The sequence below is a fragment of the Pavona decussata genome, unplaced genomic scaffold (assembly GCF_977016875.1).
Source record: "Pavona decussata unplaced genomic scaffold, jaPavDecu1.1 SCAFFOLD_170, whole genome shotgun sequence".
Classification (NCBI taxonomy): domain Eukaryota; kingdom Metazoa; phylum Cnidaria; class Anthozoa; order Scleractinia; family Agariciidae; genus Pavona; species Pavona decussata.
The window spans coordinates 250847-322935 of NW_028145581.1; the positions used below are offsets into that span (position 1 = coordinate 250847).

Here is a 72089-nt window from a genome sequence, read left to right on the forward strand (position 1 = left end):
ATTTTTGACCTTGCATGTTATTTGTTTTCTCAAATGTTTATAGATTTCGCGTTTCCCGTCTAACTTGAGTTTCAACCGTAATTGTATCAACCGTCTCACAGTCTTCAAACATTATATGTAGCAACTCTGTAATGAGGAAGCCTTATTCTATAAGCCCTATGATTTCTCCTAAGGCTTCCTCGCCACTTCCCCTGTAATATATATCTTCTTTACTTTTATTTTGCTTTTTTTGTAATTGGTAAATAAACAAACTTGAACTTGAACTTGAACATTTCTCGCAGACAAACGGAAAAAAATTCGTCTCTTCTCTCTTTCGAAAAGCGATCAAGTATCTTGGTTTGTTGTTGGTTCTCGTCCTTGCTCCGAGAGGTTTTTCTCCGGTACTCCGGTTTTCCAATCTCTCCTCAAACACCAACATTTCTAAATTCCAATTCGATCTGGAAAGTGTCCCTAATTAGTGCTCTGCGCTAATACATTGACATTGATTGATTGATTTTATTTTATTTTATCTGTACACTCCCTTAAAAACTAAACCCATGTTCACTGCATGACTGATACCAAGAGCAAAACCATACCCAGTTACACACCAAAATGTTCGGCGGAAGCACCTATAATACTGGTTAGGTTTGTTGGAGCAAGGAGTAGAATCAACCTGAAAAAGTCCAACCAACATATGAATGCGAATCCATGAATTGAACCCAGGTCACATTGGTGGGAGAAGAGTGCTCTCACCACTGCGTCAGATCTCTGGTCTCCTCACCGAGCGAATTCTCCCAAGCTCGACTCATAAAAATTGTGTAGTATCAGCCACTTAATACGGTATTTCCTGTTTTTCCTCACACATTGATATTCACAAGCGTTATATTAAAGCTAGTAAACTTCGTATTTAACGCCAGACATTCTTTTATTAGCTTTTTGTAGCAGCCTTCCAGTAATTCGCTTTCTCTGCCAAAACTGACTTGGGTGCATACTATTGGAACAATTCTGGCTATTTTTATCCGGGTTCAGCTCTGACAGAATACACAGAATATCAGTTACCAAAAGAATACAATTCCAGGTCTTCCCATTAAAACGAAAAGCTTTTCAAACGGAACACAATTCCCCTTATTTTGAGCGAACTGTATTCCGTTTATTCCGCTATCGGTTTTCAGCATACTATTCTGTTGAATACGAAAACCAGAGTAGGTCTTAAAAGAACATGAACAGCGTGCATTTCGTGTATTCGGCCTATTCCGGGATCACGAGTCTCGAAGAATGCGCCCTTATGCCGCCGATACCAGGCATGAACCGGAAAGGAAAAACTATTACGTAGAGCAATACCTGTAAAACTCCGCCCGGATTAATTTTGTTGAACAGCCGTCGCTCCGCCATCCGGTTTTCTGAAGTATCATTAGAAGGCTAAGCTAGTGCTTACGCAGGGATCAGGGATTGTTTTACAAGTGATAGTTGCATGCATACCTAGCGTATATATGCACAAAACATAAACCATACAACACGTTTACGGGTTTTCTTAAAGGAAACAAGTTACATACTTCAGCAAGGAGTGAATGGGACGTGAAGCACACGCGTAACATATTTGTAACATTTACACGTGCGTGACGTGTTAATTTCGTGAGAGACAACTGATATGGGAAGTCTATATCAGAGGATATCCCATGCACGGGTCTTAATCGATACCACGACTGCGATGTTGGCTCAAGTTCAACTTCACAGCAGGTTTTATTATTCGGAACACCCGTCAAATGCATCAAAGGATGACAAATCTGAAGCTGACTTTTTTGAGTAAAACCATTACGCCTGTAAAATCAGTGAAGGACTTGGGAGACATCGTAGGTTCCCACTTGACATCTAATGACTGCCATATTTGGTAAATTAGTCTCTTCGTGTATGGCTCTGAACTTGTTGAAATAAATCGTGTTAAGCACATTTATGATAATAAACCGCGAACATTAATTCAATTTACGCCCTTGTAATCTTGTAAACTTGTTTTTTGCTCAACCGTGCGGTCTAACACATCTGCTACATGCAAACATAAACAAACTAGCTAAGATGTTCAAAACGCTACTTGTAACTGATAATAACGAACGTAAAGCACTCCAGCCTTGCACTAGCTCCATTGTTCGATAGATATAATAGCGACATTTTATAACTAGCCCTTAAGTTCCTTCATAACTTATTCGTCTTGAGTCTAGGGCTTTTTTCCTGTGCCCGTACAGACCTTTGTTTACATAATACCGATGTTTCTGAGCCGTGTAGCAAAGGTTAGTACTTTGTTAAAACGAGCCGTAATGCGATTTCGAATTAGGTTTGTTATCGTACTTTACACTGAAGGAAAAACATATCTGCAAGTTTCCAGGGACGAGTGATAAACATGTTAAATAGCAAAAAATTAATCAGTTGTCATTAATAATTTTTTCAAAAGGGAAATATGGATCGAAATGCAAGATCGACCATGATGCATTAGTGCAGTGCATCAGCGGGAGCCCATTCTATTTATCATGTGCCATTTTGAAGTGTTTTTCATTATCTATATGTCTCACAATTCGGTAAGAGATATTGAAATCATCTCGGAAGTGAATATGTCATCAAATTTAGCTTTAAAAAAAATAAACGACATATTTTATATTTGGATCAAAGGAGATCCCAAAGCAGCAAAAATAACTTTTGTTTAGGTCACTGAAATTACTGCTCTAGTATTCTAAACTGATAACAAAGCTGTCTTTGGGCATGAAATCCCAGGATGCCATTGGTTCGCACAGGAGGTTCGCAATTTGACAGAAATTAAAAAACATCTGATTGTGTTGAAAAACTCGTTAAAACCCTTTATTTATTATGCGGGCCTGTCATCCATTTGAAAAAAAGATCACTTGATATCTTTCCGTTGTTGCTCTAAGAGCACTTCGTGTATCGGGTAAAAGCTACTTACTTTGATTTTAGCACAAACTCTGACAAAAAACCTTTAAAAAAGTACCACCACATAGCGCCTTTAAGTTATTCCTGAGAAATGTTCAATACGGCGTGCGGAAGTGGTTTACCAATCATCGATCGCAGTTGGTTGTTAAAAGGTTTTCATTGATACTAAACCGCATAAAATTAGAGAATGCATGTAAAGACAAAACCGGACAGATGGTCAATAATCGGTTTATCTGATATATAGTTAATATCTGCTTATCTCTCGCGGTTTTCCTCGTTGGCACTCATTCATTAGGCGATGAGAAAAATTCTTGAAAGAAAATATAATTTGCAGACTTCATCCATTCTCCTGAACTTCTTTTTTTTTTTTTTTTATCTGATAATTTTCCCTCTCGCACTGTCCTTTAATAGTAACAGCACGATTGGGAGTGAAACTACATTCGATACGAACTGGGTGAGAAAAAACTAGGGCTGTTTAAAGTTGCTGAATCAAGTGCGAGGATAAAAAGGGTACTAGGGTCCTCAACGCAAAATCGTATATCGAAAGAGTGCGTCTTTGTAAATTTTATATAATTCTGGAAATTTCTTGCTTGAGTTTTCAATCTTGTCCTCTAGCTGGGGTGTTGACTAGAGTCTTTGTAATCCATGATGACGATGTTATACAGCTGTTAATTTTAATCAACGAAACATACCAATAGGCGAAAATGCCCAAATTAGTTATAAATTTACCAAGCTCTACTATGGCTCACTATTACAGTGAATGAATCACAGAGGGAAATGTTTTATGGTCTTTTCTCTTATCCTGTGCCACCAAACAACTGTGAAATTCCTTCCGAATTACAAAGGATTGACAGCAATCCATACGACCTTTCGGTCTTGTCGCGTAGGTCCAAGGGTTGAAAATCCAACAACGTTCATAACAATTGAAATGGCCATGTATTTCCTGCGCGTTCAGGTTTAGGGCATTCAGTGATCAGTGTTTTAAAGTACACTTTCTTTTATAAGAACCTTTTTCATAAGAGCGCTGAGGCAGAGATTAACTAAATTTTAAGAACATACTGAGAACATTACCTAGGCTGATAGTCACTTAAGAACATTTTTACTTCGACCAATTGTTTTTTTTTTTTTAAATGAACAGTATAAATAAGGATAATATAACAGTCTACAATGATTTTCCAATTAACCCAAATAATTGTTTTCTTGGTCACGTCCGCATATATTTATTGAAATACTATAGCAGGTAGCTTACAACATCTTAAGAACTTTCCAGGTTCAAATCTGTTTAAAACGCTCAATCTCACCCCCAAAATTAGACGTTCTTATTAAACAAAATCATAATAAATAGATAAATAAATAAATAAATAAATAAATGAGTGTACTGCAGTGCAGTGACGAAATTTTCTGATACTGAGCGGCCTCAAGCTTGGAATTCAATTTGTTAGGAACTTAGCGAATGAGACCCGGATTTCTAACCTTGTCGCTCAATAGTCAAACCTCAGTTGTTCCGTTGAGAGTAATGGCTTCAACAAGTTTTCAATAATCTGTCCACAAAATCCTGCAACGTGATCATTCAAATGAAAGCTAGTGGGCAGTACTTTCCATAGCGATCGCTTTTCGGTATTTTAATTATTTTCCGTTGTTATGAACTCTGGCACGACATGATTCCATTGAACAATGAACTAAGTCTTAACGTCTCCTAAGTTTTCAATTTGTCCCTCCCGCTATCATCAAACCAGTCTGTTGTTTGCACTATGGCTCAATAGGCATTTCTAACAAGCTCCCCGATGGCTTGAATGGACTTTGTGTCAATGAGAAGTTTAAGATTAAAATTTCTGATATTTGTCGGTCTTGCTATTTGAGCTGTCTTACAGTTTATACTGTGGCTATTAGATGTTTATAAAACCGCTCTTGTATAAAAGAAACAATATTCTCCCTGTAAATATATTCTTCGAGAGAAAAGCCGATTTGAAAATAAGGGCAACCTGAAATTATTGAAATGACAAGTCATGCAAAATGTGTTAGTCAAGTGAACAGCTCAACGAGCGAGAGAAATCTAAGCGAAACTGATCATGATTCAAGAAAGTATGCCATCTTGAAATTAAAACTGTAAAACACTTCCTTGCGCCATCTGATTATGAAGATTCCCCTAGCCGAAACCTAAAGCGATATTCCAATTAAAATCAAAATAGCAAAGGAAGACACTTAGATTATAATTCCGCGACTGCTAGGAGTCATAGACGCGAATTTAAATTAAAACAAATGCACGGGTTCGCCAAACGTTTCTTCGTTTCAACTGTACTCGGCACTGCCGGACTAAAAGTCCAAATCCATAAACTGAAAGACAAGGTCATTTACGAAGAAAATGTCTGCGAACTTACCTTCTTTATTTGGATCTTGCGTTACCAATGTAACTTAAAAGAAATGTTAAAACAACGTCAAGTAAAGGCTGCTTTGCTTGTTGCTAGTGGCTTGTTCAGCTAGAGTTTCAACACGACTGTCATTTGCTTCAAAAATTAGTGCTCTCTCGCCAGCTTGCCAACCTTGCATCTTATTAATTTTTTTGTTAAAATGCAACTGAAGTGAAGTTGTATCAGCATTTATACTGATGTGCGGTTTCTCTTAATTGTAAAGAAACTGATTTTTTTAAACTTCCCCGGTTAAAAAAAGAAGCCAAGCTTTTAAACATACGTTATCTGAGTGGTCATTGCAAATGCATGCATTGAAAATCAAATGCTTGATTCTGATAGGGTAACAGGTGTACCGCGGTGACAGCAGTGAATTGAAGTTAGTTGGTGTTGTAAGTCTGTCTCTAACACAGTTCTAAACCTTAACTTTAACTATTCTCAAGAAAGAAACGAAGTGAAAACTGCCAAACACGTGCTCTCGCACTGAACTCAAACATATCGTCACCAAAACAGTTCGCGGGGTGGCCCTAGAAAACAGTCAGGGACTCAGAATCCCGTGGGGTCCTTAGTCAATAACATTACAACATTCGGGGCTTTTATAAAGCGGATAAATATTCAAATATTCAATGAATTACTGGGGTGTGTTTGTTATTTTATTCAAAGCCCTTAGACAATCTTGTTAAAGGTCCGTTCTTATTCCCTAACAACCTTGTCTTATAATTAACAATCGGCTTTGCAGTGTAAATGAATATTCAGTCATGCTGTTTTTCTCCATTTCATTGTCTTCTCTCCATGACCATGAACACCGTTAAGAAGGAAATATTCTACTGGGAATCAAAATATCAGCGTGCTATCCATAATTAAAGCGAGACCCTCGCACTTCTGTACTGTAAAACCATAATCAGTCATTTTCCTTTACCACGTAGATGTATAAACTGGAACTATGGAAAGAAAATATAAAATACAAATGATAATTGCTGAAAAATGTGAGCATATGCCGTTAAATCCTTCTAAACTTGAAAGGCACGAAGTCACTATTAACCACGTTTCAACTCGTCCGGTTAAGGTATCAGCCACCCTTCAGGACCGTCCGCGCGCGGATCGCTGTAGCGTTAGTTGTTTTTATAAAAACCCCTATAAACCATATATTTTTTAAAAGCTTAATAATTCTAGATTATGGATTTGAACTAACAAAAACTATTTACTTAAATGTGTTTCGAAATTGGAACGCTTTGTGAAAAAGTACACGTCTCTATAAATCATGTTCCACTCCCAACGGAAATAGACGGAAGAAAACAATTAACACCGCATTCGCTTCTCAACACGTTCCACTAAAAAACCGTGCCTCAGATTTTTGACAAGTGCGTTTGTTTCTATTTTATTAGCAAATGAAGTTGGGGAAAGCAATTAGTCAACACTCCCTGTGGAAAAAAAGCTCTAGCTCTAAAATCAAAAGGAGTATTAAAATTCGCAGACACGGTTTTGTAGAAGAGATATATGGCATCACTCTGGCCAAATTTTAGCCAAATTGATTGAAAGGCTGCCGACTTGGAGTTCAAAACGTACGAGTCAATCGGACAAATTTGCGTTCGGAGATATAATAGAAAATACATTTTTGGCGGCATCCTACCTGGAATGAGATTATAACACCTAAATGGTTATTCTGATTGATATCAGAGAGGGGTCAATTTTCTCGAACAATAGGACTTTGACAGGTAACATGTAACAGGAACAAACTTTCGCGGCAAGTAGCGGGAAATAATTATTTTGCAGTCGTGCGTGTGTTTATTTCAAACGCTCTGCTCTTCTCGGAAGAATTAAAAACAGAATTTGCGTTGTGCGACGGACAGCTTTCATTCTCGCACTGGATTCTCCAGGTAGAACCAAGTCCATGCTTAGTCGCTACATTTTCCATGCTTGGACTCTTCCCTGGCAAAATCGACAAGATACAGACTCGTCCAGTTTCTCAAGCAGCTTTTCGCTCGATACGATAGCTCGACCGCTTATCGTTTTCCACGTTCCATTAGCAGATGGGGTCGATGAGCTTGATTGGCTTTCTTCTTCTGGGTCTTCAAGCTGGATTTTGGAGCGGCTTGCACTCTCAGCAACTGCAGCATTTTCGCTTTTCTCCTCGAGCCACTTCTCTTGCCGATAAAATGAGCCTTTGTCGCTCTCTGCCAATTTTGCGGCCCATTCTTTGTCAAACCCGCTCTTCGATCTCTTTTTCGCTCTCGGTTTCGATGACGAAAACGGACACGACCTTCTCTTTTTTTTTTGGCGGCATTTTAATCGAAGCAAACGCTAAATATCCACGGAGAATACTAAAGGCTATAAACAACACGAAGACAATTCGCACGTGTTATGTCGAAGCACGCACTTGGTATCACGTTACTAGTTCATTAACTGGTATATGACACGGGTATGACAGTTCTTGTCAACGATCAATTAAGATAATTTACGAGAAAAATTCTTTTACCCCCGATATCTTTCGACAGAATTAATATTTTCTTCTGATTTTTTTTTTTAAAGAAAGCTCTCAAGTATATCTAATTGAAAACGTTGAAACCTCAAATATGGCCGCGATCCGCGCGCGGACGGTCCTGAAGGGTGGCTGATACCTTAAGTCAAACACTCTTTCATTTGGTCATGGTTTGGAATTGGTTGCTTGAGAGAATAGCCCATTTTACAGTTCGTACTTAGTGACTTGGCCTTGGATAGGAAGCGAGGCTGGGGGTAACCCTGTTTTGATACAAAGCTCACTTCTTTTCATATGTAGATCATTCTCTTCTTATGCTAACTAGTTTGCATTTACATATGAAAAACAGTGAGGTTTGTATCAAAACAAGGTTACCCCCAGCCTCGCTACCAATCCTAGGCCAGGTCACTAAACACACAACTGTAAAATGGCCTATTCTAACTGTGTTCATATTTGTAAAAATATCCGTATAAAATTAAGAAAATAACAAAATATCAAATTGATATATCTTCGACCCACGATTTTAACTCTACAGAATTTGCGTATAGTCAGTATGAATAAAACTAAAAATAGCGCAGATTTCTCCTGCCACAGACCCACGGTCGTAATAGGGAGCTTAATCACGAGAGACTTTGAGGACGACGCCGTGGTCAGATCCGCGAAGGCCTGGGTTTGAGGTCGTCGCTCTCCCGCCAAATTTTAATTTGTTAAGCGCGGATGCTGTTTTGACAGGACTTGTCCATTCTCAATTCCTGATACTCTTTTGTATCTGTTCTGTTATGGCCAGTTTTAAAGAGTTTCGTCAGATACTACGATGCTGATCTTATTACTGATGAGGATTTTATAATCTTGTACGAGTTGTGTTCTTCACGAAACCCGGATTTTGCTGATGATTCGTACGATCGCTTTTACTTGGATAACATGAACGACGACGAATTGAAAGCCGAATTTGGAGTAAGGAAAAGGGATCTTCCAACACTGACTCAAGCTCTTAGGATTCCACGCTCATTTCAACTTTCTCGGAGGAGCGTTCTAGAAGGTATTGAAGGCTTTTTTATGCTCCTGAAGCGACTTGCATATCCCTGTGGATATGGAGACCTCATTTACCGTTTTGGACGTCTAGTTCCCGTTTTTAGTATGGCTACAAATCATGTTCTCGATTACATTAACAATACTCACAGTCATCTCATAACACAATGGAATCACACAATGCTGAGCCCTCGTGCTTTAGAAGTATACGCAGAAACTATCCACGGAAAGGGGACTGCATTGAAGAACTGTTTTGGATTTGTGTACGGAACTGTCCGACCTATAGCTCGACCAGGTGAACACCAGCGTATCATGTATAATGGGCATAAGCGAGTGCACGCTTTAAAATTCCAGTCACTCGCCCTACCGATTGGACTGATTGGTAACCTATACGGACCAGTAGGTAAGTGAAAATTTTTTTTTCTTTTGTTGGAATCCAGCCTGCAGGCTTACCTTCTTCTCTCTCATTTACTTCCCTCCAGTTCTTAAGAAGCCAGCCTACAGTGCAATCTTGTAAGCAGATCCTGCTCCATTTTACTCTAAAATAGATTCTTAAGACCAGCCTCTCATTTTGAAGACTGAATAAAAACAATCGGATCTAAATAATTTCGATGCAACAAGAAGTGTGAAGTAGTTAAAATAATAGTAATAAAAAATTATGCAAGGAAAATGGAATGTTTTCTCATCCACCTGTACCCTATATAAGTGTTATATCGTATGGGGAGATAGGGGTAATTCCACTCTAATGTTGCAACTTCAATCTTTACATAATAAAGCTGCAAAAATAATATTAGATTTGCCTATTGGATCATCTGCTGGTGAGGCCTTGAATAAACTGAAATGGAAAACTCTCGCAAGATGTAGGGCCGAGCATAGTGCAACATTTATCTATAAATGTTTGAATAACTTATTTTCTCATCGCTTTAATATTGAATTCAATAAGGATAAACATGATTTTAATACTAGATGTAAAAATAATATCCGTAAGAGTGCATCTGGTAGGAACTGGGGGCATTGCAATTTGGACCTCGACAAATTTTGACTCAAACGATTGGAATAAATTAGACCTTTCAATCAGACAAAGCCCTCCATTAGCTTGTTTTAAAAGAGTGTTAAGAAACGTAAATATTCTTTAGTTTAATTTTTATATATTCATATATTAGTCTTTACTTTTTTTTGTTCTTTTTTTTAATTTTTGATGACTCTTTTGTAAATCATTTATTAGTGAAATTGATTTCCTCAATAAAGATTATTATTATTTATAAAGGTCATGCTTTCACATGGTATATTGACCCCTTATAATGCCAAAACCAAAAACATTATTCATAACCAAAGCCTGTATATTATTAGAAAATAGGTCACGTGAAACAGATTGACTTAGACTCCATCTAAACAACAAATATCTTTCTGTAGGTTTGTAATAAGATATTCTCTTTTTATTCTAAAGGGAAAGAGGCATGATGCCAGTATGCTCAAAGATTCTGGACTACTACAAGATCTTGAACAATATGCATTTTTAACAACAGGGCAGCCAATGTGCATATATGGAGACCCTGCCAACCCCATAAGGGGTTCATCTGCAGGGCCCCTTTAGAGATGCTTACCTCACTCCTCAGAAGTAGCTTTACAACCACTCAATTAAAAGGTGGACTAAGCAAAGTAGAGTATTATTTGAGAATTAGTGTACAACACTTGCTTGGAACAGCAGAAAGGCACCAGGAATCTTTGTAGCTCTTCTTTATTCTTTAAGGAACAGGATCTTCCCTACGTCAACTCTACAACAATTCTACTCTATTCTACGAGTATCACTCAAATCACGCCTTACTACATAGTGTGCTGTAAACATGTTTACGACCGTAATTTAACCAAAGCCAGATGGTCCCAACCAGAGATAAGAACTGGTTTTGCCAAAATACACTTATCAGAAAGAACAACACAACTATTCTAAGAAAATAGATAGAAAGGGAGACCAATCAGGCTGATACAATCCTTGAGTGTTTTGCCTTGATTTCAATCTTCGACGAGGTCCAAGCCAATGTTAAAGGAAGTAGCACACCTGTCCACAGCACAACTGTTAACTCTAATCTTTGAACAACAGGAAAATGTAAAATAATCGGGAAAATATCTATCAAAACTACCGAAAGGAAATAACAAATGTATTCTAAAATTAAAGTCGAAAATGCACCCTTACTTTAGCTTCACAAAAATAGTATTTTTAGTATAAGCATACCAAGCAATACCTTTACACTAAATCAACACTTCGGATTGGAAAGCGCTTAGGATACATGTATCTATGCTGTCTATGTCAACAATATTCAAATTTCGGTCACAGAGGTATTTTCCCGTAAGCTTTGCTGGGATATTGGCACTTAACAAGATGTCTTGAGCATTTTCAATGCCCAACAGTTGTTCAATTTTCGTGAAAGTTAATAATTAATAGCTCCGTTTGACTGCCGTATACAGTAAAACTAGTAAATTGTTTTCTTTATTTCATTAGCAACTTGAAGAACTTGAAACGTTTTGCAGGAGATAGTTATACCTCCAGGTCCAGTTGTTCAAAGCCCGATTAAGCTAATCAAGTTTAATTATTAATGAGTAAGGATGTTTCCAAAGGAATTTTGTCCCCTTAAGTTTTGACTTCTACTTTTCCCTAGCCCCTTGAATTAGCTTTTAAAAACATTTTTAACAGTTAGAAAAATGAAAGATGTCTCTTAACTTTTAAACATGCACGGATGATTAGCGTTAATCGCCTTTTGAACAATTGAGCCCCGGTTAGTATGCGATGTTTTTCTCGTAGGCTAATTTCCAACGTTCACAAAAGCATAATTGTTATCAACTCTATTGACACACGCTTTTCCAGGAATGTTTTTAAAGCCGTTCAAAAAACCCGCAGCCCGTGTTTTATCGGGTCTAAAACCACTCGGGCGTACCTCGTGGTTTTGACCCGACAAAACACTCCTGCTCGTCTTTTAAACATTACTTAGTCTACAGTCGTTTATTGGCCTGGCTGCCACGAGTCTGTATACCTCAGCCGTAGAGCATCTGAACTAGTAATAGGGTGGTCAAAAGTTCGACTCCTGTGTCACTGACTGACACAAAATACCTCTATCATTTATTCACCAGACAAAACATAACATCACTTTTTTCTCAAACAAATATCTAGTTAGCCTTTCATGGATACAAGTTTCTAGCTGTTTATATTTGAAATGCGAACGGTCAGCAAAAGTTTTCTTAATTGAAAGTGATGCGTCATCATCTAAAATAGACCAAAAAAATAATATAATAAAAGAACGGCATATCAAACTTGACTTATTTGAAAAGAAACAGGAACATAAAAACACAAGGCCGGTATTACCTAACTGTTGTGGGGTTGAAAGAGACCCTCCTTAATCCGTCATCTACAAGGCTAGCATAAACCTTTTCTAGCATAAGAGCCCATTCCAAAGGCAACTCGGAATGGCATGACCTCTCACTAACAATTAAACTAAATTAGCACCTAAGGGGATTACGAAATTATAACTTTTGTAATATGTGGGAAAATATGACTCATTAACTAAGATTGTTCCATAATTATAAACTGTTCAATAGCTTCCCTGGGCGTTCACGAACCAATTCTTAGGATAACTAACGTCTCTGCCTTATAAATCTACAAGATATTTCTGAACTAATATTATCTGTCTCTATAAGAGATACGTTTTCACTGCAGTCACGGGTTACTCCAATGCACATCGTTACGTTAACAAGAGTGGGTTGGTATACGAATCGTCCTTTGTTGCCATCCCTGACAGGCTTCTCCATGAACACAAAAGCCTGGTCACTTGTACTTCCAGTACGTCTGCATTGGTGTTGCTGTGAATGCAAGTGGAAATGTTATTAAACGTACTTAAGAAATGTTAGAAATAAATCAGCGCTCTTCTAGGTACTCTTCTAGTGACCGAAGTGTTAACTTGTCAACCATCAAACGAATAAAAAATTCACCGTAAAGGGATATATTACCGTGAATTCGAAGAGAGAAGGTATACGTATCTTAACCGTCAATATCTATTCCCACTCGAAGTCATTAATAATTCATGACGAAAAAAAAAAAAAGTAAATTACTACCGTGAAGGAAGTTTGGAAATGTGATCTTAATTATCATAAAATTGGTGAGCTTTTACTTTGAATTTCTCCAAAAATTATTTTATGTTTTGAGAAGATATATCACACACTCCAAAGACTGTTTCTTTCAAGCACCTAAAAGTTGGTTGAAAACCTGTTTATTAATCCACTTCTCGGTGTCTTGAAATTTGATGAAACACCCTCCCTTGTGTTTTATATTTTACGAGAACGTTTGGCCAAAAGTTCCCAATAGTGTCTGGAAGAGGTTTGTATCACTGATCCATGAATTAGCCAAACCTGAGCGCTCAATTTGTGAAATCAGATGCAACCAAGTGGTGCAGATTCCGGCATTTCACATTAGCTGTCAGTGGTGACTCGAAGTCACAGCCAATATCCCAAACTTTTCAAATTAACCAGATCAGGCAAATCTTGCCTGATTTGTTTTGAATAGCCGAAAAAGTTGAACACTGAATGATGAGCTCACAATGCCCTCTTTGACATTGACATCAGCTTAACCAAGGCTGGTAGTTTACTGTCACTTTCGCCCAAAAGCCACAGGGCCAATGGGCCTAATACGCGAAACCCTCCTCTCCTAAATTAAGATGTTTTCAACGTATTGTTCCTTAATAATGGTCTTTTGCTGGAATGACAATATACTATTGTTAAGAAACATTCCTTAAGATACCCCTTAAATTAGGAGGGCTCCGTCAATCTGGACTCAGTCTAAAAAGAATTAAAAAACGACAGATTTTGGGGGATTTTTTAGAACTTAACGGTAAAGTAGAAAGTAACAGTCTGAGAGTTTTTGTTCATGAGCGTGCCTCACCTCAAACACAAGTTTCCAATCTTGATTTTCTTTTGCTGCTTTCAGTGCGTACTGAATTCCGCTGCGTGGGTCAGTAAATTGAATACACCGCCTTCCTTTCAAATTCATTATCTGAAATCCTTAATGAAATAGTATTTAATTGCTATTAAAGACATCTTTCAAGGCTTCTATTACACCATAATCGTTTGGAGACGGAGGTTGAACAATTATATTCTCCGAATCTTCTATCCTTGTGAGATGATCTCAGGACGGGGTACTGTACATTACGTGCTCAATAGAGCGGTTATCAATTGAGAGGCCGAGTTTGCTTTGGTTTTACTTAACAGCGCTCTGTGATTGGCTGGCAATTTCCTTTTCGGATCCCTGGTTAATCCTCGTAAGATCTACTTTTCCCGCATAGTAATAAGTCTTTCAAGGCTTCTATTATACCATAATCGTTTGGAGACGGAGGTTGATTATGTTCTCCGAATCGTTTCATCCTTGTGAGATGAACTCAGGACGGGGTACTGTACATGGCGTGCGCAGTAGAGTGGTTTCCAATTGAGAGGCGGAGTCAGTTGCTGTAGTTTTACTTAACTGCGCTCTCTGATTGGCTGACAATTTCCTTTTAGGATTCCAATAACCCTCGTAAGATCTACTTTTTACGCATAGTCCTAAGCTGTACAAAAATATCTCTTTATAGGAGGTGTCGTCCTCAACTTCGAGCACACAAATTTGTCGAGCTTACCAGTCATGTGCGTGTACTTACCAGTGTTGGTGAATCTTTCCCATTTTAATGTACATCGGCGCTCTCCAGAAGAAGCTGTACAAACTACTCCAAGGGCACTCCCATTTGCGCAATTCAAACGTTCTTCTCTGAAGACGGAGCTAAGATAATATGAGTTCTGAGGTTTAGGGTTGACCTCCAAACAGGCCGTCAACAAAAACACGACCACAGCCTGAGAATAGAAAGATACAACAGCGCGTGTAAAATTACAAGTCAATAGGGACCTTAAGATTGAGGTTTGTTTTCGTTTCCCGCAAACCAAAAACTCTAAAAGTCACGTGACTTCGATCCTGCCGTCTCGTTTGAGGGTCAGGTTTCATCGTCAAGGACACTGTCTAGAGGTAAGTGAATTACGGCAGAGTTTTTCGCGGGTTTTAAAACTATAAAGCGACGTTTAAACGTCAAATTTACTGTTTTTAAAGAGTTATCTCGATGAATGAGAGATTTGTTTGATTCAGTTACGAGATGACAAGAATTAAATTTAAAACAACAACAGCTACCTCAATACTATCCTCCTTGCAGCCGCCATCTTGTTTTCCTAAGAGTAAGCCATGATGCGTAGGCAAAAAGTAACCTTCAATCTTAATCCCGGATTATGTACATAGAGCGAACTCCGAACTGCAAACTGCTTGTCGAGGTTTGCGGTTTGCGGTTTACAAAGGAAACCCTTAATCTTAAAGTCCTTATTCACTTCCAGTTGGACGTGTACTTGTTTAGTGCAGAATCTATTCAGTGACAGTTGTAAAGTGACTCAAAAACCAGCCTGAAATACGTCTGCGTTCGCAGCCTGAGTAGACCGTGAATGTATGGACCGCTCGAGCAAATTTCCTGTGACAAGTTTCAGTAACTATCTTTGTTGCTCGTGTTCGAATTTTAGCTGACAAATGCATTTGCTAATAACAAACCAACGCACTAGTTTTATGTGTCAAAGGAAAAAATGTCATGTGAACTTTTGATACAATTGTTTTCTCTCGTGTTCGGAAAGCTTTTTTTTTTTTTTGTTTTCCAGAAAAGTTTCCCATCTAAGGTAACGTTATCATGAGGCCTTCCTGAGGGAGGGGTGGAGGGGGGCAAAATGGGTAGGAAAGGCTGACTTCTTTCATTCTAAGAAGTCAGTAGAGACAAAGACTTCTGACAAACTGTAATGAATGCATTTACAGCTATTTCAATTAACGTTGTCGGTTCAAAGCATAAAGCTAAAAGACAAGACCGAAAGTTTACGTGGGATTTTTATGAATAAATTCTTCAAAATCAGTCATGCCTGGAAAAAACAATAGGTTGTAATTAGCAGTACAATGACCTGCACGTGCAGGGATGATTTTGATGAAATTATTCATAAAAAATAATCCCACAAAACATAGACTGAGACTTAGCTTGGCCTTGTTTAGCTTTGATCACAATATAGGTAAGCCATAAGCCCAGAAAGAATCAAACTTTCCTGTTTTGTTTACTATACCGTGCTGACTGGGTCCTGACTATTTGAGGAGCATGTTTATCCCAGCCGGCCGTGGGGCATTTGCACCCCACAGACTCTCCCAACTATAGAGCCTCTAGAAATATACGCAAAAAAGTGAGGAGATTATACATTTGGATATTAGAGCTCAAGAGTTGGCGAACATGTTTGTTCCCACGGGTCTTTTCAAATAACTTGTCAACGATCGTAGTCTTGATCGACAGTTAATGAAGCTACTACTTACATTTCTTTATTCTTATATTAGAAGTGGAAGAGGAGGCAGGCTTCTCAGACAACAATGGATGTGCTCTTTCCGTTGCGTGCAATTGTCACTGTTACTTATTGCGTGCAAACTTACAATCTTGTTATCTCCAAATCGTTTCGTGATGTTTTTGTTCTTATATAGTGGGAGGTAATAAGGCTGTCGTTATCTGCCTCAGCCTTAAACCCGTCAGTTGCATCTGACGCGATTCCAACAATTCGCGTGATTAAGGCGCGTGTTTCAATCAAGACGGGTCGAACCATAGTTCTTTCAGTTGGTAACTGCTGAAGAAATTGTTTCAGAAGCTGATGAATTGATCACGAGAATGTCTCAGTGCTGTTGTCCTTTGTTGTTGTTGTTGTTGTTGTTGTTTTTTTATGGAATGAGAACTTGCCTTCAAAGCGCGGTTTTCTTTTCTTTTCTTGTTATATTTACAAAATCAATATAAAAAGGGAAAAAAATTCCTTCGCGCGTACGCGCCACTCACTATTATTCTGCAAACTGGATAGCTACCATCAAAAATTCAGAAAACTAAAATGGATCGGATTATCATTTTTTTTTATTATCATTATTATTATTTTTTTTTTTTTACAAACAACATCAAATGGTCTTTGCCGAGCATTTGCAAAGTAGTAAAGTACAATTTCCAAATGATAGTGAACCTAACCGCAGACTCAGTAGAAAAGTCTTCTGAACACTGGACAGCTATCAATAAACTTAACAAGAATTGAAAAAAAAAAAACATTTCTAATACGAACATTATTAGATGGTCTTCAGTGCAAGCATTTGCGAGAATCGGCGAGCATAGCGTCTTCTCTCTTGTTACGAGTACGAGCATTGTTCAGATTTGTTTTGCGACTCGACCTACTCAAAGACGAGCAGGTAGCGCTTTTAATTTGAGAATTACGTACTTTATCAAAGAGGTCTTTTTCCGGTTCAATTTGGCGAGTGGTCTAGTGTGCTTAGCGGAGTTTCTCACTTGTGTTGTTCCCCAGCTGAATTTACCTAACGGACTCTGCATCCGAGTGAGGTGAAGTTAACAAAAATTACTGCAACTAGCGCAGTTCACGCCGAGTGAAGCAAGAAAGCTTTTCTCGCAAGGGAGATAATTAAATCTAAGGAACCTCTCGTCTAAAAAAGGGGATACCGAAATATCCCCATGCCCGTGATAAGCTTCCTTGCAAAACTTAAGTCATCTTCACTTATCGAAAAAATAAGCTGTGCATGCATTTAGTCTGCACTTCTGTTTCCCACGTCGACTAGGAAGATCACTACGGTTCTAATGCTAAATACATCCCTTTTTAAAGGATATCAATTTCCGCTCCATGAAGGCCTCGGTTCAGATTACCTCGCAGCTCCTTTAACAAAAATTACCACCCAGGTTGCTACTACATGAAGGCAGAGAATGGCGACTATCTTTCAACATCTGCAACATGCATAGTGCATAATAAAAAGCATCTGAAAATCTGTCATCAGTTGACATGCTATGCCAACAGCTAAAGGACCGTTTAAACTAACAAGCTGATAACTTTACGAGTATTGGCAAGAGGAAAGGTAAATAAACTAAAATTACTGACCCGAGACTCAATGAATGATGCATGACTTCCGGTAGAATTCTGCCACTTCTGTTCGCAAAGAGTTGACATTCAAAACAGCCCATTTATCGATCTCGGATTGACTTCATGATATTCCCCACACCATTTCCGTTATGTGAAAACCCCGGTTCTTCGTCACCCAAATTCGAGTTCAACTGCACATTACGGCAATCACTATTCAGTACGCTGAATCCGTGAGTCGAACTCTTCAGCTACCAAGCACAAATTTTTCCCTTTAACACTTACCTCCGTAGCCGTGTCCGAGAACAATTTACAGTTTGGGCGGCAGAGCCGACCTAAGAGTATAGGAGGCGTAATTTGCTTCTCACGGCTTCGCTGCTCGTGCTGGTAGCTCGACAGCCCAGACTTTCCTTCGCCCTCGGGGGGAGGGGGGAGGGGAAGACCCTCATATGTAATTGAGGGGCGGGAATGCTCGTCGGAAATTTTGAATTAGACCCGTAAAGGAGCCCAACCTGGGCGTGGCCAAAGCTTTTTTGATCGCTAAAAGAGACCATTTTAAGACAAATATATATTTATATATTTCATCGCGTGCGACTATATAATGGCGTTTTGCCCAGAACACCCTAAGTTATAACAAAATCCGAAATTTACATCCCCAAGCGAGACGACGGATAGAACTTTCACTGGAAGCAAAATCCTCAGTCTCTTATGCACTCTCGCCCGCCTGATGTTGGATGTGACGATGCGCGGCACGTCTCCAGTCTTCGCGCTCTGAATGGTAGTCATAATCGTTTTACGGTAAATAAAAAGTTTTTCACGGCGTGTCTTAAAGTATATAATGAGGCAGGTTCTGCTGTAGAATGCTTGAAAGTTATATCTTTGAATTTTGCCAGGATATAGTGATCGTAAACCCCTAAAAACAATCGGTAGTATTTCCATGACCGTCTAGACATATCATGTCGGACGGCGCAGTCAGTGACTTGACCTCATAGCACGATCAAAGATTTTTAAAACATCTGAAGCTAATCGATAACAACAACTTTCCTCCTGACCAAAAGTTATTATTTGTTTTGGCCCAGCGATCGGAAATGGCAGCATGGACAAAGTTAAAAGGGCAATTGACGGAGTCCAATGCCAAGCCATTCAAGCACTTTCTTGAATTATTCTGATTTCCTTAGAAACTCAGGATCTAATACAAACGTCACTCGGACTGTCACGGAACTCGAAGAAGCGTGATCAAATTGAATTTCTTTGAATGTCTGCCACGCAAGGATTAATTGAGACACAAGAGCGTGGTACGTTAATCAATGGACATGTAGTACCGATTGTAAAACCGCAATCAGTTGACAAATACACTATACCCCACCTGCTTTCCGTGCACCGCAATCCGGCTTCCGATTGTTGACCGTCATGTCGGCTTATCAGCTAAACGACCGAAAATGGGATTTACAATATGAAGCATATCATGATGCACTAATCCACTTTCTTTCTAGTGCCAAAAGTGTCCGCCTCATCCGTTTCGTCAATATTTGTTATACTTACGGTGAAGTTGTAATCGGTGCTTGGGCCAAATTGTCCTTAGATTTTACAAAGAACGAATGACTTTCCCAGTTCCTCTGAATAAGGCTAGGTATACGGATCTTTTCATACGTTGAGCATAATAATTAGACTTGACTCATGCATGAAAGCTTCAACCTCTAAATCAATTAAGTTTGACAAATAGCTGAAGCAAATAGATATGCAACTTTTCATCTGTCGGATGTAAAACTTGAACTATGAAACTGAGAATTATCAGCCCTGTTTTGGTCTAAAGTCTAACAACGAGGCTAGGAAAGGTGCGCGAATATTTGTTTTTCCTAAGAGCTCACATTGCAAAAAATGCAGAAAATTTTCAGCTTTCTGGTTTTAAATTCATTATGAGTCCTCCAGAAAGACAACAGGGCGAATTTAAGGGATCAGTCACCGAATAAACAACAACAACAAAATAAGTAATCAAGATATGATAATGTAAATCAAATTGTTTTATCTGCATTGAGTCTTTTCGAAAATGCGCGAGATAACAGAGCTATATTGTAGGGCGAAATCAGAGACAAAACCTCTTTTCTTTTTTTAGACTTTTCTTTCCTTTTAATGCAATGTTCTTAGAAATTATCCAAACCAGCGAGATATTGCCTTAAACAACACCTGTTTTGACTAGGCACTGTGCCTGAGAAGTGGGACGTTACCTTTGGGCCCGACTTTGCGTTTTCATTTTTTTTTTTTTTTTTCGCACAGCAGTTGGAAACAACGACTAGACCGCAAAAGGAAGTAGAGAAGGCCAAACCGCCTTTATTAAGCTAAGTTTACGTTTAAATATTTTACAATGATTAAAGAAACGGCCGATCTCAAGCAATTTACCAGCTGATGTTCTTGGTATTTCATGTATGGGATCTATGAACCTACTGACGCAGATATCACGTTTTGTTTCTCCCACTGACAGTAACCGCTTTCTACTGCAACTCTTTCTTAGATCAGATACTGAAACAAATCAGGATGCAAATTAAGAGCCCAAGGGGTTCCTTCACAAAATTTGTGACGTCCAATTCAAATCGTCAGAGAAAAATCACATTCCAATTACAACAGATGTACTTGCAACATACCAAAAAAATCGAAAATTCCCGAGATTACCAACGCAATTTGTAAGCATTGATTCCTAAAAGTCTATGTCCAGCTTTACTTACTGCAGAGATGAGTTTTTTAAAAATCCATTCAGTTCGTCCACTTGTCCTCAGGAACCTCAACTGAATAGGTCAATTCGGCTCTAATGTTAACAAGGCACGTACATGAAATGTTGTTATAATGGTCTTCGGGTTGGTATGTAAAAATGATTCCGGCAGATTGTCTACAGCTACGTATCACGAATTATTGTCACGGATACCGTCTTCTTTTAAATACACCTAAAAACCAATAAGGTAAAAATCATGACTCGTGCTCACACAGAAGGTGTATATTTCAATGTAAATGACAGCTGACAGACGCCTTTTCGGTGTTTAAGGCATAAAAAGCTAATTTAAAAAGATAAGTTTTCAGTTGAAAGATTTAAAATACTGCAGTGATCTAGATTTCCGTATCGCAAGAGGTAAAGCATTTCACAGTGCGGGAGCCGTGCCGGCAAAAGACCTATCACCAACTGATCACAACATTTTCTCACGAGGAAAGCCTAGTTTAATTCCATCATTTGAGCGTAAGTGATAACACTTGAGTTATGTGCATGCACTTACTTTAAATCACGTAGGCAATCTAAGAGTATGCATAACTGACTCACTTGATATCTGCCTCATTAGCTGGCGCAGTCAGGACTTTAAAACGGGAAATAAAAATGAAGGGATATACTGCATAGCATGAAATGCTTTGCAGAATCTGAGTTTTGTTCTTGCATTTTTTGCGATTTTGACTTCGATCCTTATAAAAACAAACATATCCCTAGGAATACTGATACCTCTCTCAAGACCGTGTTTCCATCAGTACATTGCGAAGAAAGAAAACTTTCCAGTGCAAAAAGTGAGGAAAGCCTGTAAAAAATATCCATATAAAAGCCTGGGGTAAGATTCACCAAGATGTATCCTAAGTATTGTATAAATATTGTTTGAATAAGTGAACGACCATCGCAGTTATGTGCGTAAATTATCCAGTTGTTGCTCTTCTTCCCAAAGGAGAAAATGTCAATTTTTAGTAACTCGAAGCGAAATTTGAAAAAAAAAATTAAAATTAATGAATCAAATTTACAGGAGGAATATCGCGACGCAGCTTGAACAAAAACAAATCTTTTGTTAGTTATCGGTTTCTCCAATGATCGCAATGAACAATTCGATCGAAATAAAATCTTCATCGATGATATTTATAAATTATTACAAAACAATCCCTGATTAGCTAAGCTTTGCGAATCGATTGATAACTGCCACACAAAAAGTAAGCTTGGGAGACTCTTCAGTTCGGCTTGTCATAAGGTATCTTTCATGAATCAGAAGTTAGGATACACCCTAGGAAGGTTCTAAATTTTCCTCTTTCTGTTATATCTTGAGAGAAACGCATGTTAAGCCTTGACATAAATCCCTTTCGAATATAGACCTCTCATGCTCTAATTGTGCTAACTGAAAGCTAATTGTGCTAATTGAAAGCACCTCCTAAATTTTTAAGAAAGCTCTTAGCAAGCTTTTTACGAAGACTTCCTAGTCTAAGACGTGCCTGCTTTAATTTGTGAAAGTAGATATTTTTTTTCACTTGGCAAAACCTTAATATGTCCTGCGAAACACCAAAAAAATCATAACTCCCAATATAACCAACCTAAATTGTAAGCCTTGATTTTTTAAAATCTAACAGTTAAGCTGTCTAGCCGTTTACTTACTGCAGAGATGTGTTTTAAATCCATTTAGTTCGTTCACTTGTCCTCAGGATCCTGGATCAACTGAATAGATCAATTCGGCTCTAATGTTAAATAGGCACATACACGAAATGTCAGTTTATAAAGGTCGGTTGGCATCAGGCTTCCTGTTCAAAGAGTCATTGTTACTGAGAGGACTCCACCTTCTTCAACATGTGTAGAATCCGGTTTTAGAATGTTCCCACTGAAACTATATTTGTGGAAATGTAGCTTGTTGACAGATTCCCAGTTCCGTTCTAGGAAAAACCAGGATGGTGAAGCCGATTAGTAAAAACGTGATCCACAGAACAGTTCTTGGCTTATTGTCCAGGAGACTGTAACAAAATTTTTTTTTTTTTTTTTTGTTTCATGTTCATCCGGTATTTTATTGACTTATTTGGTCGTTAGTTTACTTTGAAGCTTAACTTTCAACGGAAATAACAGCTGATAAAAAACCAAAAGGATGGTCATCCAGGATGAGCAAAATCTCCTCCAGAATAGTCACCAAGTGAAAGAGTCGATCGATATAAATTAAAATAAACATTAAATCAGTAGTTTCACTGAAAACAGATGACGGATTACGCGCTCAGTTCTCTACTTGACTACTCTACTTCTAGCACAGACGTTCATGATTCAAGGACGGCAACCGGAAGTCGAAAGTTTCCTTTTTTGGCGTGGTTTTTCTCCTTACCACGGACAGGAAAAGCTCTTCTTGATGACTGTGGCTTGTCGTTACAAACGCGATCACGTGAAAACCCTCCAAAAAGGGAAAAATTCAATTTCCGGTTGCCGTCTGTGGCTGAAAAACGTCTGTGCTTAAGTTCCCTAATACCCCTGTTGCGACGTCCCTTAAAAGTGATGAATTGTTCATTTTTCATGTGACGTTATTTCGTCACCAGATTTTTATGACAAATACGTTATTTCTCCGACCCGTTTTCAAGTCTTCCCTATATCATTCATGTCCGTACGTTTTCATCAATTTATCATATCGAATGTATACACTCGATTGAAAAAACGTTGTCACGTAAAAGGTATAAACTGTGAACGATAAGACTCAACACCTTCCTGGGAAAATGTTCTTCTTGTTAGGAGATAAAGGCACGTGCGGCTTTTAGGGTATAAAATTTTACAATACTCGGTATCTCTTCAAGTTCCTCCTTTAAATCTAGCCTTCAGGAAACAATATACAGTGGAACCCCGTTAATACGACCACCTTCGGGCCGTGAAAATGTGGCCGTGAAAATGTGGTCGAAATAACGGGGTGGTCGGATTAACGAGGCTGTAAAACTAAGGAAATGACTGCACTTTCAATTCGTTCGGGGCACAAAAAATGGTCGTAATAACGAGGTGGTCGTATTAACGAAGTGGTCATAAAGCTGGGTTCTACTGTATCTACAACAACTACTAAATCTGTATCTCTATTTTTGACGTTGCATGCTATTTTTTCTCAAATGTTTATAGATCGTTTCCCGTCTAATAGTTTCAACCGTAATTGTATCAACCGTCTCACATTCTTCAAACATTATATGTTATTGTAGCAACTCTGTAATGAGGAAGCCTTATTCTATAAGCCCTAAGGCTTCCTCACCACTTTCTCTGTAATATATATCTTTTTTACTCTTATTTTGCCTATTTTGTAATGGGTGAAATAAACAAACTTGAACTTGAACTTGAACTTGAACATTTCTCGCGGAAAAACGGAAAAAATACGTCTCTTTCTCCATTTTCGAAAAGCAATCAAAATATCTTGGTTTGTTGTTGGTTCTCGTCCTTGCTCCGAGAGGTTTTTCTCCGATACTCTGGTTTTCCTCTCTCCTCAAAAACCAACACTTCTAAATTTCAATTCGATCTGGAAAGTGTCCCAAATTAGTGCTCTGCGCTAAATACATTGACACTTAATAAAGTGATTGATTTATTTTATTTTATCTGGACACTCCCTTGAAAACTAAACCCATGTTCACTGCATGACTGATACGAAGAGCAAAGCCATACCCAGTTACTAACCAAAATGTTCGGCAGAAGCACCTACAAATGAATATACTGGTTAGGTTTGTCGGAACAAGGAGTAGAATCAACCTGAACAACCTCAACCCACATATGAATGCGAATCAATGAATTGAACACAGGTCATGTTGGTGGAAGAAGAGTCGTCTCACTACTGCGTCATCTCTGGTCTCCTCATCGAGCGAATTCTCCATAACTCGAGTCATAAAGATTGTGTTGTGCCAGCTACTTAATTAATACAGTATTTCCTGTTTTTCCTCTCACATTGATATTTACAAGCGTTATATTAAAGCTAGTAAAATTAGTAATTAACACAAGACATTTTTTTATTAGCTTTTTGTAGCAACCTTCCAGTAATTCGTTTCTCTGCTCAAACTGACTTGGGTGCATACTATTGGAACAATTCTGGCTATTTTTATCCGGGTTCAGTTATGACAGAATACACAGAATATCAGTTACCAAAAGAATACAATTCCAGGTCTTCCCATTAACACGAAAAGCTTCCCAAACGGAACACAATTTCCCTTATTTTGAGCGAGCTGTATTCCGTTCATGCCGCTATCGGTTTTCAGCATACTATTCTCAGTTAATTTCAAAAACCAGGATAGGTCTTAAAAGAACATGAACACCGTGCATTCCGTGTGTTCGGCAGATTCCGGAATCATGAGTCTCAAAGAATGTCCCTTCGGGAGCGCACGCTTCGCAATCCGTCAGAAGGAGGTCCCGTCGGGATCTCCTCCGATGATAAAATCCGATGACTTCCGAGGCCCCCTTCGCGTTTACGGCCTAGATTCAAAATTTACGTAGTTTATACGCCACCAATAGTGCCCAGAAGCGCTTGAAAGCGATATGTTAACCGAAAAATTCGTCTGAACAAAATAATAATCTCTTTTACTTTTCTCGATACAAAATATATATTAAATGCGACTTGAACCTCCTTTTCAGAGATGACGGTTCAGCTTCAACGGCGTGACATCGCGTGGCAATCTCCCAAAAGGAGGTTCTCAAATCACAGGAAATGGAAAGGCTGAATATCATACAAAGGGCAAGCCAGGTGAAGCTCATATATGGCGAAAACTTTCTGTTCGCCAAGTTTTTTGAAAAAGGGAAAGGACTGGAAGAGATCGAATTTAACATTCTTTCAATTTTTATTTCAATTGCTATTGTCTCCGCTTGCTTGTGTTACTTCTAAATAAAGACAACTGTTCGACTGATATCCGGCTAGCAAACAAGCACTCTTAGCAATTTTGCCGAGATCATTTTCTCTTGTACTGATCTGTACCTATATTCGCCAAAAAAGCCATTTTCATAAAATTGCTCTTTACCGTATCTGAGATGTTTTTGTTTTTCAATGAAAGAGTTCGGCTCCTTCTCTTTCTTTACTTATTTCTTGTTTGAATTTTAGGACGAATATTCATGCGGATTTGTTACATTGTAAAATGAAATGTCATTCTCTAATCTATACAGAATTAAATAATATACTCTAAATCAGAGCTACTGCATCTAAATTATAAAGGAAAACTGAAGTGATAAAATTTTTCTTTGAAAAAGGTTCTTATGAAATAAACGGGCTTCGATGCCTCCTCTTTCTCTAAAGCCTTCTGACACTTTGGGCACAACCAGGTGGCATTGAAACCTTTGCAAATCATGTGAGGAATGGTAGGTACACATTTGGAACAGTATTCAGTTGTAGTAGCCGTTTCAAACTCCCTGAGAATGGACTCTGCTGTTTTGACATCCCTTACTAGACCAGGCTTATCTGAAAATTTCTCTACAAACAAAGACTTACTGAATTTAAATTAAATTTTTTCGACGTTTACGAACCTTGTAAATGCTATTACGAAAAAAAAAAAAATATGAGTAACTGGAAGAATTTTCATTTGATTACGGGAAAGCAGCTTTCCAATATTAATCTAGAATGAAATCAACAGACGAAATTCCCGCCTTTGTCCGCGTGGCTCAGCGCTCAAATCAGTCAACCAGAACAATTGTTAGTCTTTCCATTTCCTGTGATTTGAGAACCTCCTTTTGGGAGATTGCCACGCGATGTCACGCCGTTGAAGCTGAAATCCGTCATCCATGAAAAGGAGGTTAAAGTTGCATTTAATATATGTTTTGTATCGAGAAAAGTAAAAGAGATTATTCTTTTGTTCAGACGAATTTCGCTTTAAAGGGCTTCTGGACACTATTGGTGGCCTATATACTACGTAAATTTTGAATTTAGGCCGTAAAGGCGAAGGAGGCCTCGGAATTCATCGGATCTCATCATCGGAGGAGATCCCGACGGGACCTCCTTCTGACAGATTGCGAAGCGTGCGCTCCCGAAGAATGGGCCCTTATGCCGCCGATACCAGGCATAAACCGGAAGCGAAAAAACTATTTACCTAGAGCTATAAAACTCTGCGTGGATTGATTTCGTTCTTAGATGTCCTCAAATAACAGCGGTCCATCTAGTTTTCTGAAGCTTGATTAAAAGGCTAAACTAGTGCTTACGCAGGAACCAGTATTTGTTCTGACAAGTGATAGTTGCATGCTTGCCTAGTGTATATATGCACAAAACATTAACAATACAACACGTTTACGGATCTACGTAAAGGAAACAAGTTAGATAATTCAGCAACGAGTGAATGGTACGTAAAGCACATGTGTAACGATTATTTGTAACATTTACACGTGCGTGACGGGTTAATTTCGCGAGAGACAACTAATATGAGAAATCTGCATCAGAGGATATCCCGCGGGTCTTAATCGATACGATGACTGCGATGTTGGCTCAAGTTCAACTTCCCAGTAGGTTTTTTTATCCGGAACTCCCGTCAAATGCTTTAAAGGATGAAAAACTTGAAGCTGACTTTTTTGAGTAAAACCATCATGTCTGTTACAGCAGTGAAGGACTTGGGAGACATCGTAGATTCCCACTTGACATCTAATGATTGCCATATTTAGAAATTAGTATCTTCGTGTATGGCTCTGAACTTGTTTTAAAAAATCGTGTTAAGCACATTTTTGATAATGAAACGCGAATATCACTTCAGTTTACGCAGTTGTACTAATATAATTGTATATTGCTTAAGGTGGGGCTCTACCTGAATTTGAGTGAAATTTGAAGAGTTTTAAGAATGGATAGAAGAAAGAAAATGATTTTTGGAACACTAACAGACAGTCGACAACCACGCAAGAGCACCCCAGGTTGCTAGTGGACTAACTTGGTATCCGTCTATTAATTATTAACTACAAATTCTAATTTTAAAACTTCACTAAATCTTCAACATTCCTTATTTCTTTTAATTTTACCAATCCTTCAAGAAAAATTATTTCCTTCCAAATATACCTAAAAATCACCCAAAAATTCATAAAACACCCCAAATCATTAATTTGTGCTATGAATGGAGGGTTTTTGTATTGCTTGAAATGCAAACAAGATATTTTCATTTGACCGATTTTAAGCGGCGTGAAAATGGCTTTTAGGTGAACCCCCACCTTAAGACGAACATTTTCAAGAAAATCCTTGATGTAATCGACATCAACCTAAAAGATGTCAAGAAATCTACGCGTTCAAGACTTCTGTCAGAGTTGTGAACGAAAAAAGTGATTTTATGACGTTATAGGACGAAAACAAGCTTCGCACCAAAACGAGGCCGTGCCTCGTGCACGTCTAAGAAAATGTGTCCCACATGGGAGGGAAAGACGCTGTCGCGTCCTATATATAATGTTTTCAGCATCATCAGGTTTTCGGAGCTCCCTCGGCGGGTGGACCGGTGAGGGTGGGACTCTGCAGAGACTCTGCGCCCAGTAACTCTACCCCAATGAGGGGGTAGGGGGGAGCAGAGACGGGGGAGCATTTTGCTCAAATTATTTTTAATTTTTTTCATTGTTATATTAACATGTTAAAAGGCGCGTTTTAACTTGTATCTACCTCAGATGGATACATCTACCACTGTAAATTCGATTTAAATGTTAAGAAAGGTATGTTCTTGTCCCCCTTTAAGGTGGGGCTCTACCTGAATTTGAGTGAAATTTGAAGAGTTTTAAGAATGGATAGAAGAAAGAAAATGATTTTTGGAACACTAACAGACAGTCGACAACCACGCAAGAGCACCCCAGGTTGCTAGTGGACTAACTTGGTATCCGTCTATTAATTATTAACTACAAATTCTAATTTTAAAACTTCACTAAATCTTCAACATTCCTTATTTCTTTTAATTTTACCAATCCTTCAAGAAAAATTATTTCCTTCCAAATATACCTAAAAATCACCCAAAAATTCATAAAACACCCCAAATCATTAATTTGTGCTATGAATGGAGGGTTTTTGTATTGCTTGAAATGCAAACAAGATATTTTCATTTGACCGATTTTAAGCGGCGTGAAAATGGCTTTTAGGTGAACCCCCACCTTAAGACGAACATTTTCAAGAAAATCCTTGATGTAATCGACATCAACCTAAAAGATGTCAAGAAATCTACGCGTTCAAGACTTCTGTCAGAGTTGTGAACGAAAAAAGTGATTTTATGACGTTATAGGACGAAAACAAGCTTCGCACCAAAACGAGGCCGTGCCTCGTGCACGTCTAAGAAAATGTGTCCCACATGGGAGGGAAAGACGCTGTCGCGTCCTATATATAATGTTTTCAGCATCATCAGGTTTTCGGAGCTCCCTCGGCGGGTGGACCGGTGAGGGTGGGACTCTGCAGAGACTCTGCGCCCAGTAACTCTACCCCAATGAGGGGGTAGGGGGGAGCAGAGACGGGGGAGCATTTTGCTCAAATTATTTTTAATTTTTTTCATTGTTATATTAACATGTTAAAAGGCGCGTTTTAACTTGTATCTACCTCAGATGGATACATCTACCACTGTAAATTCGATTTAAATGTTAAGAAAGGTATGTTCTTGTCCCCCTTTAAGGTGGGGCTCTACCTGAATTTGAGTGAAATTTGAAGAGTTTTAAGAATGGATAGAAGAAAGAAAATGATTTTTGGAACACTAACAGACAGTCGACAACCACGCAAGAGCACCCCAGGTTGCTAGTGGACTAACTTGGTATCCGTCTATTAATTATTAACTACAAATTCTAATTTTAAAACTTCACTAAATCTTCAACATTCCTTATTTCTTTTAATTTTACCAATCCTTCAAGAAAAATTATTTCCTTCCAAATATACCTAAAAATCACCCAAAAATTCATAAAACACCCCAAATCATTAATTTGTGCTATGAATGGAGGGTTTTTGTATTGCTTGAAATGCAAACAAGATATTTTCATTTGACCGATTTTAAGCGGCGTGAAAATGGCTTTTAGGTGAACCCCCACCTTAAGACGAACATTTTCAAGAAAATCCTTGATGTAATCGACATCAACCTAAAAGATGTCAAGAAATCTACGCGTTCAAGACTTCTGTCAGAGTTGTGAACGAAAAAAGTGATTTTATGACGTTATAGGACGAAAACAAGCTTCGCACCAAAACGAGGCCGTGCCTCGTGCACGTCTAAGAAAATGTGTCCCACATGGGAGGGAAAGACGCTGTCGCGTCCTATATATAATGTTTTCAGCATCATCAGGTTTTCGGAGCTCCCTCGGCGGGTGGACCGGTGAGGGTGGGACTCTGCAGAGACTCTGCGCCCAGTAACTCTACCCCAATGAGGGGGTAGGGGGGAGCAGAGACGGGGGAGCATTTTGCTCAAATTATTTTTAATTTTTTTCATTGTTATATTAACATGTTAAAAGGCGCGTTTTAACTTGTATCTACCTCAGATGGATACATCTACCACTGTAAATTCGATTTAAATGTTAAGAAAGGTATGTTCTTGTCCCCCTTTAAGGTGGGGCTCTACCTGAATTTGAGTGAAATTTGAAGAGTTTTAAGAATGGATAGAAGAAAGAAAATGATTTTTGGAACACTAACAGACAGTCGACAACCACGCAAGAGCACCCCAGGTTGCTAGTGGACTAACTTGGTATCCGTCTATTAATTATTAACTACAAATTCTAATTTTAAAACTTCACTAAATCTTCAACATTCCTTATTTCTTTTAATTTTACCAATCCTTCAAGAAAAATTATTTCCTTCCAAATATACCTAAAAATCACCCAAAAATTCATAAAACACCCCAAATCATTAATTTGTGCTATGAATGGAGGGTTTTTGTATTGCTTGAAATGCAAACAAGATATTTTCATTTGACCGATTTTAAGCGGCGTGAAAATGGCTTTTAGGTGAACCCCCACCTTAAGACGAACATTTTCAAGAAAATCCTTGATGTAATCGACATCAACCTAAAAGATGTCAAGAAATCTACGCGTTCAAGACTTCTGTCAGAGTTGTGAACGAAAAAAGTGATTTTATGACGTTATAGGACGAAAACAAGCTTCGCACCAAAACGAGGCCGTGCCTCGTGCACGTCTAAGAAAATGTGTCCCACATGGGAGGGAAAGACGCTGTCGCGTCCTATATATAATGTTTTCAGCATCATCAGGTTTTCGGAGCTCCCTCGGCGGGTGGACCGGTGAGGGTGGGACTCTGCAGAGACTCTGCGCCCAGTAACTCTACCCCAATGAGGGGGTAGGGGGGAGCAGAGACGGGGGAGCATTTTGCTCAAATTATTTTTAATTTTTTTCATTGTTATATTAACATGTTAAAAGGCGCGTTTTAACTTGTATCTACCTCAGATGGATACATCTACCACTGTAAATTCGATTTAAATGTTAAGAAAGGTATGTTCTTGTCCCCCTTTAAGGTGGGGCTCTACCTGAATTTGAGTGAAATTTGAAGAGTTTTAAGAATGGATAGAAGAAAGAAAATGATTTTTGGAACACTAACAGACAGTCGACAACCACGCAAGAGCACCCCAGGTTGCTAGTGGACTAACTTGGTATCCGTCTATTAATTATTAACTACAAATTCTAATTTTAAAACTTCACTAAATCTTCAACATTCCTTATTTCTTTTAATTTTACCAATCCTTCAAGAAAAATTATTTCCTTCCAAATATACCTAAAAATCACCCAAAAATTCATAAAACACCCCAAATCATTAATTTGTGCTATGAATGGAGGGTTTTTGTATTGCTTGAAATGCAAACAAGATATTTTCATTTGACCGATTTTAAGCGGCGTGAAAATGGCTTTTAGGTGAACCCCCACCTTAACTGGCGGTCTACCAAATCAGCTACATGCAAACATAAAGAAGCTGGCCAGACTTCTCAAGGGAATTTTGACCAAGTAACTCGGTGGAACTTTTTAAAAAGTACGATTTTAAAACGGTTTTAAAATCCTCTTTCAACAACGTGTACAACAGAGGATTGATAAGAGCGGTACCAAACCTCATTAAGAGAAGAATCGTATTAACAATCCGCGTGGAACATGGATCGCAACATTCTCGTCATAAAAAAAAATTCCACCAAGAGTGTATGAAAACCAACCTAAGATAAAGGCAAGAATCATTGAGCCAAAAATGATCACCGCTGGCTTTTGCCCGCGTTTTTACCTCACACGCCTTACGTGTGTAATATGAGAGAGCTGCCGACGAATTTTCTTTAGTTGAGATCGGAGGACTAGGAAAATGCGAACGTAGACGATTGCAAGGAGGATAACAGGAAGTACCTCGAGGAATACGAAACAACAGTAGTTGTAAATATAAATAACTTTCATACGTCGCTCGTGTGTCATTGTTTGGGTGGATTCTAGATGATCCAAAACAGCTGAATAAGTGACATACTCAGTGAAAAAATCCAGATGAGGATCAGTGAAGCTACTGTTGTTTGCTTGGAAATGATTTCGCGGTACTGCATTGGGTGAATTATCATCATAAAACGCTCAAAAGTGACAATCACCAGATGCAGTATCGTAGAGAAGGCGATTAAGCGAGATGCAAAATCCATGACAATGCAAGCAGCAATGCTGTCTGCAAATGGCATAAGATTGCAGGCAAATATCAAAGGAATTGTAATCAGTCCTGACAGTAGGTCAGACAAGGCCAGACATGCTAGATATAAGTTGGTTGTTATTCGCAAATGGTTGTTTCTGTAAACCAAAACAATGACCAGTGAATTGGCGGTAATGATAAGACAAGCGAGGACACCCAAAAACACAAGACAGAGATGGATGTCACTCGAAAATAGAATATGTTTGTTTACGGTATTGGATTCATTTCCCGAAAGGTTCATTGTTTTGTTATCATTGTACTGATTTAAAATGCTACCGTTAAATAATGTGTTGTTCATGATTAACTTCTATCCAGTCGTCGTTTTGGATATAATAGCGTCCCTATGCTCCTTGATAACTTAATCGTCTTTAGGCTAGGGCTTTTTCCTGTGCCCGTAAAGACAGTTGTTTACGTTAAACCAATGTTTCTGAGTAAGTAAGTAAGTAAGTAAAACCTTTATTTTGACACGATGAGTATTTAAGCTATGCAGCTTGTGGGGTCGTGTAAATAATATAAAAAAAAATACATAAACAATAACTGTAATAAAATTGTAAAGTAAAATAAGACTTATGACTTCTTATATGTATAAACATAACATTGTAATTTACTATTTACAATAAACAAGTATTTGATAATTGATGGTATTTATAACTGCTAAAATCATAGACCTAAAAACTCCTTTTAAGGGGGATCTATCTTCTACAGAATAAATTAGAAAAGTCCATGTCTCTGACCAAAGTAAGTTTGTTAATCATCCTGGAGAAACGTTTCACACTATTCGCCATACGACATTCAATTGGCAAATGATTCCACAAAACTGGACCTCTATAAGATATAGAATGCTTTTTGATATTCGATTTGATAGGTGGTATTTCCAGCTTAAGACTGTTCCTTAGATTATAAGAGGATTGCGATTTCACAATATGTGTTGTCACGCAGGATGGTAAAACATTGTGGTACATCTTATAAGTTAGTTTCAGGATAGATTGCTTATAGAAAGTTCTTAGAGTGTCCCATTTAGCCCTGGTGAGGACTTCCACTGATGGTAGATCCTTAGCAAAATTGAAAATGACTCTTGCTGCCCTGCAGTGTAGTTTTTCAAGTGATTCAAGTTCGTCTTGCCGATTAGTACCTCCCCATATGGATATACCGTACGTTACTGCAGGAATTATAACTTTAAAGTACAGGTTTAAGAGATCCTGTTTGGGTAAGAATCTGCTCTTCTTTATAAGGCTTAGTTTATTAGCAAAACTCTTCTTCAATTTCTTAATATGTTTGGACCAGGTAAGCTTGTGGTCGATTATTACGCCCAAAAGCCGTCTGTGTGTTACCCATTCTAAGTTGTTACCTCTAAGGTATATGGGTGGTAGAGGGCCAGTGAACGATCCTCTGTAGATTAGCATACATTCTGATTTCTTTGGGTGTGGTGTCAGCCTGTTCTTCACGCACCAGGCATAGAGCTCTTCTAGGGATTGATTTAACGCAGCAGACACTTCATCTATAGTTTTCCCGATACAGTATACAGTGGTATCGTCAGCATACATATACACAGACCCTGAGTGGATGGATGCTACAAGATCGCTTGTGTACAAAGTAAATAGAGTCGGCCCCAGGACACTCCCTTGAGGGACACCAGAAGACATTGAGCATAGGCTGGATCTTTGTCCATTTAAGACCGTGTACTGTAGCCTGGATGTGAGGTAACTCGTCAGTCAGTTTAATAAGCAACGGCGCATTCCAAATTGGCATCGAAGCTTGTTAAGCAAGATGTTGTGATCAACGCAATCGAAGGCTTTCTTGAAATCAATGAAGGCCACGCCCACCACATAACCAGAGTCTATTGAATGTCTCCAGGTTTCCGTTAAATGAACAAGGAGGAGCTCAGTGAAGTAGCCCTTGCGATATGCCCATTGATTATCTGTTACCAGGCGATTAGAGTTAAGCACGTGGTCAACAATCACGTCATTAACACACGACTCCGAGATCTTGCTTGGCACACTGAGGATGGAGAGAGGACGATAATTTCCTCTGTCCGTTGCGTCATCTTTTTTGTGTATTGTCGTTAGTTTTGCTGTTTTCCACTGTAGGGGGACAACGCCTGTCTTAAAGCTTGACGTAATTAGAGATGTCAGCGGGGGTGCCACCGTTTCTCCCAGTAGCCTGAGTAGCCTTGGGACGACTTCATCCGGGCCGGTTGCTTTGTTTGTTTTCAAGTTCAGTATTTTACTTTTGACAATACCTTCGTGAATATCAATAACGGTTAAAGTTGGTATGTCTGTTGAGTCAGCCACTCTGCCTGTTTCGATTTGTAGCACCGACCGATGTGCTGGTAACTGTGCCGCTAGTGTTGTACCAATCGAGGAAAAATAAGCATTCATCACGTTGGCCTTTTCCACATCGCAAACGGCCAGGCTCCCGTGACAAAGGTTGTAACAAAAGTTGGTATTTTGTTAAAACGAGCCGTATTGCAGTTTCGAATTAGGCTTGTTATCTTCCATTACACTAAAGGAAAATCATATCTCTGCAAGTTTCTAGGAACCAGTGACAAACCTTTTAAAAAGACAAACAATTAATCAATTGTCATTTTTAATTTTGCATTCTATTTATCATGTGCCATTTTAATTTTAAGTGTTATTAATGATCTATATATCTCTCAATTTCGTGAGAGATATTGAAATCATCCCGGGGAAAGAACATGTCATCAAGTTTAGCTTTTACAAAATATAAACGACATATTTCATATTTGGGTCAAAGGGGACCCCAAAGCACCAAAAAACAATTTTGTTTAGCTGACGGAAATTACTGTTCTAGTTTTTTAAACTTATAACAAAGCTGTCTTTGGGCATGGAATCCAAGCGTGCCATTGGGTTGCAATTTGACACAACAAACATCTTCTGATTGTATGTTGAAAACTCGTTAAAACCTTTAATTTAATGTGCGGTTTCGTCATCCATTAAAAAAAAAACAAACAAACAGAGATCACTTGATATCTTTCCATTGTTGTTCTAAGAGCACTTCGTGTATAGGTAAAAGCTATTTACTTTGATTTCAGAACAAATTTTGACAGAAAACGGTGATAAAATTCCCACCACATAGCGCCCTTAAGAAATGTTCCCTACGGCGCAAAGAAGTGGTTAATGGAACATCGAACGCAGAAGGTATGTTAAAAGGTTTTCATTGATACTTAAATACATAAATTAGAGAATGTATCTAAAGACAACACCCGACAGATGGTCAGTAATCGGCTTATCTGATAGTTAACATCAGCTTATCTCTCGCGGTTTTCCTCTTCGGCAAACCTTTTGGGAGAGAACTCTCATTAATTAGGCGATTAAAAAATTATCGAATGGAGATATAATTTGCAGACTTTATCCATCGTCCTGAACTTCTCGTCTTTTTATCTGATTATTTTGCCACTCGTGCTTTCACTTATTAGTAACAGCATATATATATATATATATATATATATATATATATATATATATATATATTTGATACGAACTGGGTGAAAAAAAATTGGTGCGGTTTAAAGTTGTTGAATCAAGTATGAGGATAAAATGTGTCTTTCAACGCAAAATCGTATATTTAAAGAGTGCGTCTTTATAAATTTTGTATAACTCTCATAAACCTAGTCTTCATAAGTCTTTCTAACCCATGATGACGTTGTTATACAGCTGTTAATTTCAATCAACGAAAGCATACCAATAGGCAAAAATACCGCAATGAGTTATGTATAATTTATTAATCAATTTACCAAACTGGGCTATGGCTCACCACTACAGTAAATGAATCACAAAGGGAAATGTTTTATGGTCTTTTCTCTTATCCTGTGCAACCAACAACTGTAAAATTACTTCCGAATTACAAAGGATCGACAGCAATCAATACGGCCTTTCGGTTTTGTCGCGTAGGTCCAAGGGTTGAAAATCCGACAAAGTTCATAATTAAAATGGCCATGTATTTCCTCCGCGTAAGTTATAAAAAGTCTGACAAGGTTAAATCCGGGTCTCACAAGGCTAAGTTCCAGACCGATTGAATAAGTATATTTTACAGATACTTCATAGAGAATTTTATTTTGTTTATTTCTTAGATATCCATAACTAGAGTGATTTGAGTATCAAAGCACTCATCATAATGTACAGACTTAATTGAAACACCGTAAAAGGGGTACGATTTGTCGATTTACAGCGAACATCCGATCTACCGATTGTTCTATAACTCTTTCTGAGTAGTTCTATAAAAAGAAAAAAAAAGAAGAATAAAACAATTCACACCCGGCTGTATACGGAATACAGAGCAGTCATATTCTATTCTGTAATGTCGCCGTTGTACAGACTTGGTTTATCCGATGAGAAAAAGTAAATACTTTACCACCTCAGAGTGTTGTTGCATTGGCTGGGTTCAACCTCAACGGTAAGTTTCAAGCGTTGTCATTGAGGTATTTTTTATAAGTTCACGTATTCTAACTTTATTTGAATGCTATAATTTTGAAATTCGTTTCATGTTTTTAACAAGGTTATACGAAAAAAACAATCTTATATTATGTTATATTAAGGATTAAATTATTGTAGTGAAAGAAAAACTCAGTTGAAGAGATGTCGAGTCCTTCTTACGAAACAGCAATACTACTCAAAGGAATTCTGTCCGAACAACTGGGTGGATTTTTGTAAAAGTAAGATTTTAAAACGCTTTTAAAATCCTCTTTAAACAACATGTGCAACAGGGGATTGACAAGAGAGGTGCCAAACCTCATAAAGAGAAAAATCGTATTAACAATCCGGGCTGAACAGGGATCGCAACATTCTCGTCGTCATAGAAAATTCCACTTAGAAAGTACGAAAACCAACTTAAGGTAAAGGCAAGAATCATTGAACCAAAAATGATCACCGCTCTCTTTTGGCCACGGTTTTAAAATCCTCTTTAAACAGCGTGTACAACAGAGGATTGATAAGAGAGGTACCAAACCTCAAAAAGAGAAGAATCGTATTAACAATCGGTGGTACATGGATCGCAACATTCTCGTCAAAGAAAATTCCACTTAGAAAGTACGAAAACCAACCTAGAATAAAGGCAACGATCATTGAGCCAAAAATTATCACCGCTCGCTTTTGGCCCCGTTTTTGGCTCACACGCCCTACACGTGTAATATGAGAGAGCTGTCGACGAATTTTCTTTAGCTGGGATCGAAGGACTGGGAAAATGCGAACGGACGCGATTGCAAGGAGGATAACAAGAAGTACCACGAGAAATACGAAACAACAGAAGCTGTAAATAGCGTCGATGCGTCGCTCGTGTTTCAGCGTTTGGGTGGAGTCTAGGCTGATCCAAAACAGCTGAATAAGTGACATACTCAATGAAAAAATCCAGATGAGGATCAGTGAAGCCACTGTTGTTTGCTTGGAAATGATCTTGCGGTACTGCAGTGGGTGGATTATCATCACATAAAGCGCAAAAGTGACAATCACCAGAAGCAGTATCGTGCACAAGGTGATAAACCGAGATGCAAGATCCATGGCAATGCAAGCAGCAATATTGCCTCCAAATGCCATGAGATTACAGGCAAATATCAAAGGAATTGCAATCAGTCCTGACAGTAGATCAGACAAGGCCAGACATGCTAGATATAAGTTGGTAGTTGTTCGCAATTGCTTGTTTCTGTAAACCAAAACAATGACCAGTAAATTGGCGGTGATAATGAGACAAGAGAGGACACCCAAAAACACAAGAGGGAGACGGATGTCACTCGAAAATGGAATATGTTTCTTAATGGTATTGAATTGATTTCCAGACAGGTTCTTTGTTTTGTTATCATTGTACTGATTTGGAATGCTACCGTTAAATAATGTGTTGTTCATGATTGATTTCAATGTAGTCGTCGTTTTGGATATGATACCGTCCCTTTTATAACTAGCCCTATGCCCCTTGATAACTTAATCGTCTTGAGGCTAGGGCTTTTTTTCGTGTGCCTGTACAGACCTTTGCTTACGTTAAACCAATGTTTCTGAGTCGTGGAGCAGAGGTTCGTTCTTTGTTAAAACGAGCCGTATTGCAGTTTCGAATTAGGCTTGTTATCTTCCTTTACACTGAAGGAAAAACATAGCACTGCAAGTTTCCAGGGACCAGTGATAAACCTGTTCAATAGCAGAAAATTAATCAGTAGTCATTAATAATGTTTCAAATGAGTACTATGGATCGAAATGCAAGATCGAACATATGGCATTAGTGCAGTGTATAAGCGGGAGCCCACTCTATTTATCATGTGCCATTTTGAAGTGTTTTTAATAATCTATATGTCTCTCGACACCGTGAGAGATATTGAAATCATCTTGGAAATGAATATGTCATCAAGTTTAGTTTTAGAAAAATAAACGATATTTTTAATACTTGGCCTAAAGGAGACCCCAAAGCAGCAAAATTAACTTTTGTTTAGCTGACTGAAATTACTGTTCTAGTTTTGTAAACTTATAACAAAGCTGTCTTTGGGCATGGAATCCAAGGATTCCATTAGGTTGTAATTTGAAACAAAAATACGTTCTGATTGTGTGTTGGAAAACTCGTTAAAAAATTTTATTTATTAATGCGGGATTGTCATCCTTTTGAAAAACGATCACTTGATATATTTCCACTGTTGCACTTCCATTGTTACACTTCGTAATAATTGAAATGGCCATGTATTTGCTAAGTTTTCAATTTGTCCCTCCCGCTATCATCAAACCAGTCTGTTGGTTGCACTAGGGCTCAATAGGCATTTCTTACAAGGTTCCCCGATGGCTTGAATCCGCGACTTTGTGTCAATGAGAAGTTTAGGATTCAAATTTCTGATATTTGTCCGTCTTGCTATTTCAGCTCTCTTACAATTTATACTGTGGCTATTAGATTTTTTATAAAATCGCTCTTGCATCAAAGAAACAATATTCTCCATGTAAATCTATTCTTTTAGAGAAAAGCCGATCTTAAAATAAAGGCAACCTGAAATTATTGAAATGACAAGTCATGCAAAATGTGTTAGTCAAGTTAATAGCTCAACGAGCGAGAGAAATCGAAGCGAAACTGATCATGATTCAAGAAAGTATGCCATCTTGAAATTAAAACTGTAAAAGACTTCCTTGCGCCATCTGGTTATGAAGATTTCCCTAGCCGTAACCTTAAGCGATATCCCAATAACACCTTTTGCCCTTCGTTATCAGGAAATAAATTTCATTAGCGCGAAAATATCGCTCAATAAAATTAATGTATATTCAGTTTATCTAGGAAATGAAACATTTCAATTTCTGGCAGAGACATTAACGGGTTTTTTATCGAAAAGAAGATTCATAAAGGCCACTTAAAATACCGTTTTATCGAAAATAACAATCTTTAGTGCGAATGAAGATTCGTTAACCTGGGTTTAACGTTTCATTACGCAAAGAAAATTTCAATTACAAAGGAGTTTTTAGTTACGTGGTTTCCGACTAATTTCCTACTGGATTTATATGAAAGCTTAAATTTGAAAACGATGCTGCACATGTGCACACTGGTTTCGCAGTAAGAGAGCAAAGAGTTCGTCGAAACTGTATCCCAAATGAGCATCATGGAAGTATAGTTAGGGCGTTCGAAGAGAAACTGCCAGAAAATGTGTAGCCTGGTTTAGGTTTATGCAGACTTACATACCACGATGTTTCAGCGGGGAGTTGATTGAAGGATGGATTGTTACGCTGACTGTATCTCTGTTGTAATGAAATTTTTTCTTCGTTAAAGAACCTTTAGAAGCGTGTAATGTTTGTTCATCCTCTTAAAAGTTTATTATTTCTATTAAATTGAACTGATATTTGCGTTAATTAATATTCTTCTCTATGTAAACTGCCTTATTGATGACGTCGAAAATTAAAACGTTTGTCTATTTTCATACAATGATTACACATTCACTTTAACGATTTAATTTTTAAAACTAATGAACATTTATTTCTTGATAATGAAGGGCAAAAGGTGTAAATTCAATATAGCAAACAAAGACACTTAGAAAATACATACATATACACGAATTCAGTTAAATTAAAACAAACGCGCAGGTTCGCCAAACGTTTCTTCGTTTCAACTGCAACACTGCCGGACTAAAAATCCAAATCCATAAACTGAAAGACAAGGTTATTTACGAAGAAAATGTCTTACTTTATTTGGATCTTGCGTTACCAATGTAACTTAAAAGAAATGTTAAAACATTTCCAAAATCAATTAAACCCTGCTTTGCTTATTGCAAGTGGCTTGTTCACTAGAGTTTCAACCCGACTGTCATTTGCTTAAAAAATTAGTGCTATCTAGCCAGCTAACCAGCCTTGCATCTTATGTTTCTGTTAAAATGCAACAGAAGTGAAGTTGTGTCAGCATTTATACTATATATGTGCAGTTTCTTTTAATTGTAAAGAAACTGACTTTTTAAACTCCCCCGGTTAAAAAATGAAACCAAGCTTCTAAACATACATTATCTTAGTGGTCATTGCAAATGCATGCATTGAAAATCAAATGCCTGATTCTGATTGGATAACAGGTGTACCGGTGACAGCAGTGAATTGAGGTTAGTTGGGGCTTTTAACGAGGGAATAAATATTCAAATATTCAAGGTGAATGACTGGGGTGTGTTTGTTATTTTATCCAAAGCCCTTAGACAAAGGTCCTTTTTTATTCCATGACAACCTTGTCTTAAAATTAACAATCGGATTGCAGTGCAAATAAATATTCATGCCGTTTTTTCTCCATTTCATTGTCTTCTTCCCATGCCCATGAACACCGTTAAGAAGGAAATATTCTACTGGGAATCAAAATATCAGCGTGCTATACATAATGAAACGCCGAAACAATGGCATCGCAAGGAAAAGCGAGACCCTCGCACTTCTGTACTATAAAACCATGATCAGTCATTTTTCTTTACCACGTAGATGTATAAACTGGAACAATGGAAAGGAAATATAAAATACAAATAATAATAGCTTAAAAATGTGAGCATATGCCGTTAAATCTCTCTCTAAACGAGAATCACACTTGAAAGGCACGAAGTCACTATTAACCACGTTTCAACTCGTCCGTCTAAGTCAAACACTCTTTCATTTGGTCATGGTTCGGAATTGGTCGCTTGAGAGAATTCTAACTGTGTTGATATTTGTAAAAATATCCGTATGAAATTTAACCTGGGTGCCAGAGGTTATTTTTTTCGTTTGAAGGAGGGAAATTAAGAGGCGAAGCTGCTGCAGCCCCATTCTCAATTCGTGATACACTTTTGTATGTGTTCTGTTATGGCCAGTTTTAAAGAGTTTCGTCAGATACTACGATGCTGATCTTATTACTGATGAGGATTTTATAATCTTGTACGAGTTGTGTTCTTCACGAAACCCGGATTTTGCTTATTTTTCGTACGATCGCTTTCACTTGGATAACATGAACGACGACGAATTTAAAGGCCGAATTTAGAGTAAGGAATAGGGATCTTCCAACACTGACTCAAGCTCTTAGGATTCCACGCTCATTTCAACTTTCTCAGAGGAGCGTTGTGGATGGTATGGAGGGCCATTGTATGCTCCTGAAGCGACTTGCATATTCCTGTAGATACGGAGACCTCATTTACTGTTTTGGACGTCCAGTTCCCGTTTTTAGTATGGCTACAAATCATGTCCTCGATTACATTTACAATACTCACAATCATCTCATAACACAATGGAATCACACAATGCTGAGGCCTTGTACTTTAGAAGTATACGCAGAAACTATCCACGGAAAGGGTACTGCATTGGAGAACTGTTTTGGATTTGTGTACGGAACTGTCCGACCTATAGCTCGACCAGGTGAACACCAGCGTATCATGTATAATGGGCATAAGCGAGTACACGCTTTAAAATTGCAGTCACTCGCCCTACGGATTGGACTGATTGGTAACCTATACGGACCAGTAGGTAAGTGAAAATTGTGTGTTTCTTTTGTTGGAATCCAGTCTGCAGGCTTACCTTCTTCTCTCTCATTGACTTCCCTCCAGTTCTTAAGAAGCCAGCCTACAGTGCAATCTTGTAAACAGGTCCTGCTCCATTTTACTCTAAAATAGACTCTTAAGACCAGCCTCTCATTTTGTAGACTGAATAAAAACAAGCAGATCTAAATAATTTCGATGCAACAAGAAGTGTGAAATAGTTAAAATAATAATAATAAAAAATCATGCAAGGGAAATGGAATGTTCTCTCATCTACCTGTACCCTATATCAGTGTTATATCGTATGGGGAGATAGGGGTAATTCCACTCTAATGTTGCAACTTCAATCTTTACACAATAAAGCTGGAAAAAAAATTTTAGATTTGCCCATTGGATCATCTGCTAGTAAGGCCTTAAATAAACTGAAATGGAAAACACTCGCAAGATGTAGGGCCGAGCATGGGGCAACATTTATCTATAAGTGTTTAAATAACTTATTTTCTCATCGTTATAATATTGAATTAAATAAGGATAAACATGATTTTAATACTAGATGTAAAAATAATATCCGTAAGAGTGCATCTAGAAGGAACTGGGGGCATTGGACCTCGACAAATTTTGCCCCAAACGATTGGAATAAATTAGACTTTTCAATCAGACAAAGCCCATCCTTACTTAGTTTTAAAAGAGTGTTAAGAAATGTAAATAGTCTTTAGTCTAATTTTTTATATATTCATATATAAGTCTTTATTTTTCTTTTCTTTTTTTTTTTTTTTTGTTTTGTTCTTTTTCATTTTCGAGGACTCTTTTGTAAATCACTTATTAATGAAATTGATTTCCTCAATAAAGATTGAAAACAAAAAAACATTATTCATAACCAAAGCCTGTATATTATTAGAAAATAGGTCACGTGAAATAGATCGACTTAAACTCCATCTAAACAACAAATATCTTTCTGAAGGTTTGTAATAAGATGATGCCAGTATGCTCAAAGATTCTGGACTACTACAAGATCTTGAACAATATGCATTTTTAACAACAGGGCAGCCAATGTGCATGTATTGAGACCTTGCCTACCCCCTAAGGGTTCATCTGCAGGGCCCCTTTAGAGATGCTTACCTCACCCCTCAGAAGCAGCTTTACAGCCAGTCAATTAAAAGGTGGACTAAGCTAAGTACAGTATTATTTGAGAATTAGTGTAGAACACTTCCTTGGAACAGCAGAGAGGCACCAGGAATTTTTGTAGCTCTTCTTTATTCTTTAAGGAACAGGATCTTCCCTACGTCAACTCTACAACAATTCTACTCTATTCTACGAGTATCAAATCATGCCTTGCTTTATAGCGTGCTGTAAACATGTTTACGACCGTAATTCAACCAAGGCTAGATGGTCCCAACCAGAGATAAGAACTGGTTTTGCCAAAATACACTAACCAGAGAGAACAACACAACTATTCTAAGAAAATAGATAGAAAGGGAAACCAATCAGGCTGATAAAATCCTTGAGAGTTTTCCCTTGATTTCAATATTCGAGGACGACCGAGACAATGTTAAAGGAAGTAGCAAACCTGTCCACAGCACAGCTGTTAACTATAATCTCTGAACAACAGGAAAATGTGAAATAATCGGGAAAATCTTGATATCTTTCAAAACTACCGAAAGGAAATAACAACTGTATTCTAAAATTAAAGTCGAAAATGCACCCTTACATTAGCTTCACAAAACTAGTATTTTTAGTATAAGCATACCAAGCAATACCTTTACACTAAATCAACGCTTACTGATGATCGAAAAGCGCTTAGGATACATGTATCTATGCTGTCTATGTCAACAATATTCAAATTTCGGTCACAGAGGTATTTTTCCGTAAGCTTTGCTGGGATATTGGCACTTAACAAGATGTCTTGAGCATTTTCAATGCCCAAGAGTTGTTCAATTTTCGTGAAAATTAATAATTAATAGCTTCGTTTGACTGCCGTATACAGTAAAACTAGTAAATTGTTTTCTCTATTTCTGGCATCAGCAACTTGAAGAACTTGAAACGTTTTGTAGGAGTTAGTTATTCATCCGGGTCCAGTTGTTCAAAGCCCGATTAAGCTAATCCTGGGTTAACGTGAACTTTGATTCAAGTTTAATTATTAATGAATAAGGATGTTTCCAAAGGAATTTTTTCCCTTAGTTTTGACTTATACTTTTCCCTAGCCCCTTGAATTAGCTTTTAAAAACATTTTTAACAGTTAGCAAAATGAAAGATGTCTCTTAACTTTTAAACATGCACGGATGATTAGCGTTAATCGCCTTTTGAACAATTGAGCCCCGGTTAGTATGCGATGTTTTTCTCGTATGCTAATTTCCAACGTTCACAAAAGCATAATTGTTATCAACTCTATTGACACACGCTTTTCCAGGAATGTTTTTAAAGCCGTTCAAAAAACTCGCAGCTCGTGTTTTATCGGGTCTAAAACCATTCGGCCGTACCTCGTGGTTTTGACCCGACAAAACACTCCTGCTCGTCTTTTAAACATTACTTAGTCTACAGTCGTTTATTGGCCTGGCTGCCACGAGTCTGTATACCTCAGCCGTAGAGCATCTGAACTAGTAATAGGGTGGTCAAAGGTTCGACTCCTGTGTCACTGACTGAAACAAAATACCTCTATCATTTATTCACCAGACTTAAAACATAATATCACTTTTCTCTCAAACAAATATCTAGTTAGCCTTTCATGGATAAAAGTTTCTAACTGTTTATATTTGAAAAGGGATCGGTCAGCCAAAGTTTTCTTAATTGAAAATGATGAGTCATCATCTTAAATAGACCAAAAAGATAATAAAATAAAAGAACGGCATATCAAACTTGACTCATTTGAAAAGAAACAGCAACATAAAAAAAAACAACGCCGGTACTATCTACCTATTGTGGGGTTAAGAGATTAACTACAAATAAGGTACGGGGATTCCCCTGATAAGATTTTTCGACACATTCCTTGTGTAGTATTTGGTATGTATCGAAAACATCAAAGGAACCGCAGCTTATACAGCTCAAGTGCGCTCTGAAGTGTTCTCGAGCTGAAACTGGTCTGGCTTTCACAACTGTCCAGTAGTATTTATTTTTGCAGTTGACTCGAGTGTCTGTTCCATTCTGTGTGTGAGTTAGTTTAGTTTTGAAAGAGGTTCTAAAAAGAATTACCAGATCTCCTTCATACCGTGTAAACGGAAAATGTCATGAATTGTAATCTATTCGAAGCCTAATCTCAAACGGAAATTAAACGGAAGCGTCAAAGGTCGCTTCTAATGACACGCTCTTTGAAATGTATCTTTACAACATTTAAAGGGACCAAGAGAATCGATTCTGCTCCTAAAATCCTTGTTGGCCTTCTCCTTTTTTCAATTAAAAGATCGGTAACTTTAAATCGTCAAACGTAAAAGGTGCACCCCCCCCCCCCCCCCCTACTGAGACCCTCCTTAATTTGCCATCTACAAGGCTAGCATAAACCTTTTCTAGCATAAGAGCCCATCCCAATGGCAACTCGTAAATGGCATGGCCTCTCACTAACAATTTAACTAAATTAGCACCTAAGGGGATTACGAAATTATAATTTTTGTAATATGCGGGAAAATATGACTCATTAAGAATATTCCATAATTATAAACTGATCGCAATAGCTTCCCTGGGCCTTCACGAACCAATTCTTAGGATAACTGACGTTTCTGCCTTATAAATCTACAAGATATTTCTGAACGAATATCATCTGTCTCTATAAGAGATACGTTTTCACTGCAGTCACGGGTTACTCCAATACACATCGTTACGTTAACAAGAGTGGGTTGGTATACCAATCGTCTCAGACCTTGTTTCTTGCCGGTCCTAACAAACTTGAACGCAAAAGCCTGGTCACTTGTATTTCTGCATTGGTGTTGCTGTGAATGCAAGTGGAAATGTTATTAAACGTACTTAAGAAATGTTAGAAACAAATCAGTGCTCTTCTAGGTACTCTTCTAATGGCCGAAGTGTTAATTTGCCAACCATCAAACGAATAAAAAAATTAACCGTCAAGGGATATATTACCGTGAATTCGAAAACAGAAGGTATACGTATTTTAACCTTCAATATCTAATCCCCTCGAAGTCATTAATAATTCATGACGAAAAAAAAATAAATTTCTACCGTAAAGGAAGTTTGGAAATGTGATCTTAATTATCATAAAATTGGTGAGCTTTTACTCTGAATTTCTCCAAGAATTATTTTATGTTTTGAGAAGATATATCACACACTCCAAAGACTGTTTCTTTCAAGCACCTAAAAGTTGGTTGAAAAACTGTTTATTCACCCACTTCTCTGTGTCTGGAAATTTGATGACAACCCTCCCTTATGTTTTATATTTTACGAGAACGTTTGGCCAAAAGTTCCCAATAGGGTCTGGAAGAGGTTTGTATCACTGACCCATGAATTAGCCAAAACTGAGCGTTCAATTTGTGAAATCAGATGCAACCAAGTGATGCAGATTCCCGCATTTCACATTAGCTGTCAGTGGTGACTCGAAGTCACAGCCAATATGCCCCAAACTTTTCAAAGTAACCCGATCAGGCAAATCTTTCCTGATTTGTTTTGAATAACCAAAAAGTTGAACACTGAATGATGAGCTTACAATGCCCTCTGTGACATTGACATTAGCTTAACCAAGGCTCGCAGTTTACTGTCACTTTCGCTCAAAAACCACAGGGCCAATGGGCCTAATACGCTAATACTCCTCTCCTAAATTAAGATGTTTTCAACGTATTATTCCTTATAATAGTCTTTTGCTGGAATAACTATAGACTATTGTTAAGAAACATTCCTTAAGATACCCCTTAAATTAGGAGGGCTCCGTCAGATTTTTTTTTTTTTTTTTTTTTTTTTTTTAGAACTTAACGGTAAAGTAGAAAAGAACAGAGTTTTTGTTCATGAGCGTGACTCACCTCAAACACAAGTTTCCAATCTTGATTTTCTTTTGCTGCTTTTAGTGCGTACTGAATTCGGCTGCGTGGGTCAGTAAATTGAATACACTTTGATCCCCGCCTTCCTTTGAAATTTATTATCTGAAATCCTTAATGAAATAGTATTTAATTGTAATTAAAAACATCTTTCAACCTTTATGGATCCCTGAATAGCCCTCGTAAGATCTTCTTCTCCCAAAAGTTCATAAATCCTTCAAGGCTTCTATTACACCATAATCGTTTGGAGACGGAGGTTGGACAATTATATTCTCCGAATCGTTTATCCTTGTGAGATGATCTCAGGACGGGGTACTGTACATTACGTGCGCACTAGAGTGGCTTTCAATTAAGAGGCGGAGTCATTTGCTTTGGTTTTACTTAACTGCGCTCTGTGATTGGCTGACAATTTCCTTTTTGAATCCCAATAACCCTCGTAAGATCTACGTTTCACGCATAGCAAGAGAGGGTGATCCTCTCTTGCGCATAGTCATAAACTGTACAAAAATATCTCTTAAAGGAGGCACCGTCCTCAACTTCGAGCACACAAGTTTGTCGGGCTCACCTGTCATGTGCGTGTACTTACCAGTGTTGGTGAATCTTTTCCATTTTAATGTACATCGGCGCTCTCCAGAAGAAGCTGTACAAAGCACTCCAAGGGCACTCCCATTTGCGCATTTCAAACGCTCTTCTCTGAAGACGGAGCTAAGATAATATGAGGGCTGAGGTTTAGGGTTGACCTCCAAACAGGCCGTCAACAAAAACACGACCACAGCCTGTGAATAGAAAAATACAACGCCGCGCGTGAAATTTTAAGTCAATAGGGACCTTAAGATTGAAGTTTGTTTTCGTTTCCCGCAAACGGCAAAATTCTAAAAGTCACGTGACTCCGATCCTGCCGTCCCGTTTGAGGTTCAGGTTTCATCGTCAAGGACACATTTTAGAGGTAAGTGAATTACGGCAGAGTTTTTCGCTGGTTTTAAAATTTTAAAGCGACGTTTAAACGTCAAATTTACTGTTTTTAAAGAGTTATCTCGATGAATTTAGAGATTTTTTTGATTCAGTTACGAGATGACAAAAATTAAATTTAAAACAACAACAGCTAGCTCGATACTATTCTCCTTGCAGCAGCCATCTTGTTTTCCTGAAAGTAAGCCATGATGCGTACGTAAAAAGTACCCCTCGATCTTAAGGCCCGGATTATGTACATACAGCAAACTCCGAACTGCAAACTGCTGGTCGAGGTTTGCGGTTTGCGGTATACAAAGGAAACTCTTAATCTTAAGGTCCCTAATATTCACTTCCAGTTGGACGTGTAATTGTTTAGTGCAGAATCTATTTAGTGACAGTTTTAAAGTGATTCAACAAAACCAGACAGCCGGAAATACGTATACGTCTGCGTTCACAGCCTGAGTAGACCGTGAATGTATGTACCGCTCGAGCAAACTTCCTGTGGCAAGTTTTAGTGACCATCTTTGTTACTCGTGTCCAAATTTTAGCTGACAAATGCATTTTTTAGGGACAAACTGGGGCACTAGTTTTATGTGTAAAAGGAAAAAATGTCATGCGAACTTTTGATACAATTGTTTCCTCTCGGCACTTTGTGCCGTGTTCGGAAAGCTTTTTTTTCGTTTTCCGAAAAAGTTTCCCATCAGGTAACCTTAGCATGAGGCCTTCCTGAGGGGAGGGTGGAGGTGGACAAAATGGGTAGGAAGGGCTAACTTCTTTCATTCTAAGAAGTATTAGAGACAAAGACTGATGACGAACTGTAATCAATGCATTTATAAACAAGAGCTCCTTGGAAAAGATGGCCTGCAATAGCCGCTGTTCCGTAATGAGTTTATTGCGTGCCTGCGAGATAGGCAACGTAAAAGCTGTTATCTCCAGAAATATTTCTTCGTGCATTTTTTTTAATACCGCTGTCAAAAGAAATGACATTCGAACTCTACTGGGGGGTTAGGCTGTCATCATCCGGCGAGCGAGGGAATCCGTCAGTTGCAGCTGACAAGTTTCAAACACTTTTAAAACACATTTTTCAATCAAGGCGGTCAAATCTTATATAGTTATAGTTCTTTGGTAACTACTGAAGAAATTTTTTCAGAGCATGTGTTCTGGGGAGGATAAAAATGAGATGGTAGATCCACAGTAATAACGGTGCAGTAGAGCAATACGGAGACATAGGACCGGCTGAGACTTAGCTTAGCCTTGTTTAGCTTTGATCACAATATAGGTAAGCCAAAAGCCAAGAAAGAATCTGAAACTTTTTTTTTTCGCTGTAATGTGCCGGGCATTTGAACTGAACAGCTCGTCCAGTCCCAGCCGTGGGGCATTAGCCGACCTAGTTTTACAAAAATCCGAATGCCCACGGGGCCGGTCAGTCCTGGGGGAGTGTGCAGTGCTGGAAATGACTGATGCATTAAGACAGACTCTCCCAACTTGTGCCTCTAGAAATATGCGTCAAACAGTGTGGAGAATATACATTTCGATATTGGAGCTCAAGAATTGACGAACATTTTTTTTCCCACGGATCTTTTCAAACAACTTGTTAACGATCGCACAGTCTTGGTTTCAGTTGATGAAGGTATTACTTACATTTCCTTATTCTTAGAATTGGAAGAGGCAGACTTATGGATGTGCTCCTTCCGTTGCGTGCAATGGTCACTGCTCGGGTGAACTTATATTGCGACGTCTAAATATTGCGTGCAACGTAAAATCTTGTTATCTCCAAAAACATTTCGTGATGTGTTTGTTCTGATAAAGTGGAGGATAATAAGGCTATAGTTATCTGGCTGAGCCTTGAACCCGTCAGTTTGCATCGGACGCGATTCAAACGCCTCGTGTGATTAAGACGCGTGTTTCAATAAAGACGGTCGAACGATAGTTCTTTGGTAACTAAAGAAATTGTCTCAGAAGCTGATTAGTTCATCAAGAGAATGTCTCAGTGCTGTTGTCCTTTTTTTTTATGGAATGAGAAGTGGACTTCCAAGCACGGTTTTCTTTTCTTTTCTTTTCTTCTTATATTTTCAAAATCAATATAAAAGCGGAAAAAAATTCCTTCGCGCGTACGCGCCACTTACGAGCAACAACAAATAATCTCGAAATGAAACCTCGCTATTATTCTGCAAACCGGATAGCCTGACCGTCAAAAATTCAGTAAACTAAAATGGATCGTTTTTTTTTTTTTTTTTTTTTTTTTTTCATAAAAAAATCAAAATGGTCTTTTCCGAGCATTTGCAAATTAGTAAAGGACAATTTCAAATGATAGTGAACCTAACCGCAGACTCAGTAGAAAAGTCTTCTGAACACTGGACAGCTCAATAAACTTAACTAGAACTGAAAAAAAAAAATGGTCTTTAGTGTAAGCATTTGCGAGAATCGGCGAGCATAGCGTTTTCTCTCTTGTTACAAGTACGAGCATTGTTTAAATTTGTTTTGCCACCTTCTTAAAGACGAGCAGGTAGCGCTTTTGAGAATTACGTACCTTATCAAAGAAGTCCTTTTTCCGGTTCAATTTGGTGAGTGATCTAGTGTGCTTAGTGGAGTTTCATACCTTTTATGCTCCCCAGCTGAATTTATCTAACGGACTCCGCACCCGAGTGATGTGAAGTTAACAAAAATTACTGCAACTAACGCAAGTTCACGCGGAGTAAAGCCAGAAAAGTTTTCTCGCAAGGGAGATAACTAAATCTAAAGAACCTCTCGCCTGATGATGGATCTGAAGATGCGCGGCCCGTCTTCAGTTTTCGCGCTCTGAATGGTAGTCATAATCATTTTACAGTAGATAACGAGTTTTTCACGTCGTGTCTTAAAAGTATATAATAAGGCAGGTTCTGCTGTAGAATCTTGAAAGTTATATCTTTGAATTTTGCCAGGTTATAGTGACCGGAAACCCCGGAAACAAACGGTAGTATGTCCATGACCGTCTAGACATATCATGCCGGACGGCTCAGTCAGTGACTTGACCTAATAGCGCGATCAAGGATTTTTTAAAACATCTGAAGCTAATCGATAACAACAACATTCCTCCTGACCCAAAAACTTAAGCTTTCTGGTCTTAAATTCATTATGACTCCTCCAGAAAGAAAACAGGGAGAATTTACGGGATCAGTCACCGAATAAACAACAACAACAACAACAACAAGTTAGCAATCAAGATATGATACAGTATAAATCAAATTGTTTTACATAAAAGTCTCTTTTTTTTTCAGTCTTTTCGAACATGCGCGCGATAACAGAGCTATGTTTTAGGGCAAAATCAGCAACGAAATGAGTTACCAACCTCTTTTCTTTATTTAGATTTTCCTTTCCTTTTTTATGTAATACTCTTAAAAATGATTCAAACGAGATATTCGTTTACACAATGACTGTTTTCACTGCGCTTGAGAAGTGGGACGTTACCTTTGGGCCCGATTAGGGTTTAATTTTTTTTTGTAAGTTTTCTCCTTTTTTTTTTTAAGAGGTGAAAGCTGAAAATACCCGATATAAAAAAAAAACAACAACAATTTGTAATCATTTAGAAATGAGTTTTAAATCCATTTAGTTCGTCCACCACTTATCCTCAACAGCCTCATCTGAATAGGTCAATTCGGCTCTTCCTATGTTAAATAGGCACGTACATGAAATGTTTTTATAAAGGTCTCCGAGTTGGTATGTTTAAAATGATTTCGACAGATTATCCACAGCTAGGTATCACGAATTATTGTCACGGATACCGTTTTCTTCTAAATACACCTAAAAACCGATACAGTGTAACTTAAAAATCCTGACTTGTGCTCACTCAGAAAGTATGTACGGTATGTAAATGACAGATGACAGACGCCTTTTCGGTGTTTAAGGCATCAAAAGCTAACTTAAAAGGATAAGTTTTTAGTGAGGATTTAAAATGCTGCAGTTATCTAGATTTCCGTATCGCGAGAGGTAAAGCATTCAACAGTGGCTGGAGTCACGGCGGCGCACCTATCACTAAATGCTTGACATGATTTGTCCACGAGGGAAGTCTGGTAAAATTCCATCACTTGAGCGTAAGTGATAGGCAGATTGTTTCCTTATTGGATGTAGACACTTGAGTTATGTATATGCACTTACCCAAATTACACAGGCGATCTATGCATTAGTTTTTTCCGCCTCGTTGGCTAGACCAGAGGACTTTAAAACGGGAAATAAAATTAACGAAATATACTGCAAAGCATGAAATGTTTTGCAAAACCTGAATTTTGTTTTTGCCATTTCTGCGATTTTGCCTTCGAATCTAATAAAAATAAACATATCCTCTCTCAAGACAGTATTTCCACTGGTACATTGCGAGGAAAGAAAGCTTTCCAGTGCAAAAAGTTAGGACAGGCTGTAAATAATGTCCATATGAAAGCCTGTAGCTAAATTCACCAACATGTATCCTAAGTATTGTTTCAATAAGTGAACGACCATCGTAGTTATGTGCGTAAATTATCCAGTTGTTGCTCTCCTTCCCAAGAACAAAATGTCAATTTCCAGTAATTCGAGACGAAATTTGAAAACAAGTCAATTAATGAATCAAATTTACAAGAGAAATATCTCGGCGCAGCTTGAACAAAAACAAATCCTCCGTTAGTTATCGGTTTTGCCAATGATCGCGATGAACAATTTCATCGAAATAAAATCTTCATTAATGGTATTTCTAAATTATTACAAAACAATCCTTGATTGGTTAAGTTTTGCAAATCGATCGATAACTGCCACACGACAAGTAAGCTTGGGAGACTCATTAGTTTGGCTTCTCATAAGGTATGGTTCAATGATCAGCAGTTAGAATATACCCTTGAAAGTTTCTAAAATTTCCCCCTTCTGTTATATGTTAAAAAAAATGCATGTTGAGTCTTGAGAATCATCAAAGATATAATTGTACAAGATAAATCCTATTCGTATATAGACCTCTCATGCTTTAATTATTGTGCTAACTCTAAGTGCCTCCTAAATTTTTAAGAAAACTTTTAGCAAGAGGTTTTTTTACGAAGACTTCTTAGTCAAAGACTTGCCTTTAATTTGTGAAAGGAAATATTTTTTTCACCAGGCAAAACCTTAATAAGTCCAGCAAAACACCAAAAGATCACAACTCCCAATATAACCAACTCAAATTCTAAGCCTTGATTCTTTAAGCTGTCTAGCTTTACTTACTGCAGAGATGAGTTTTAAATCCATTTAGTTCGTCCACTTGTCCTCGGGAACCTCAACTGAATATATCAATTCGGCTCTCAAATTAAATAGGCACATACACGAAATCTCAGTTTACAAAGGTCGGTTGGTATCACAGTTTTGTTCATGTTATCTCTATTCGTCAGAGGGGGGTGTAGGGGTGTCTGAAACCAGGCGCAGCAAAACGTAAAAAATAAAAATACGCTATCGAAGTTTACCAAAATATCAAAACCGTAGTTACAAATGTGGAACATGCCGTCATCAAGACATTAGGTCCGGAATTCCGGCATTCCTTATGTATTCTGATGAACGTGTACGTGGATATTAATCAACGTAAGATCATCACACTGGTAATATAATATATACTGTACTATTTCCAAGACTGTTCATTCAGCAAAAAAAAAAAAAAAAGCCGCACACACGCAATCACGTGAAGGATTGATTATTGAAAAATTCCATCAAATGTATTTCTCCGTTGTTCTGATTTAATGACCAATGGCTCCTTTCTTGGACTAACACACAAAAATCCGTAAAATCAATGAGTATTATTCTTGACAAATTACTTTCGACTCTCGACAGGGTCTCGCCATATCAGTTTCGACTCTCGACATGTTAGAGATGGACCATTTTTATTTTTATATTGATGATATGAAACACAAAGGTGCATTATTTTACAAATAATTACACACATTTTTGTCTGTTGAATTTAAATTACAGTTTAGTTTTTAGTTTAGTTTTTCATTTGAGTTCATTTAGTCTAACTGAACGGGATCCTACCAGTAGAAAGGATTGCTAGATGTTTTCTTCGCTTGACCAACTGAGCATGATTTTTTTCTCTACTTTTGCTGTGCAGGAATTTTTTGGGGTAATTGTCTACCCCCTCTCAAAAATTAAATTGGTCCATCCCTTATTCTCGACTCTCGACAATTACCGAGCCTACATATCAGTTGATAAAATGACCAATCATATCAAGTATTAACAGGTAAAGGCTGAAACTGAACAAACCGCAAGCCTTGCTTGCACAATAATGGTCCCTGACTGTACAATCTGGTACGCTGTACTTGTTGTACATGCCTGTAAAACGTAAACAAAACAACAGGGAGCAAGAGGATCCGAGTGAAAACGAAACACCGCAGAGGTCTGCAGACACTTTTTTTCACCGATTACCGCGGCCTCAAATTTATAAAAACCGCATACTGCTTAGTCTTACCGCAGGTTAAAATAAAAATTTACGCAAAACAGCATCACCGCAAACCCTTACGCCCCCCTCTTCCAGTAATTCGCTTTCTCTGCTCAAACTGACTTGGATTCATACTACCAGTGGAACAATTCTGGCTATTTTTATCCGGGTTCAGTTATGGCAGAATACACAGAATATCAGTTACCAAAAGAATACAATTCCAGGTCTTCCCATTAACACGAAAAGCTTCCCAAACGGAACACAATTCCTCTTATTTTGAGCGCATTGTATTCCGTTCATTCCACTATCGGTTTTCAGCATTTCAGAATTTAAGGGATCAGTCACCGAATAAGCAACAACAACAAGTAAGCAATCAAGATATGATACAGTATAAATCAAATTGTTTTACCTAAAAGTCTCTATTTTTTCAGTCTTTTTGAACAGTGAGCGCGATAACAGAGCTATGTTGTAGGGAAAAATCAGCAACGAAATGTGTTAGCAGCCTCTTTTTTTATTTAGATTTACCTTTCTTTTTTTATGTTATACTCTTTCAAATTACTCAAACCAAATATTACCTTACCCTGCGAGCAGAGGCCCTTCGATCTTTCTAGATAAGTCGGGACAAACTTGTCATACGGCATAATCGCCTGGAGAATCGAATCAAGTCAAATCTTACCACCTTCTTTACTTTTAATATCTTGCCAAATAATCTGTTTTACTTAATTCAAGACGGTTTCGATCTTTATGCATGATGTTGCCCATGACTCTGCACATTAGACCTCAAAAAGTCTCTACCGCCTTTCAAATCAAGTTGACTCGCATAACACAGGGTTCTCTTCTGCTGGTAATGTACTATGTTAAACCATCCAGAACAACGTAATGCGGGATTCTATCCGGGGCTAGATTAGGACCAAATCTATGGGATTCTCTGAATAATACTACACGCGAGATCCCCCGTGAGGGTTTTCAAAAAAAGTAACCCACAATATGTTTTTGTATTTTCTGTTTTCTAAGGATGTGTACATTGATTTGCCTGCCATTATTATTCAGAAACTAATACATCAACATTTTCACAATGACTTCCAAATGCTAATTTTGTTCTTATTTTATTATACCTATGCTAAAATTGCATTATTGACACTGTTCTTGCATTTGCTCTGTAATGTCTACCGTTCTATTGCATAAGCGATCTATACCTTTCTTACTTTTCTACATTTATGTTAATATCTTAATGGCTACCTTTCATTTTATTTTATTTTATTCTGTTCAAATTTGACAAGCCGGCGGGGTTATGACAACCCTCTCTCCAGTTCTGTCGCTTCCAGCTTCGACTAGCCAATGCTATTTGCGGAAAGCGACAATTTTTTTTTTTTTTTTTTTTTTTTTTTGTCATTCATAAAGTTTCCTTTTTCTGTTATATTCTGAGAGAAATGCACGTCAAACCTCGAGAGTCACCAAAGATATAATTGTAGGAGATAAATCCAATTCGTATATAGACCTCTTATGCCCTAATCATTGTGCAAACAGAAAAGTAAGTACCTCCTTGTTAAGAAGCTCAACAGGTTTTTTACGAAGACCTCTTACTTTAAGACGTGCCTAAATTTTTCTCCTTTTTTTAGGAGGTGAAAGCTGACATTTTTTCACTTTCAAAACCTTAATAGCTCCTGCAACACACCAAAAGATCGAAAATTCCCGATATCAGGCCAATACAATTTGTAAGCATTAACTTTAGAGATGAGTTTTCAATCCATTTTGTTCGTCCACTTATCCTCAGCAACCTCAACTGAATAGGTCAATTCGGCTCTTCCCATGTTAAAAAGGCACATACATGAAATGTTTTTATAAAGGTCTCCCGGTTGGTATGTTAAAAATGATTCCGACAGATTATCCACAGCTCTGTATCACGAATTATTGTCACGCATACCGTCTTCTTCTAAATACACCTAAAAACCGATAACTTAAAAATCCTGACTTGTGCTCACTCAGAAAGTATGTATTTCCAAGTGATGACAGCTGACAGACGCCTTTTCGGTGCATGTTTAAGGCATCAAAAGCTAACTTAAAAAAGATAAGTTTTCAGTAAGGATTTAAAATGCTGTAGTTATCTACATTTCTGTATCGCAAGAGGTAAAGCATTCCACAGTGGCGGGAGCCGCGGCGGCGCATCTATCTCCAAATGATTGACATGATTTGTCCACAAGAGAAGTCTGGTAAAATTCCATCATCTGAGCGTAAGTGACAGGCAGATTGTTTCCTTATTGTGCGCAAACACTTGAGTTATGTATATGCACTTACCCAAATCACGTAGGCGATCTATGCCTCGTTGGCTAGACCAGAGGACTTTAAAACGGGAAATAAAATTAACGAAATGTACTGCAAAGCATGAAATGTTTTGCAAAACCTGAATTTTGTTTTTGCCATTTCTGCGATTTTGCCTTCGAATCTAATAAAAATAAACATATCCCGAGGAATACTGATACCTCTCTCAAGACAGCGTTTCCACTGGTACATTGCGAAGAAAAAAAACTTTCCAGTGCAAAAAGTGAAGACAGCCTGTAAAAAATTTCCATATGAAAGCCTGTGGCTAGATTCACCACTATGTCAGTATCCTAAGTATTGTTTGAATAAGTGAACGACCATCGTAGTTATGTGCGTAAATTATCCAGTTATTGCTCTCTTTCCCAAGGAGAAAATGTCAATTTCCAGTAATTCGAAGCGAAATTTGAAAACAAGTCAACTAATGAATCAAATTTACAAGAGGAATATCTCGGCGCAGCTTGATCAAAACCAAATCCTTCGTTAGTTATCGGTTTTGTCAATGATCGCGATGAACAATTCCATCGAAAAAAAATCTTCAATGATGACATTTATAAATTATTACAAAACAATCCTTGATTGGCTAAGCTTTGCGAATCGATCGATAACTGCCACACGACAAGTAAGCTTGAGAGACTCTTTAGTTCGGCTTGTCATAAGGTATGTTCATGAATCAGAAGTTAGAATATACCCTTGGAAGGTTCTAAATTTTCCTCCTTTTGTTATATGTTGAGAGAAATGCATGTTGAGTCTTGAGAATCACCAAAGATATAATTGGTAAAAGATAAATCCTATTCGTGTATAGACCTCTCATGCTCTAATTATTGTGCTTACTGTAAGCGCCTCCTAAATTTTTAAGAAAACTTTTAGCAAGAAGCTTTTTTTTTTTGCGAAGACTTCCTAGTCTAAGACTTGCCTTTAATTTGTAAAGCAAGTGTTTTTTCACCTGGCGAAAACTTAATAGGTCCTGCAAAACACCAAAAGATCTTAACACCCAATATAACCAACCCAAATTCTAAGCCTTGATTCTTAAAGGTGTCTAGCTTTACTTACTGCAGAGATGAGTTTTAAATCCATTTAGTTCGTCCACTTGTCCTCAGGAACCTCAACTGAATAGATCAATTCGGCTCTAATGTTAAATAGGCACATACACGAAATCTCAGTTTACAAAGGTCGGTTGGTATCAGTTAAAACGTAAACCGCAATACCGCATCGAAATTTACCAAAATACAGAAACCGTAGTTACATGAATGTGGAATATGCCGTCATCAAGACTTTACTCGGCATTCCGATCCATTAGAAATGTGACCTTGTGTATTCTGAGGAACGTGTACGTCGATGTTTATCAATGTAAGATCATCACACTGGTAATATAATATATACTGTACTGTTTCCAAGACTGTTCATTCAGCAAAAACACAAAAACAAAAAAGCCGCACACACGCAATCACGTGAAGGATTGATTATTGAAAAATTCCATCAAACGTATTTCTCCGTTGTTCTGATTTAATGACCAATGGCTCTTTTGTTGGACTAACACACATACATCCATAAAATCAATGAATTATTACTCTTGACAAGTTACTGTCGACTCTCGACAGGGTCTCGACATTTAGTCTCGACTATTGACATGTTAGAGATGGACCATTTTATTTTAAAAAGGTAATAAGAGTGCTCCTGATAGAGCACTCGGATTTCTTTTTTCCGAGTATGGACAGTATGCCTGTGTCTCTTTCTTAGAATAATACATCATTCTCATTCATGCACCACGCTGGAAATATACCATCACCTTTATTTCATATACCACTCGTTCGACATTGAAATCCTACCAGTATGCAGGATATTTGTCTCATGAGCCTAGTTTAATGGCCTTAGCTCCCACGATTCTCCTGTAGCTCAGTGGTAGAGCATCCGAACTAGTAATCCGAATGTCCTAGATTTTTGTGTCACTTTCTAGAATAACACATCATTCTCATTCATTCACCAGGCTGAAAAAATATATATACTTTCACATTTATTTCATGAATTTTGTATTATACCAGAGTCAGTGAAAAGGTTCAAATTTATGTTTTAATACAAGAGATAGATGGAAATGATGTGTTTACGATATTTATGATATGAAACACAGAGGTGAGTTATTATACAAATAATTACACAGCAGTTTTGTCTGTAGAAACTAAATTATGACAAAAAATTACAGTTTAATTTTTCATTTGGTCTAACAGGATCCTACGAGTAGAAAGGCTTGCTCCGTTTTTTCTTCTCTTGGCCAATTGTGCATGATTTTTTTCCTCCACTTTTGATGTGCAGGAATTTGTTTTTTGTTTTTTTTTTTTTTGTAATTGCCCAACCCCCCACCCCCCTCAGAAATAAAATGGTCCATCCCTTATTCTCGACTCTCGACGCTCCTCGACTCTCGACAATTACCGAGCCGACATAATATTGGATAAAATGGCTAATCCAAAAAATATATTAACTAGAAAAGGCTGAAAAAACCGCAAGGCTTGCGTGCACAATAATGGTCCCTGATTGTGCAATCGGATGGTACTTTTTGTACCGGCTTGTAAAACGTAAACAAAACAACAGGGAGCAGGAGGATCCGAGTGAAAACGAAACACCGCAGAGGTCTGCAAACACTTTTTCACCGATTATCGCGGCCTAAAATTTATAAAAAAAAAACGCACACCGCTTAGTCTTCTAAAACTGCAGTTCCGCAGGTGAAAATAAAAATTTTCGGAAAACCGCATCAACGTAAACCCTTATGTCCACCCCCCCCCCCCCCCACCATCCCCAAGGGGGGCTGTAAGGGGGGTCTGAAAACCGCAAAGAACGTAAAAAAAGCCGCAATACCGCATCGAAATTTATCAAAATACCGAAACCATAGTTACAGATGTGGAATACACTGTATGCCGTCATCAAGACTTTAGGACCGGCATTCCAATCCATTAGAAATGTGACCTTATGTATTCTGATGAACGTGTACGTGGATATTAATGAACGTATGATCATCGCACTGGTAATATAATATATACTGCACTGTTTCCAAGACTGTTCATTCAGCAAAAGAAAAAAACAAAAACAAAAAAAAGCCGCACACACGCAATCACGTGAAGGATTGGTTAATGAAAAATTCCATCAAATGTATTTATCCGTTGTTCTGATTTAATGACCAATGGCTCCTTCCCTGGACTAACACACAAAAATCCATAAAATCATTGAATCATTACTCTTGACAAGTTACTGTCGACTCTCGACAGGGTCTCGACATATCAGTTTCGACTCTCGACATGTTAGAGATAGACTGTTTTATTTTTAAAAAGGAAATAAGAGTGCTCCTGATCATGATAGGAGCAGTCGGATTTCTTTTTTCCAAGTGTGCATTTGTCACTTTCTAGAATAATACATCATTCTCATTCATTCACCAGGCTGAAAAATATACCATCACATTTATTTCATTAATTTTATATTATACCAGATTCATTGAAAAGGTGCAAATTTATGTTTTAATACAAGAGAAGAGATGGAAATGACGTATTTATGATATGATGACATGAAACACAGAGGTGAATTATTATAGAAATAATTACACCGGATTTTTGTCTCTTCAAATTAAATTATGACAAAAGTTACAGTTTAGTTTTTCATTTTCCTACGAGTAGAAAGGCTTTCTTGATTTTTTCCTCCCTTGGCCAACTGTGCATGATTTTTTTTTCCTCTACTTTTGCTGTGCAGGAATTTTTTTTGGTAATTGCCCAACCCCCCCCCCCCCCCTAACTCAAAATTCCGTTCATTCCGCTATCTGTTTTCAGCATACTATTCTGTTAAATCCGAAATCACAAGTCTTGAAGAATGCGCCCTTATGCCGCCGGTACCAGGCATAAACCGGGAAAGAAAATATTATTTAACTAGAGCAACAACATTAAAACTCCGCGCGGCTTGATTTTGTTTAACAGCCGTCGATCCGCCATCCGGTTTTCTGAAGCTAAGTATCATTAGAAGGCTAAACTAGTGCTTACGCAGGGATCAGGGATTTGTTTTACAAGTGATAGTTGCATGTATACCTGGTGAATATATGCACAAAACATAAACCATACAACACGTTTACGAATTTACTTAAAGCAAACACGTTACATGCTTCAGCAAGGAGTAAATGGGACGTGAAGCACATGAGTAACATATTTGCAACATTTACACGGGCGTGACGTGTTAATTTCGTGAGAGACAACTGATATGAGAAGTCTGCATCACAGGATATCCCATGCACCGGTCTTAATCGATAACATGACTGCGTTGTTGGCTCAAGTTCAACTTCACAACAGGTTTTTTATTCGATACACCCGTCAATTGCTTCAAAGGATGACAAACTTAAAGCTGACTTTTCTGGGTAAAACCATCAAGCCTGTTACATCAGTGAAGGACTTGGGAGACATTGTTGATTCCCACTTGACATCTAATGACTGCCATATTTAGTCAATTAGTCTCTTCGTGTATGGCTCTGAACTTGTTTTATAAATCGTGTTAAGCACATTTTTGATAATGAAACGCGAACATCACTTCAGTTTACGCTGATGTAATCAATAATATTGTGTATTGCTCAACCATGCGGTCTAACACATCTCAGTGCTACATGCAAACATGAAGAAGCTGGCCAGGCTGTTCAAAACTCTACTCGTAACTGATAATGACGAACGTAAGGCACTCCAGCCTTACACCAGCTTCAGTGGCTGCCAGTCAAATATCTACTAATCTATAAAATCTGGTCAATTTATAAAACTGCTGTCAATCGGAATTCTACAAACTTTTTCAGTAGCTCCAAAATTTAACTATAGAATTTTTTTTTGTTAATTTGTTAAATATCCATTGCTAGTGTATTTGAATATGAAACACTAATCATAAGTTTACAGACTTATGAGAAACCCTGTAAAAGGGGTACGATTTGTCGATTTACAGCGAACATCCGATTTACCGATTGTTCTATAATTTTCTGTGTGCTACTATAAAAAAAAAAAAAAAAAAAAGAAGAAGAAAGAAAAAATGCACGCCCGGCTGCATAGGGGGTATACAGCAACCACATACTATTTTTTAATGGCGCCGTTGTCGATTCAAGCTTATGTAACAAACCGAAAAGACGTCTGCTCGGTGATTGTACAGCCTTGATTTATCAAGAAAAGTAAATTCTTTGCCACCATATGGTGTTGTCGCATACACTCTTTTCTTTCTATAAGAATATTTTTTTTCCCGGCCCAGGCTGAATATTCTTATTTTTCTACCGATGTTAGGCTAAAAATATTCTTATGAATATTCTTAGATTATAGCGTATGACATTTTCTTTTTAGAATGTATTGGGTCAGTAATAATTACAAGTGTTTGGTGTCCAGATCTGTATCGAACTGCAATTAACCTCGAATTTTGGTTAGTGCAGGTTTTAATCGTTTTATTGGCTAGTTTTGCCGTTTAGAGAAAGGGAGAATTTTATAGTTTAGTTAAAACATGTAATTGTAAATTGTATTTACAAATCTTCAACACACAAAATTATATTCTTTTCAAAATCTCAGCCTAAGGCTTTTTATAGCTCCAAAATTTATTCATAGAAAATTTTTATTTTGTTAATTCGTTAGATATCCATTGCTAGTGTATTTGAATATGAAACACTAATCATAAGTTTACAGACTTAAGAGAAACCTTGTAAAAGGGGTACGATTTGTCGATTTCTAGCGAACATCCGATTTACCGACTGTTTTATAATTCCTTTGTGCTACTATTAAAAAAAAAATGGAGAAGAAGAAAGAAAGCCGGATGCACGCCCGGTTGTATAGGGAGTATGGAGCACCATATTCCGTTGTGTAATGTCGCCTTTGTCGATTCAAGTTTGTATAACAAACCGAAAAGGCGTCTGTTCTGTGATTGTACAGTCCTGATTTATCAAGAAAGTAAATATTGTACCACCTCAGAGTGTTGCCACAAACACTCTTTTCTTTTTATACTGGAACATTGTTTTTCCGGCCAAGGCTTTAAAATATTCTTATTTTTCTACCGATGTTAGGCTAAAAATATTCATATGACTATTCTTAGATTATAGCGTATGACATTTTCTTTTTAGAATGTATTGATGTTTCGATTACAAGTGTTAGGTGTTCAGATCTGTAACGAACTGTCATTAGCCTCGAATTTTGTTAAGTGTGGGTTTTTGTCGTTTTATTGGCTAGTTTTGCCGTTTAGAGAAAGGAAGATTTTTATAGTTTAGTTAAAACATGTAATTGTAAATTGTAGTTACGAATTTTCAACACACAAAATTATATTCTTTTCAAAATCTCTGCTTAGGTTTATTCTTAAACTATTCTTAAATTTTCTCAAATTTCAGCCTCGATATTCTTATAAAATATATTATTATAGAAATAAAAACGACTGTAGCCTGGGTTCAACCTGAACGGTAAGTTTCAAGCGTTGTCATTGACGTATTTTTATACATTTATTCAAACATTGATATGTGCGTGCTATAATTTTGAAATTCATTCCATGTCTTTAACGATGAAATACGAACAACTATCTTGTTATTTGCCGGATTAAATCATTCTGATGGGAGTAAGAGATGTCATGTCCTTCTTACGAAAGAGCGATACTACTCAAGTGAATTTTGTCCAAGCAACTCGATGGATTTAATGTAAAAGTAAGATTTTAAAACGGTTTTAAAATCTTCAGTTGAACAACGTGTACAACAGAGGATTGATAAGACAGGTGCCAAACCTCATAAAAAGAAGAATCGTATTAAAAATCCGGGTGGAACATGGATCGCAACATTCTCGTCAAAGAAAATTCCACTTAGAAAGTACGAAAACCAACCTAAAATAAAGGCAAGGATCATTAAGCCAAAAATGATCACCGCTCGCTTTTGGCCCCGTTTTTGCCTCGTACGTCTTACGCTTGTGATATGAGAGAGCTGTCGACGAATTTTCTTTAGTTGTGATCAAAGGACTAGGAAAATGAGAACGTAGTGCAAGGGGGATCACAGGAAGCACCACGAGGAATACGAAACAACAGTAGCTGTAAAAAGCGTCCATACGTTCGTGTGTCACCGTTTGGGTGGAGTCTAGGCTAATCCAAAACAGCTGAATAAGTGACATACTCAGTGAAAAAAATCCAGATGAGGATCAGTGAAGCCACTTTTGTTTGCTTGGAAATGATCTTGTGGTAATGCATTGGGTGGATTATCATCACATAACGCTCAAAAGTGACAATCACCAGATATAGTATCGTGAAGAAGGCGATAACCCGAGATGCAAGATCCATGGCAATGCAAGCAGCAATGCTGTCTCCAAATGGCATGAGATTGCAGGCAAATATCAAAGGAATTGGAATCAATCCTGATAGTAGATCGGAAAAGGCCAGACATGCTAGATATAAGTTGGTAGTTGTTCGCAATTGCTTGTTTCTGTAAACCAAAACAATTCCCAGTGAATTGGCGGTAATGATGAGACAAGCAAGGACGCCCAGAAACACAAGAGGGAGATGGCTGTCACACAAAAATGGAATATGTTTGTTGGTGGTATTGGACTGTTTCATTGTTTTGTTGAACATGTTATCATTGTAATGATTTGGAATGCTACCGTTAACTAATGTGTTGTTCATGATTGTCTTCTATCCAGTCGTCGTTTTGGATATGACCGCCCGGCGGCGTCCGTTTTATAACTAGCCCCTTTGTTCCTTGATAACTTAATCGTCTTTAGGCTAGTCTTTTTTCCTGTGCCCGTACAAACCTTTGTTTACATTATACCAATGTTTCTGAGCCGTGTCGCAAAAACCTGGTAGTTTGTTAAAACGAGCCGTATTGAAATTTCAAATTAGGCTTCTTATCTTCCTTTACACTGAAGGAAAATCATATCTCTGCAAGTTTTCGGGGACCAGTAATAAACCTTAAATCAGTTAATCAGTTTAATCAGTTGTCATTAATAATTTTTCAATCGTGAACTATGGATCGAAATGCAAGAAACGGACCATGATGCATTAGTGCAGTGTATCAGCAGAAGCCCATTCTTTTTATCACGTGCCATTTTGAAGTGTTTTTAATAATTTATATGTCTCTCAATTCCGTGAGAGATATTGAAATCATCTCGGAAATGAATATGTCATCAAGTTGAGCTTTAAAAAAAATAAACGATACATTTGGATCAAAGGAGATCCCAAAATAGAAATGCTGTTTACCTCACTTAAATTACTATCTGTCTTTCGGCATGGAATCCTAGGGTACCATTGGATTGCAATTTGAAAGAAAAAACATCTTCTGATTGTATTGGAAAACTCGCTAAAACGTTTTATTAATTATGCGGGTCCGTCATCCACTTGAAGAAAAGATCACTTGATATCTTTCCATTGTTGCTCAAAGAGCACTTCGTGTATGGGTGAAAGCTACTTACTTTGATTTCAGTACAAATTTGGACCGAAAACCTTTCAAAAATTTCCACCATTTAGCACTTTTAAGAAATGTTCCCTACGGCGTGTGGAAGTGGTTAACCAATCATCGAATATAAAAGGTATGTTAAAAGATTTTCATTGATACTTAAATGTATAAAATTAGAGAATGTATGTAAAGACAACACCCGACAGATGGTCAATAATCGGCTTATCTGATAGTTAATATCTGCTTATCTCTCGCGGTTTTCCTCTTTGGCAACCGTTTTGGGAGAGAACACTCATTCATTAGGCGATGAAAAAATTCCCGAATGAAGATATAATTTGCAGACTTTATCCATCGTCCTGAAATTCTTGCCTTTTTTTTTTTTTTTTTTTTTTTTTTTTTTTTTTTTTTTTTTTTTTTACTTTTTTTTATCATTAGTAACAGCATGAGTGGGAGTACATTCGATACGTACTGGGTGAGAAAAAACTGGCGCGGTTTAAAGTTCTTGAATCGAGGATAAAATGTGTCTTCCAACGCAAAATCGTACATTTAAAGACTGCGTCTTTGTAAATTTTATATAACTCTGGAAATTTCTTGCTTGAGTTTTCACTCTTCTCCTATAGGGTGTTGAATAGAGTCTTGGTAACCCATGATGACGTTCTTAAACAGATGTTAATTTCAATCAAGGACAGCATACCAATGGGCGAAAATACCCCCAATTAGTTATGAATAATTTATTAATGAATTTACCAAACTCGACTATGGCTCACCACTACAGTAAATGCATCACAGAGGGAAATGTTTATGGTCTTTTCCTTTATCCTATGCAACCAAAAACTGTGAAATTTCTTCCCAATTACAAAGTATTGTCAGCACTCCATACGACCTTTCGGTTTTGTCGCGTAGGTCCAAGGGTTGAAAATCCGACAACGTTCATAATAATTGAAATGGCCATGTATTTCGTCCGCGTCGGCTCGTCCCAATAGGTTTATGGCATTCAGTGATCAGTGTTTAAAAGTACACTTTCTTTTATAAAAACCATTTTTATAAGAACGTTGAGGCTGAGCTTACTAAAATTTAAGAACATACTAAGAACATTACACAGGCTGATAGTCACTTAAGAACATTTTTTATTTCGACCAAACGTTTTTAAAATGAACAGCATAAATACGGATAACATAACAGTCTATACTCTGATTGTCCAATTAACCCAAATAATTGGTTTCTTGGTCACGTCCGCATATATTTATTGAAATACTATAGCAGGTATCTCACAACATCTTAAGAACTTCCCTAGTTCAAATTTTAAAACGCTCAATATCGTCCCCAAAATTAGGCGTTCGTATTAAAAAAATAATAAATAAATAAATAAATAACTGTAGTGCCGTGACGAAATTTCCTGATACTTAGCGGCCTCAAGCTTGGAATTCAATTGCTCAGGAACTTAGCGTATGAGACCCGGATTTCTAACCTTGTCGCTCAATGGTCAAACCTCAGTTGTTCCCGTTTCAGTAATGGCTTCAACAAGTTTTCAATAATCTGTCCACAAAATCCTGTAACGTGATCATTCAAATGAAAGCTAGTGGGCAGTACTTTCCGTAACGATCGCTTTTCGGTATATTAATTATTTTCCGTTGTTATGAACTCTGGCACGACATGATTTCATTGAACAATGAACTAAGTCTCAACGTCTCCTAAGTTTTCAATTTGTTCCTTCCGCTATCATCAAACCAGTCTGTTGGTTGCACTAGGGCTTAACAGACATTTCTAACAAGGTTCCCCGATGGCTTGAATCGACTTTGTGTCAATGAGAAGTTTAAGATTAAAATTTCTGATATTTGTCGGTCTTGCTATTTCAGCTGTCTTACAGTTTATACTGTGGCTATTAGATTAATTATAAAATCGCTCTTGAATAATAGAAACAATATTCTCCATGTAAATATATTCTTCTAGAGAAAAGCCGATGTGAAAATAAAGGCAACCTGAAATTACTGAAATGACAAGTCATGCAAAATGTGTTAGTCAAGTTAATAGCTCAACGAGCGAGAGAAATCGAAGCGAAACTGATCATGATTCAAGAAAGTATGCCATCTTGAAACTAAAACTCTAAAACCCTTCCTTGCGCCATCTGGTTACTGCAAGGAGTCATATACACGAATTTAAATTAAAACAAATGCGCGGTCATTTACGAAAAAAATGTGTCAGAACTTACCTTCTTTATTTGGATCTTGCGTTACCAATATAACTTAAAAGAAATGTGAAAACATTTCCAATGTCAATTAAACGCTGTTTTGCTTCTTGCTAGTGGCTTGTTCAGCTAGAATTTCAACGCCAATGTCATTTGCTTCAAAAATTAGTGCTTTCTAGCCAGCTAGCCAACCTTGCATCTTATGTTTCTGTTAAAATGCAACTGAAGTGAAGTTGTGACAGAATTTATACTGATGTGCGGTTTCTTTTAATTGTAAAGAAACTGGCTTTTTTAAACTCCCCCGGTTAAAAAAAAAAAAAAAAAACAAGCTTTAAAAAAAATACATTATCTGAGCGGTCATTGCAATTGCATGCATTGAAAATCAAAGGCTTGATTCTGATTGGGTTACAGGTGTACCGGTGACAGCAGAGTGAATTGAAGTTAGTTGGGGCTTTTATATAGGGGAATAAATATTCAAATATTCAAGGTGTATGACTGGGATGTGTTTTTGTTATTTTATTCAAAGCCCTAAGACAGGTCCTTTTTTATTCCCTGACAACCTTGTCTTAAAATTAACAATCGGCTTTGCAGTGTAAATAAATATTCATGCTGTTTTTCCTCCATTTCATTGTCTTCTTTCCATGCCTATGCATGAACTGACCGTTAAAGAGGAAATATTTTACTGGGAATCAAAATATCAGCGTGCTATCCATAAACAAAACAATGGCATCGCAAGGGAAAAGCGAGACCCTCGCTTTTCTGTACTGTTAAACCACGGATCAGTCATTTCCCTTTACCACGTAGATGTATAAACTGGAACTATGGAAAGAAAATATAAAATACAAATAATAATTGCCGAAAATGTGAACATATGTCGTTAAATCTTTCTAAACGAGAATCACACTTGAAAGACGCGAAGTCACTATTAACCACGTTTCAACTCGTCCGGCTAAGTGAAAAACTCTTTCATTTGGTCATGGTTCGGAATTGTTCGCTTGAGAGAATTCTAACTGTGTTTATATATGTAAAAATATCCTTATGAAATTAAGAAAATAACAAAACATCAAATTGATATATCTTCGATCCACGATTTTAACTCTACCGAATTTGCGGATAGTCTCATTGGAGATAAGTCAGTATGAATAAAACTAAAAATAGCGCAGATTTCTCCTGCCACGGACCCGCGGTCGTAATAGGGAGCTTAAGCACGAGAGACGCCGTGGTCAGATCCGCGAAGGCCTGGGTCTGACGTCGTCGCTCTCCTGCCAAATTTTAATTAGTTAAGCACCGAATGCTGTTTTTACAGGACGCGTCCATTCTCAATTCCTGATATACTTTTGTATGTGTTCTGTTATGGCCAGTTTTAAAGAGTTACGTCAGATACTACGATGCTAATCTTATTACTGATGAGGATTTTAGAATCTTGTACGAGTTGTGTTCTTCGCGAAACCCGGATTTTGCTTATTTTTCGTACGATCGCTTTCACTTGGATAACATGAACGACGACGAATGCAAAGCCGAATTTAGAGTAACGAAAAGGGATCTTCCAACACTGACTCAAGCTCTTAGGATTCTACGCTCATTTCAACTTTCTCAGAGGAGCGTTCTAGATGGTATTGAAGGCCTTTTTTATGCTCCTGAAGCGACTTTCATATCCCTGTGGATATGGAGACCTCATTTACCGTTTTGGACGTCTAGTTCCCGTTTTTAGTATGGCTACAAATCATGTTCTCGATTACATTTACAATACTCACAGTCATCTCATAACTCAATGGAATCACACAATGCTGAGCCCTCGCGCTTTAGAAGTATACGCAGAAACTATCCACGGAAAGGGGACTGCATTGGAGAACTGTTTTGGATTTGTGGACGGAACTGTCCGACCTATCGCTCGACCAGATGAACACCAGCGTATCATCTATAATGGGCATAAGCGAGTACACGCTTTAAAATCTCAGACCCTCGCCCTACCGAATGGACTGATTGGTAACCTATATGGACCGGTAGGTAAGGGAAAATTATGTGTTTCTTTTGATGGAATCCAGCCTGCAGGTTTACCTTCCTCTCTCTATAAATTTAAATTATAATATTCACCGCCAGCCTACAGTGCAATCTTGTAAACAAGTCCTGCTCCATTTTACTCTAAAATAGACTCTTAAGACTATTTTGTAGACTGAATAAAAACAAGCAGATCTAAATAATCTCGATGCAACAAGAAGTGTAAAATATGTAAATAATAATTTAAAAAAAATCATGCAAGGGAAATGGAATGTTCTCTCATCTACCTGTATCCTATATCAGTGTTATATCGTATGGGGAGACAGGGGTAATTCCGCTCTAATGTTGCAAATTCAATCTTTACGCAATAAAGAGGCAAAAATAATTTTAGATTTGCCTATTGGATCATCTGCTAGTGAGGCCTTGAATAAACTGAAATGGAAAACTCTCGCAAGATGTAGGGCCGAGCATAGGGCAACCTTTATCTATAAATGTTTGAATAACTTATTTTCTCATCGTTTTAACAGTGAATTCAATAAGGATAAAGTGATTATAATACTAGATGTAAAAATAATATCCGTAAGAGTGCATCTAGTAGGAACTGGGGGCATTGCAATTTGGACCTCGAAAAATTTTGCCACGAAGGATTGGAATAAATTAGACCTTTCAATCAGACAAAGCCAACCTTTAGCTTGTTTAAATAAAGTGTTAAGAAATGTAAATAGTCTTTCGTTTAATTTTTAAATATTCATATATTAGGCTTTACTTTTTTTGTTCTTTTTTTAATTTTTGAGGACCCTTTTTTAAATCACTTATTAGTGAAATTGATTTCCTCAATAAAGATTATTATTATTTATAAAGGTCATGCTTTCACATGGTAATTTGACCCCTTATAATGCCAAACCAAAAACATTATTCATAACCAAAGCCTGTATATTATTAGAAAATAGGTCACGTGAAACAGATTGACTTAAACTCCATCTAAACAACAAATGTCTTTCTGTAGGTTTGTAATAAGATATTCTCTTTTTATTCTAAAGGGAAAGAGGCATGATGCCGGTATGCTCAAAGATTCTGGACTACTACAAGATCTTGAACAAGATGCATTTTTAACAACAGGGCAGCCAATGTGCATAATTATATGGAGACCCTGCCTACCCCCTAAGGGTTCATCTGCAGGGCCCCTTTAGAGATGCTTACCTCACCCCTCGAAGCAGCTTTACAACCACTCAATTAAAAGGTGGACTAAGCTAAGTACAGTATTATTTGAGAATAAGTGTACAACACTTGCTTGGAACAGCAGAGAGGCACCAGGAATCTTTGTAGCTCTTCTTTATTCTTTAAGGAACAGGAACTTCCCTACGTCAACTCTACAACAATTCTACTCTATTCTACGAGTATCACTCAAATCACGTCTTACTATATAGTGTGCTGTAAGCATGTTTACGACCGTAATTCAACCAAAGCCAGATGGTCCCAACCAGACATAGGAACTGGTTTTGCCAAAATACACTAACCAGACAGAAAAACACAACTATTCTAAGAAAATAGATAGAAAGGGAGACAATCAGGCTGATAAAATCCTTGAGTGTTTTGCCTTGATTTCAATCTTCGAGGAGGTCCAAGCCAGTCTTAAAGGAAATAGGCAAACCTGTCTACAGCACAACTGTTAACTCTAATCTTTGAACAACAGGAGAATGTCAAAAGATCTGGAAAGTATCTATCAAAACTACCGGAAGGAAATAACAACTGTATTCTAAAATTAAAGTCGAAAATGCACCCTTACATTAGCTTCACAACAATAGTATTTTTAGTATAAGCATACCAAGCAGTACCTTTACACTTAATCAAAGCTTTGGATCGGAAACCGATTAGCATACATGTGTCTATGCTGTCTATGTCAATAATATTCAAATTTCGGTCACAGAGGTATTTTCCCGTAAGCTTTCCTGGGATGTTGGCACTTAAGAAGATGTCTTGAACATTTTCAATGCCCTACACTTGTTCAATTTTGGTGAAAATTAATAATTAATAGCTCCCTTTGACTGAAGTATACAGTTAAACTAGTAAATTGTTTTCTCTATTTCATTAGTAACTTGAAGATTGCGTGCTTTTCATTAAAACGTTTTGCAGGAGTTAGTTATTCATCCGGGCCCAGTTGTTCAAAGCCCGATTAAGCTAATCCTGGGTTAACTTGAACTTTGATTCAAGTTTAATTATTAATGAGTAAGGATGCTTCCAAAAGAATTGTGTCCCATAGTTTTGACTTATACTTTTCCCTAGCCCCTTAAATTAGCTTTCAAAAACATTTTTCATAATTAGCAAACTGAAAGATCCCTCTTTACTTTTAATCAAGGACGGATGATTAGCGTTAGTCGGCTTTTGAACAACTGGGCCCCGGTTAGTATGCCATGTTTTTCTCGTATGCTAATTTCCAACGTTCACAAAAGCGTAATTGTTATCAACTCTATTGACACACGCTTTTCCAGGAATGTTTTTGAAGCCGTTCAAAAAACTCACAGCCCGTGTTTTATCGGGTCTAAAACCACTCAGCCGTCCCTCATGGTTTTGACCCGATAAAAGACTCCCGCTCGTTTTTAAATATTACTTAATCTGCAGTCGTTTATTAGCCTAGCTGCCAAGAGTCTGCTATACCTCAGCCGTAGAGCATCTGAACTAGTAATAGGGTGGTCAAAGGTTCGACTCCTGTGTCATTAACTGAAACAAAATACCTCTATCATTTATTCACCAAACAAAACATAACATCACTTTTCTCTCAAACAAATATCTAGTTAGCCTTTCATGGATACAAGTTTCTAACTGTTTATATTTCAAAAG

The 72089-nt window shown here is 37.7% G+C and overlaps 3 protein-coding genes across 4 annotated transcripts in view; all 3 read right to left on the reverse strand.

Annotated features, from left to right (window-relative positions):
- Positions 1–10545: 10545 nt before the first annotated feature.
- Positions 10546–22247, reverse strand: LOC146463978 (uncharacterized). The gene is made up of 4 exons (XM_085083766.1): positions 22169–22247; positions 14496–14685; positions 13748–13866; positions 10546–12672 (listed from the first exon to the last, which is right to left on the reverse strand). Exons 1-4 carry the CDS (start codon positions 22190–22192, stop codon positions 12448–12450), a joined length of 558 nt encoding a protein of 185 aa, XP_084939892.1. The 5' UTR covers positions 22193–22247; the 3' UTR covers positions 10546–12447.
- Positions 22248–43283: 21036 nt separating this feature from the next.
- LOC146463979 (uncharacterized) lies at positions 43284–57973 on the reverse strand. 2 transcript variants are annotated; one of them, XM_085083761.1, is made up of 4 exons: positions 57727–57973; positions 47596–47785; positions 46995–47122; positions 43284–45956 (listed from the first exon to the last, which is right to left on the reverse strand). In XM_085083761.1, the coding sequence occupies exons 1-4, from the start codon at positions 57748–57750 to the stop codon at positions 45729–45731; spliced, it is 570 nt and encodes a 189-aa protein (XP_084939887.1). In that variant the 5' UTR covers positions 57751–57973; the 3' UTR covers positions 43284–45728. The 2 variants fall into 2 exon arrangements, with proteins under 2 accessions (XP_084939887.1, XP_084939886.1); XM_085083760.1 differs by lacking the exon at positions 57727–57973 and adding an exon at positions 53160–53269.
- A 13875-nt stretch (positions 57974–71848) lies between these two features.
- The window catches only part of LOC146463980 (uncharacterized), a 6886-nt gene continuing 6645 nt past the window's right edge, over positions 71849–72089 (reverse strand). Inside the window, exon 5 of the mRNA XM_085083767.1 lies at positions 71849–72089. This exon is cut by the window's right edge and continues 611 nt beyond it. The gene's annotated coding sequence lies outside the window, so the exon portion shown is untranslated.

What these genes read in the sequence shown, in the direction of transcription:
- LOC146463979 (XM_085083761.1), bottom strand. Translation starts at nt 57,750, where the DNA reads ATGGATTTAAAACTCATCTCTGCA. An exon ending in GAAAAGATTCACCAACACTG is followed by an intron (nt 47,123 to 47,595) that starts GTAAGTACACGC and finishes TATTTCATTAAG; the next exon opens with GATTTCAGATAATAAATTTC. An exon ending in ATTGGAAACTTGTGTTTGAG is followed by an intron (nt 45,957 to 46,994) that starts GTGAGTCACGCT and finishes TTGCATTCACAG; the next exon opens with CAACACCAATGCAGAAATAC.
- LOC146463978 (XM_085083766.1), bottom strand. Translation starts at nt 22,192, where the DNA reads ATGGATTTAAAACACATCTCTGCA. An exon ending in ATTTAAAACACATCTCTGCA is followed by an intron (nt 14,686 to 22,168) that starts GTAAGTAAACGG and finishes TTCTATTCTCAG; the next exon opens with GCTGTGGTCGTGTTTTTGTT. An exon ending in ATTGGAAACTTGTGTTTGAG is followed by an intron (nt 12,673 to 13,747) that starts GTGAGGCACGCT and finishes TTGCATTCACAG; the next exon opens with CAACACCAATGCAGACGTAC.